The sequence below is a fragment of the Thalia democratica genome, chromosome 6, assembly GCF_965202585.1.
Source record: "Thalia democratica chromosome 6, ktThaDemo2.hap1.1, whole genome shotgun sequence".
Taxonomy (NCBI): domain Eukaryota; kingdom Metazoa; phylum Chordata; class Thaliacea; order Salpida; family Salpidae; genus Thalia; species Thalia democratica.
The window spans coordinates 63,699,094-63,771,182 of NC_139170.1; the positions used below are offsets into that span (position 1 = coordinate 63,699,094).

At 24.1% G+C, this 72,089-nt stretch overlaps 1 protein-coding gene and 1 pseudogene across 1 annotated transcript; one reads left to right on the plus strand and one right to left on the minus strand.

The window, feature by feature from the left end:
• The first annotated feature begins 4,153 nt into the window (after nucleotides 1-4,153).
• On the plus strand, nucleotides 4,154-25,470 carry LOC145839303 (uncharacterized). Its single transcript, XM_082946900.1, has 5 exons — nucleotides 4,154-4,198; nucleotides 11,486-11,657; nucleotides 12,004-12,036; nucleotides 24,823-24,992; nucleotides 25,420-25,470. Exons 1-5 carry the CDS (start codon nucleotides 4,154-4,156, stop codon nucleotides 25,468-25,470), a joined length of 471 nt encoding a protein of 156 aa, XP_082803026.1.
• Nucleotides 25,471-37,912: 12,442 nt separating this feature from the next.
• LOC145839304 (uncharacterized) lies at nucleotides 37,913-47,044 on the minus strand (annotated as a pseudogene).
• Between the last annotated feature and the right edge of the window lie 25,045 nt (nucleotides 47,045-72,089).

Below are 72,089 nucleotides of genomic sequence, written 5' to 3' on the forward strand. Positions count from 1 at the left end.
ATATGTTAAATGCTTTTTCTTGCTAAGTGTTTTAAAAACAGATATTTATATTATAACGCTTTGAAATAATCACTTTTTCTAAAGTAGTTTATGAATTTAAACACTTAATAATATATAAAAATTTAAACTAAAAAAATTTTTAGAGTCTAAATTTTATTAAAAGTTAGGGAATGTAAGGAAGATCGAAATCATATCAAAAAGAATTATGTATAAAATGTAAATTATAAATTAGACATTAAACAATTTAGTTAGCATTATAATGCATGACAGCACTGACTGTAGCTGTTCAATTAATTGTGCAATTTTCAATTTATTTTATTTAATTTTTTATGGGTAGTCTAATCTAAAACCTACAAGTATGATACAAATATAGTTGCCTAATACTTTGACTAATATTTATCAAAAAAGTAAACATTTTGAAATCAATAAAACCTTTATCTTTGTTAAACAACAAAATAATGTTAGCATTACTATTGAAAACTTCAATAGTAATTGTTATGCTTGTTATTTACAATAACTTAAGTTATTAACTCATTGAAAAAATAAATTTAATTAAAAGGTTTAGTATAGTGAATGATTATCACTTTTGTTAAAGCGTTTGAATTATTTTTTGTTAGTTATAAACGATTTACGCCTAAGTAGTTTTAAAGTAGCTCTATTAAATTAACAATAAATTTAAAAAATAAACTTTCCCACATGAATATTTAACTTTTAATAAATGTTTTGGTAAGCAGGTTCTTCTTTAAATGTTTTCTATACAATAACTTATATATCACAAAGTTAATTTTTATTTAAGTTGCTCACTGGCGCATTTATTTATAATATTTGTTTATTTGAATATTTAGGTTCTAAGACATTATGTTATATCATAAGTTATAAGAAGTAACAATTAATCACTAGTTAACTTTAATTATATCAAAAAAGTTTCTATTACTTAAAAGTTTTACTATGTTAATTTTCTAAAAGTAGTCCGTTTATTTATGTTTTGCGGGTCGCATTTTACCCACTGGGCGAAATTTGCTGATTCCATTTCTTAACTAAGAGTCCACAAAATTATTTCATTATTTAAAAATTAGTTTAAATACTATAGTAGTAGTATACTATAGCTCCAGAATAAATTTTTCGAGCATACTAAAGGTTTAAAAAATAAAGTTTAATACCTGCAAACTATGAAAAGCAAGTATGACTATCAAATAACAAAGACTGTTATTGCGAATGACTTTTACTTTTAACTAAGTTATTTTAAGTTTTCAAACTATTATATTGTAATTTTAACCTTTAACCCAGTTTTCTGTAACTATGTACAGATAAATAACACCCTAATTTTTATGTGACTTTAGTCGCTGTGACTAATAACTGATTTGTTATATCAGCAAAGAATATAAACAACAAATAAAGACACATCTTAAATAATCTATAAGTTTGTAGAATGTAATTTTAATTATTACTATTGTTTGAATTATGAAAGTCAAAGAGTTTTGCTATGATTATTAATTTAGCCTAGATATTTCAAAGTTCTTAGCACAACCTACAGTATTTAGTAAATGTTCGACAATTTGGAATATTTTAACAGTGTTTGTGGCTGCTATTGCCTTTATTGAAAAACATTATCGACGATACTTACATTATCAAAAATAGTATGATATTAATAGAAAAAAAAACATTTTAAAACGCCTAATTAAAGTAAAACTTTTTTGAAATAAAAATTTTTATGGTTTGTGTGTAATTTCAGAAAGCTAGAATAATTGATCTAAATTAAAATTTTATTTTCCAAACTTTAAAATTTGTTATATAACAACTATGAGTTAACATTAATTCAATTTAAGCAAATAGATTTATCTACTTTGTTTTAATATAGTTCTTCTTTTATTATAAACCTTGTAACAATAACTAAATAACTAGCTTAAAGTATTCTTTATATTAAAAATTTAGTTCAAAGTTTTATCAAAAATTAAATTAACTCATAATCTAATATTGTTATATTAAAATTTGTACGAAATAAAATTACAAAACAAACAAAAATACTAAAACATAAACATAGTTAAAAGTTTTGCCACTAGAGCTAACTTATGTTTTAAGTTATAAAGTAAATATATATATAGTAAACTACATAGTTTTTATACATCATAAAACTAGTACAAGGAACATATAAATTAGTTAACATAAGTAAATCATAGTAGATTAGTATCCAAAACTGGTGTACATCATTTGAAATATATTCAATTTCTAAATCTCATTCTACCTTATAAAAAAACTGTTATATTAAGGATAATTAGAGTTGTATTTATCAATTGCTTTTAAGTAATCATGGACAATACTTCTTTGTATTTTACACTTCAATTCTTGTTGCTTTTCTTCACTTAGTTCGTTATGATTAGTACGTATATGCTTATCTCGATTAGAACTAACAGTGAACCATTTTCCACATTCAGCACAACCATATGGTTTTTCTCCTAAATGAATTCTAAAGTGTCTTACTAAATTACTTTTCTTTGAAAACTTCTTCTTGCAAATATCACATTCATGATCTTTTACTTTATTGTGGGTCAGCATATGTTGTTTTAGATTATGTTTAAGAGAAAACTTCTTTCACAAACTTCGCACTGATGTTCTTTTATACCAGTATGAACTAACATATGCTTCTTTACACTACCAGTTTTAGTAAAACTTTTGTCACACAAATCACATTTAAAAAGTTTATCTTTAGTGTGAGTAACCATGTGACGTTTTAAGTTGTGTTTAAGTGCAAAATTCTTATGACAAACATGACATTGAAAGTCTTTTTTATCACTATGTACTAACATGTGAACTGTTAAATTTCCTTTCCGAGTGAAACTTTTATCACAGACATCTAACTTGTATGGCTTTTCTCCTGAATGAATTCTTTTGTTGATATTCAAATTGTATTTTCGGGTAAAATTCTTTCCACAAGTATCACAACCAAAATGTGTTTTATTCATGCTACTTTTAAACTTTTATAATTAGATGATTTCAAAGGACTATTTATAACTAAATTTAACAAATAAAGCTAAAGGTTATTAGAATATATGAATTAAGTAGTTTTATGTTTTTAATTAAAAAAAAAATTAAACAGTCTTATAATTATTTTTTTTTATTTATTATTTAAACTATTAAAACTTAAACAACATTTTTTCATGCTTTTAAAAAGTAACTCTGTTTTTTTGTTTATCAAAAATAATTTTAAGTTTCATTTATTTATATAGCTATAATATGTTAACTATTAACTATGAAAAACAATTAAAATTACCAAATTAAAACTTTTGGTGAAAACTGCGTAAAACACTACACGTTGTTTTTAAACAACTATCATATATTTAAAAATTTTTTTTAGAAGTTTATAACTATAAGATTCATTGATCTATACTCTAAAGTTTATAAATGATTATAATTAATAAAAAATTTCGATTTGCACCAATTTTTTTTTTTAAGAACAACTATAAAAAAATATCAACTAGAGTTAATAAAAGGTAAAAAAGCACATAACTACCTTGTTACCGTTGATAATCTCAAGTATCTTTTGAATTATCATTTAAATTTTATTTTATTACTTTTATTCTGAAATTACCTTACTTTTGCTATAATCTTGATCTAATCAATTCTAATACTAGATAGATTTATATTACCCCAAACTTTTATAGCTCTCAACATTTTAAACTAAAGTTAAATTATAAATATATAGCATTAGCAAATAATTAACATATATAGCAAATTTATTAACTTGTGCTTTTTGTTTTCCAGCTTAGTTTTAATCAACAATAAAAGTTTGAATTGACAACATGTACTGTCATTTTGATAAATAATTAAAATAATCTAAGGCTATAGCAAATTATGATAACCGAGTGTTGTTTTCTTAACATAAAAAAAAGTTATCTTATTTACAATGTAACGCACATGCATTTTAAATTGTAATGTTTTTGAACAAAATACTATGACGTGATTATAAGTCTAAATTTCAATCACTTAACAATCATTTTAGCTTTTGTGCATCAGTATTTCATTGAACTGTGTGTAAGTAGTTTATATTCAGATTTTACACTTTAATATTTATGTTGTTTTACTTTTATTAAATTTTGATTAAATCATTGCATATGTACTTGTCTGACCTGCTGTCATTATAACCTACAGGTCTAATATGGTTATGAGGGGTGAACGGCATGTTAAGTACGATTGGGGAAATGTATATTTAATAATATTGTTAACGAAATACTAAAAACTTTGTAAATGTATAAACAAAATTTAATTACAAACTGGGTGAATCGGCTTATAATAATGTGCTGTAAGGTCTTCGTGGTAAAATCAGTATAAATCAAAATATTTTAAGAGTAGGTACAAAGTTAGCTTTCGGTCTCGTTAAAAAATCATTTTAACTTAAACAAAGTGTATGGTCTATAGTTACTTTCAAACAACAAAATAGTTATAACTTTTTTTTGAATTAAAGTAATAAGTTATAAATTATAGTAACGTTACAGCAAAGTTTAAACAAGTACAATTCACACGACAATTTATTAACACTATTTTAACTACTAAGGAAAAATAGTAACGTATATGTTTCAACTAACTTTAAAATGGTTAAAAACGCACGCAACAATTTATTGTAATTTTAAACCTACTACATAACAATACAAAAAACTACTAACTCTTTGACAACGACTGAAAAACTCGAGTTTTATATTTCATAACACTGTAAAAGTTTTAGCTAACTAAAAAGTTGTATTTTGTACTAATAGTATCAAATTATTTAAAAAAAAGTTAATCATTTTTACTTATTATCGGCAATCTTGAAATTAATTTAAAAAAGCTACGATAGTTTGTATTTACTTTTATAAACATTAAATGAATACAATTTATTTCAACTGTGTGTACCTGTGTATTCAACTAGTGTGTACCTTTCACATAAGTGTATATAAATTTCTTTAATAAAGACAGAAACTTTAGTATTGTTACAAAAATGTTTGGTTTGTGAAAAACGCTAGAAATATTACAGTTTTTAACACGTGATTTATAATTAAGGAAACTAACATAAAAGTAGTGACAATAATAATTTCGTAAATTTGTTATGTTCATTTTTAGTAAGTAGAGTTTTCTGAGAAAATGGTTTTAAACAGACATGACATTGATAGTCTTTTTTACCGCTATGTACCAACATACTTCATGTTAGACTACCTTTTTGAGAAAACTTTTTGACAAAATTAAAACATTTGTATGGCTTATCTCCAGTATGAATTATTTCATGAACAACTAAATAAGGTTTACTTTTGAAAGTTTGTTTAAAACATCAAAAAAAACTTTAAGCTTCCATAATCATAAAATATAAAATATATAAATTAATAAAATATATTGTTACATATTTCATACAACTTAAATTCAACATAGTTATTACTTCTTTCTGTTTCATACTGTAGGTGGAAACGTATTTTTTAGATGGCAACCTGTTTAAACATCAATCGAATCTTGACAAATCAAAGACAAAAAAACACTTTTTCAGCTGTTTACAAACAGTGTATATTATTAGAGTAAAACTAAACATAGCTTAATTCCTCACATTTAGTTTACAAACATTAAAAAAGTAAACATTGTTACATTAGAACTAGTGATGTACCGGACTCACTATCCGGGTCCTGGTCCGGCCGGATGTTGCCATTTTTGTCTGATATCCGAATCCGGCCGGATCTTGATATAAAAAAAAATCCGGATCCGGTTCCGGCCGGATTGTGTTTGAAAAAAAAAGTCTAGATCCGGGTCCGGCCGGATCCTAACAGAGATCCGGCCGATTCAGATCTAGTTACTAAAAAACCTACTGCTTTCGAAATCCTATCCCGAGCTAGAAACACCTACCATCTTTCAGTTCTAGAATCTTTGTTTATAAGAACTCGCGAGCCAAAAATTTGCAAACAAAGAGATTTTTACAATTTAAAACTTTACAAATAGGGTATTTAGTAGTATTATTGTTGTCGTTATTGTCGTATTTTTAATGTGCTTTTTATTTAATTTAGTTTCAGGTAAAATTTCTACTATTTTAAATGTTTTTGTTTTAGCAATTTTGTCTTATAAATTACTTCAAGTTAGTTCAGAAAAACTCTATTCTATTCTATTTTTCAAATTTTTTCTAAACAGATTTTTTTACTTTATGACGTAACTATTTTTTGTTAGACTTTTCAAATTCATTATATATAACTAAAATTACTCTATAATATTCATAGTTTTTAACAATTTTATTCCGAAGAGAGCTAAACGAAATTAATCAATAAACTTCTTTCGAAAATGAGTCAGTTATGTTTAAACTTTTTAATTAAAACCAGTACCAAAACCAAACTATTCAAAAACTGAGTTAGTATTTAGTTATATAAAATTGCATTATCGTACATAGTAGTTTTTATACTACTTACATTACTAATAACTTAGATTATTTAGAATCCGGTACATCACTAATTAAAACCTAACTTATTAAAATAAAAACGTCTAGCTTCTTTATTTAAAGTACTAATAGTAAATAATTTAAAACATCTTTAATTAAAAAAACTGTTTCATAAATAGTCTAACTTAATATAAGTGTTTTAAAAAAAGGTCTGATTATCGATTTGATGTGATTAAAACTTTATACTAAATTTAAATTTAAACTTGTCTCACGGTATACAAAAGTCCAGGCTAAGGCTTTGTGAACTTTTGCCGATGTCTTTTTTGTTCTTAACTGAAAGTTATAAAGTTTAAACTACTTAAATCCTTAATATCTTAATTAAGTCGAAAGAGACTAACTTTCATGAAGTTTAGCTGTAATTCAATATCTATCTTTGAATAAATATTATATGTAAAGTATCGAGAAATCAAATAAGTTTAACATTAACAACTTTAAAAAAGGTAATTTTAGAGTCGTTTAAAACTGTCTTAACTAAATTTCAATAAACTAAATTAATTAATTAACTCTTAAAATTTGTCCAACTGTATAAATTTAATCTACTTAGTAATTGATTAAGTAATATTTGGATTTTTTTTTCACTAATTTCTAAATAACTATTTGTTATCTTGTCAAACTTTAATTTGTAGTCATAAATTTAAAATTATAAAAAAAATTGTATACTTAAAGTTACTAGTAATCTTTATTATCAATGAGCGACAAATCATATAAAATACTTAGTAATAAAATTGTATGGAAAAGACAAGGTTAATTAAAAATAATATTATAAGTAACAAGCAACAAATTTTTAAAAAGGAATTTTATATAGTAAAAGTTTGAAGTTATCATTTTAACTTCAAAAACCGTTTTTGAATTACAAATTCTCGAGACATTTGTCTGTAAAAGTATTAAGTTTGTAAGCTTCATAAGTACAAATCAGTAAAATGAATCATTTACAAGATTAAACTATAGTTATAACATTTGCTATAGAATAAAAATTATAACAAAAAGTAGTCTATCTAATGCATAATTTAAGATTTTGTTTAGTTTTATAAGTTATCAAACTAAATAATTATATTATAGTTTCCACTTTTAACCCAGTTTAGTTACTCAGTAACTAGAAACAGATAATTAACACTCTAATTTTTTATATGACTGTTTAGTCACCGTTACTAAAAACTGACTTGTTATATCACTGCTAAGTATGTGAAAAACTTAAAAGAATATAAACGACAAAATTTGAAACTCACAAAGAAGAGACACAACTTAAATAAACTATTAGTATTCAGAATGTAAGTTTAATTATTAATAATGTCTGAATTAATTCAGTCAAACCTTTTTGATATGACTAAAATTTAGCCAAGATATTTTATAAGTATTAGCACAACCTTTGATACTTAAAAAATGTTCGACTTTAATGATATTTTAACAGTGTTTGTGGCTGCTATTGTCTTAAGTGATAAACATTATCGTCGATACTTACATCATCAAAAATAGTATTATATTAGAAGAAAGGAAACCATTTTAAAACGCCTAATTAAAGAAAAGCATTATTGAATAAAAAACTGTTGAAAAGTGTTTGTATAGTATCAGAAAGCTTTAATAATTGATCTATACTTAATACATATTTTTCTTCTAAACTTTAAAATTCATCATTTTAATAATATAAATTAATCAAACATTAAATTAATTAGGAAAACAATTTTACCTACTTTGTTTTATTATAGTTCTTCTTTTATTTTAGCCTTTATTTTAGTTACAAAAACTTGTGAACTTAATAACTAGTTTAAAATATCCCTTAAATAAAAATCGTAAATTTAATTTTAAAAATATTTAAAACTGTTCATTATTTTAACAAAAATGAACTCAACTCCTAATTTAATTTTGTTTTATTAAAATTTGTACGAACTAAAATTGCGAAACAAACAACAAAATACTAAAAATAGTTAAAAGTATTATATATGTTTTAACTTCTGTCCTTAGAGCTAACGTATGTTTAAGTTATACATTAATTAAAATTTACTAAGCATCATAGTTTTTATAGATTATACAACTAGTACAAGGAAAATATAAATTTTAAACATAAGTAAATCATTGTAGATTAGTATTCAAATTTCTTCTACATCATTTGAAATATGTTCAGAATTTTTCAATCTCATTCTATCTTATGAAAAAACTTTTTAACATTTAGGATAATTAGAATTATATTCGTCTATTGTTTTAAGGTATTCATAGACAATACTTCTCTGTATTTTACACTTCAATTCTTGTTGCTTTTCTTTACTTAGATCTTTATGGTGAGATCGTATATGTAAGTTACGATTAGAACTATCAGTAAACCATTTTCCACATTCAGCACAACCATAAGGTTTTTCTCCTAAGTGAATTCTAAAGTGTCTTACTAAACTACTTCTCTGAGAAAACTTTTTCTTGCAAATATCACATTCATGATCTTCAACTTTAGTATGAGTCAGCATATGTTGTTTTAGAATATGTTTAAAAGAAAACTTCTTCTTACAAACTTCGCACTGATGTTCTTTTATACCAGTATGAACTAACGTATGTGTTTTTACACAACTTTTTGTAGTAAAGCTTTTATCACAAACTTCACATTTAAAGATTTTGTCTTTTGTGTGAGTAACCATGTGCCGATTTAAATACCTTTTTTGAGCAAATGATTTCAAACAAACATAGCATTGAAAGTCTTTTTTACCACTATGTACTAGCGTGTGTTTTGATAAATGACCTTTATGAGTAAAACTTTTTTTACAAACTTCACACTTGTATGGCTTTTCTCCTGAATGAATTCTTTTATGCTTAGTAAGGCTTGTATTAATTGAAAAATTCTTACCACAAATTTCACATGTTTTTGGTTTATCAACTGAATCATTATTTACACGCTTATTATCAACCATACTGCTATAAAAACGAAAAAAATGTAAAAAGATATATACATTTACGTTGAAGTGTGTATATTTAGTTAGTTTTTATTTCCATTTACAATTTACATTACAAAGCATACAACTTGCATAACTTATCATGTAGTAAATTATTTAGTTTTTAAGATTAAAAATTATTAATAATATACAAAACATAATAAAACACAAGTTTTTTTTTCCACTTTTATATATATTAAGCACTTGTAGTCGTGTAAAAATTCATTTATATTTCTTTGAAACTAAGCATCAAAAAATTGCATTATTATCAATTACCAGAAACTGAACAGTTTTTGAAATAATAAGTTTTTATTAAATTTGAAAATATCATGGTTGCATATATGTAGTTTGAGTTAACAGACTTGTTTTTTTTTCTCTTAGTTAGTATAAAACTTTAAAGTATATTATGTACCTTATTTGTACTACATATACTAAACAGAAGTTTGCGACATGATTTAATCTAAAACATTTTAATTAAACAAACTAACGATTTCATCTAACGATTTCAGCTAACCATTATCAATTACTTTTGTTAGCAATTAATTTTAAATTAAATTTTAAAAAAATAAGCAGAGGTTTCATCGGAAAATATTTAAACAAAATTAATTAGAGATAGATTAACAGTTTATAATTATATGATTAGAAATAAAACAATTAGTAATTTAACTAAGATAAGCAAACGTATAAATATAGTAATGAAACAAATACTACATATAATAGAATAAGCGACAATAACAACAATAACACCTTTTATAGATTACTCTATAATGTATTGTTGCTTTCATAAATTAGGTTTAAACGTTTTATACTTAAAGATTGTAAAACACTTGAATGATAACTATTACGCGCTTTACTTATAACTAAAACGTCAATATAGTTCTTTGGACACTCAGAACTGCTTGATAAGTGTTAGACAATTGGTGATGAACTCTAATGTATGTAGATATTTAAATGACCATCTATCAGGTCATCAACGATTGCCGAACTCTTGTTATACAATTTTTAAAGTATATTAATTTACCTACTTGAGGTACTATATAAATTGAAATCTTTTTTATTTGCATTTGTTTGATGTATAAGTACACTAACAAAACTTATTAAAATATCTTATATTTTATTTAATACAAATCAAACATAATTTTTAACCCTTTTATATCAACAAAGATTATACTAAAACTATTACTTAGTACGTTTAGTTAGTCCAACATTAAATGTTGCATCTTAAACATAAAACTACATTTAACTTGTAATAAATCCATTTTTGTACGAGTAATAAACAACTTAGACTTAAGATTTGTACAGATTTAAGGATAACTTTCAATTAATAACAAACAATTCGTAAGAATACTGATGATTAGAATAAGATCAATCAAGTTTTATATTTATATTAAATTATAGAGTTACTCACAACTTAAACTAATGTAAAAAAATAATTTCGGCTCAACAGTGTTGACATAAAATATTGTTAAAAAGAGCTTAATTAAGTTTATTAATATTGATTTTTGAAAATAAGTGTTAAGAATATTATAAACATTTAGGAAATTATGCATTATAAATGATCTGATATTACTTAGAAAGATGCTATGTTTTGTGCAAAAAATTAAAAGGTGTCATCTGTGAATGTTAATAAGTCAAACCAAAATTATTATAGTTTAAAAAATAAACGTTAACAGTTTTCAGAATAAAGATGTAGTATTCTAGCCAATAACATTAAATAAATATTTTTCAGAAATTTATTTAGAAAATAAATGCTAATATTTAAATTGGATAATAAATATTACGCGCTTTACTTACAACTAAAAAGTCAATATCACTATAGTTCTTTGCATAATCAAAACTGTTTGATAAGTGTTAAGCAATCGGTGATGAATTCTGATTTTAGTACATAACTTAAAAACCATCTAACAGGTCATCTACGATTGTCGAACTAGTATATGTAAAAATAGGAAAAAAAAAATTTGTTTTAATTTTTTTTAAAAATATTGTTAATATAATTTATCATAAAAACTAAATATTTTACTACATAAAAAGTTATGCATGTTGTATGCTTTGTAATGTAAATAGTAAATTGTAATAAAAACTAACCAAAATATATACACTTAAACGTAAATGTACATATCTTTTTACATTTTTTCAGTTTTGTAGCAGTTTGGTTAATAACAAGCGTGTAAATAATGATTCAGTTGATAAACCAAAATCATGTGAAATTTGTAGTAAGAATTTTTCAATTAATACAAGCCTTTCTAGGCATAAAAGAATTCATTCAGGAGAAAAGCCATACAAGTGTGAAGTTTGTAATAAAAGTTTTACTCAAAAAGGTAATATAAACAAAACACATGTTGGTATATAGTGGTAAAAAAGATTTTCAATGTCATGTTTGTTTAAAATCTTTTGCTCAAAAAAGTGATTTAACTCGGCACATGGTTACTCATACTAAAGACAAAATCTTTGAATGTGAAGTTTGTGATAAAAGTTTTACTCAAAAGGGTATTTTAACAAAACACATGTTAGTACATAGTGGTAAGAAAGATTTTCAATGCTATGTTTGTCATAAATCATTTGCTCAAAAAAGTGTTTTAAATCGGCACATGGTTACTCACACTAAAGAAAAAATCTTTAAATGTGAAGTTTGTGATAAAAGCTTTACTACAAAAGGTTCTGTAAAAACACACATGTTAGCTCATACTGGTATAAAAGAACATCAGTGCGAAGTTTGTGAGAAGAAGTTTTCTCGAAAAGGTCATTTGGAACAACATATGCTGACTCATACAAAAGTTAAAGTTCATGAATGTGATATTTGCAGAAAGAAGTTTTTGTGTAAAGGTAATTTAGTCAAAATACTTTGTTATGTATTAGTAAACAAATTTCTCGCAAAGTTAGAGAAATTACCAAATTTAGCTTTGCAGCAGATGCCTAAAAAATGATTAAAAAAGTTGTATAATATTTTTTTAGTTATGAAACTATAGTTTTTAGTTATTATATGCCATAAAGTGCTGATTTTATTTTGAAGTTCCCAATGCATCGCAGGTTCAAGAATTTATTTTTGAACTGGTATAAGAAAAACTGCATAACTTTTTTTAAATAGTTTGAATGTCATGATGACTTAAATCAGATCCACTGATATTTATCAAACCAAACACAAATGTTTGTGAATCAGCCAAGGTTACTTTTTTTATAGCTGCAAACGACAGTAATTCGTGTTGAAGAAATTCGGCATGTGAAAAAGTGTCACAATGAATTGAAAAAAATACAGACCTCGATAAAATTCTTGAAATGTGTTTTAGTACAAATGGCGACTTAATTAGTTTTAATAATTATCAAATAGTTTTATTTTATTTAAACAAATTGCACATGACCCGTTATACAACTATTTAATTATAAAACGTCAACCAACTAAAACATGCTGATAAAATAAATGATCTATCTAAACAACGTTTTATATTGTTATATAAAAAAAATTCAAGCTATTAGTTTGTATAATACAAATAGTTGCTTAGTAGTTATATACTTGCATAAATAAACTTAAACTGTTGTGAATTCAAAGACGTGCAAAAAAACCAAATTGAAGTTTAAATAAATAATAATAAACATTAGCGTTTTTCGTAAACCGAAGACTATGAATGGATTACTGAAATCAGTAAAACATTATTGTTTTCTAGTAAATTAAAGACAAATAAAAGACTTTTTATTTAGAAGTAGCACTTTACACTTGTTGAACAATGTATACATTTTAGATAATAAATTATTATTATATAAATTTTAGCAAAGTTAACAGATTTATGTATAAAAATCACCATAAACTAATTTAAACATAATTTTTAAGTTGATAAAACGATCGTTTAAATACCTCTATTTATAAAATTATTGCAAACCTGCAATCAAGAGTCATTTTTATACGTGAAAATAAAACAGAAATCAAAAAATTAACTAAAGATTATTTAATAACTCGTTTTTATACAAAAGTATATTTACTACTTTTGATTATACTAAAATAGTTGTATGCCATTGTAATTTGTTGAGCGCAATTTTTCTAGTTAGTTCCTAGTTACGCATAACATTTTTACAACATGGTTTATTCAAGAACCAATTTATAACGTTATACATTAGGGTATGTCCTAATATTTAGTTATTTTCAACAGATAAAACATGTTAACAAATCTGTGCAAACTAAAAGAACTTTGTTTTGTTCAGTTACAAAGGTTATATATACCCTTATAGTTTCTTTCCATTGTCACGTTACTAATAATTTATATACTTCAAATAGTAAATTTTTTTACGAGTTTTAAATGAAATGCAATTTAAAACGTTTGTTTTAATAAAGTTTAGAGTAATTAGTTTTTTATAGTTTAAATTAAAAAAAAATAATGTCATTAAATGAAAAATATTAAGATAACAAAAAAAGATAATTAAATAGAATTATATGCTTATAAATACAAATAGTTATGATTAATATCGAATTAATGTTTATTTTTGCTAACTTCCAGTAATGGCTATCACTAGGTTTAAAATATTTTATTTCATATCTTAACAAAGCATGGGTCTACAACAAGTTGTCAAAATTCTAATAACTTTTATGTCTATTGGGCACTGAAGCGTTGAACTTTTGTTTCTTATAATTTCACACTAGACTCTAGTTTCCCAAAGGGTTTCCCAAAGTGGCCCTCTCGGGGTACATGAGCAATAAAGGGACCACAGGGGGCCATGCGGTCATAAATTGAAACATAGACTAGATATTCAAACTCAAAAGTTAGACACTAAAATAAAGTCTTAATCGGTTTTAATGGTAGTTTTTTGGGAAATCCTGTTTGAGTGGGCAATAGCTTTTTTAATTTTTTAAAAGGGGCTTTTTTGTAAGTTTTGGAATCCCTGCGCCAGAGCAAATAAAAAAAGTAAATTAAAGAACAGTTGTTAAGGTTGTAGACTTTGAAATATGAGCTGTAAATATTTAATTTAGTACTTTTACTACGAAATATCTAAAAAAAATTTTTGTTTTAATAATTTAATAATAATAATAAACATTTGTCATAGAACTAAACACAACTTATTTACTTAAACTACTAAAAATATAATTTAACTAATATTTCTTAAAAAATAAATTTTTAAGATTTCAAACAACAAATAGAAGTATGTTTTGTAGTTGCTTCAACAGCGAAAAAATCACAAGGTTGTTAGTACTTAAAACTATTTTATTTAAGCCTTTTACCAATCTATACATATATAATTTTATTATATAATGTCTAATTATAAATCTGCATGTTCACATTATTCCTGTATGGTTAAGTTAAATTATACCACGAAAGACTCTAGATAAATTTCTCGAGCTTATGATGGTTTAATTGATTATAGAGAACAATATTTAGATATGAAGTTCGTTAGAAAAAATAATAAAGCAAATTGATTTTAATTGTTACAAAAAGAATTTCTAAAGTTAAATGTGAGTTTATAAAAGCAGTTCGAAACACAACGTCTTCTTTTAATTTTTAATATAAACAGGCCAAAATATATTTTATTTATAAAACTGTTTAATTTTATAACAATTAAAAGTTATAAGTACTTTTAGCTAGAAATTAGTAGATTTAAAGTAAATTTTTATAGCTGTCGGTAATAGTACAGGTAGTTTAGAATAACCACTTCCTTTTTTTAATAATCGAAGCTAAAAAGTCTACAATGTTTTAATATGATTAGATTTAATTAGATTAGTAAGTTGATTTTTTATTTTTGAGATATTATCTAAAGATTTAAAAAAAAGAATGTTTTTAAAAAGTTAAGTTTTGAAATAAAAATTAAAGTATTCAGTTAAACTTGTTTATTTTTGAAGATAGTATTTAGTTTACTAAGTCTTAAGTATATCAGTCAATGTAAATTTTATCTAATTTATGTGTATAATTTACATAAGCATTTTATGTATAGTTATAAATAATAAACTGTATAAAAGTAAAACTTTTTTTTTGTGTAGCTTTTATTAAAACCAATAGAATCTGTCAGATAATCAATAGAAAAATGTAGAATCTGTCAGAATCATAATGATATTTTTAATTGTTTTGAGGTAATTAAATTTTGTAAAAATAGAAATATTTTACTTGCAGTAGAGGCTATTATGATTAAAAAACTTAAACCTAAACTTAATCAACATCTAGGTCCTGATAAAGGATCTAGAATTACAATTAACTTTTTTAAATAGTCCATTTTTGTTCTAATTATCTATTTTAGTTTTTATGATTAATTTGATTAGTTTTATATTGATTGCTTCTTTAGTTTACTCGTATTGCGTTTGATTAATTAGTTTTTGTGAGTATTTATTTTGTTTTGACAAGGAAATTAGTTAAATTTTGAAAGCATTGCTCAATAAACCGTTTAAATGAAAAAAGTTTTTTTATTAGCAATTAATTGGTACATAAAGTCATGTAAACACCTTTCGTTATACTCTGTTTATATAAAACCAATAGATTTTTCATATGTCACTATAATTAAAACTGCGGCCCGCAAATATTTTAAAGCTTGAAATTTGGTCCGCGAGCACCAACTGCCTGCCGAGGATTTGTCTAGAAGATTTTAGTCTAGAAGATTTTAGAAATATTTTGAAGTAGTCACTTTAACTATTAAATATAAATTAATCAAACAAACTATAATAACATCACTTCTTTTTTTGGTGTCTTTAAAAAGTTTAATTTGGTACATTGGAAACTAACTAACAAAATTAATATAATTTTGTTATAAAATATAAGATTCTTAGTGAGTTTTCTATAAATACTAAACTATTGATTGTTAATTTCATAAATAAGTAAGACTTGCAAAACATTTAGTCTAGTTACAAGTTTTTAACTAAAAAAAACAAATCGCAATGTTAAATAGAGATAGACCTTATGCTAAACTAAGGCCAGTCAATATTTTTCTTGAATGTAATGCTGGAAAATAGTTTTATAGTTAAAAAGATTTAATATTTAAAGAATAGAACAAAATAGAAAACTATTTGCACCTTTTATACTGATTGATATCCTTCAAAACGTTCCAACAAGTTATAACCAAAATGATAATGGGGTAATACTTATGTAAAACTTTTAATAATAATAGAAATTATTATTTTCTTACACTGGTAAATTTATATAACTATTTTTATAATTGTTAAAATTTTGAGATTTTGTAATTCAAGTTTTTTTATGAACTGCTTTCCTTAATGTTGAATAAACTGATAACTTTAAAAAAAAATAATTTATTTGTATTTAAGAAACTACTGAAAAATATAAACTTGCAATGTCTTCAACAAAAAGGAACTCAAGTGAAACTTACATATATAAGCGAGATGAGCTACCTTCGAACTCAGATGAATACAAGTTTATCAAAAGCATCTATTTTACGACATTCGACAAAACAGATAATTATGGTACGACAAAAACAAAAAATTTTAAAGTATACAAGATAAAAGAAAATAATCAAAAAGAACCAAAAGAAGAAAAACGCGGTAATTTAATGTTGTTTCACGGAACAAAGAAGAAGTGGGCTAAGATGATATTAAAAGAAGGTTTCAAAAACTCTCAAGAAGGATGGTTTGGAAAAGGAGTGTATATGACTGACTGTTCTCAAACTGCACTCTATTATGCTAGCTCATTTAAGAATAAGTATTTAGACGACAATAAAATTAGCATATTTGCTAACGAAATCCTTAAATCAGAAAACTTGAAACTAATAGTTCATAACAACTTTGATAACAAAGAAGACATCAGTATTAAATCAAAGAACGAATTTGAAAAGCACGTGCTTAAGGAAAGTAAGCAACCAACAGAATCAGATTACAAAGAAGATTTACAAGGTAGAAAATACAGGAACATTCCTCACGATGAGTTTACTTCGCAAGATGAGTATTTAGCAGATGAAAGTTTTGTGGTACCGAGGTATCTAATTGAGATTGATGAAAATTAAGAATTGTAATTAAAAGAAATTTCCAAAACGGATTTTACTGGCCTATGCTGGAATTAAAATTGAAAAAAAAAACAATTTATGAAGTAGTATTAAAAAGAAAACTTTTTACCGGCATTTAATGGCCAAGAACTTTAAGCGTTTTAGTATTTAGTAACAAATTTTTATATTGTTACAATTAAATATGCTTTTCAAAATAAATTAAGTTATTTTTAATTATTACCCCGCTTACTTGATCTGCTTACTCCTGTTTACTTGCTTACTTGTTTCGTTGTAACGAAGTTAGATATTTGATCTAATAATTTAAATAAATTGAAAAACATAACTGAATATGTTAGTTTTAGTATATTTATTTTCGTTTATAAACAATATAAATCACGTATGTTGTTAAATTTATTAGATCACAAAAAAAAGAAAAATTCAGGTTCAACGACCCGGTGTAGGGTAAAATTTTTAAAACGAATGATTTTGTTTTCTATTTTACAGTAAAATACGGTATTTATTAGAATTGAAATATTAAAAATACAATAAATATTTACAGCTTTTATTTGAAGTCTTAAATTTTCTTTTGTTTACTTTTAAGGATCGTATGTGTCCTTTAGTTATCAATGTTACGAGCAGTTTTATAGTATTGATATTGTTATTGTTAGAATTTCAGTAAGTAGTTAAACTTAAGGATTAAAACGTAAATACAAACCCTCATAAAGACTTGTTAAATTGAAAAACGAAAAAGCACAAGATAAGTTTAAATCAAAAATCTTTTTAAACTTTCAGCAGAAACTAAGGTAATATAGTAAGTGCTACTTGGAATCATAGAGCACATGCTATAAGTTATTATACTAGTTATATAGTTACAAACTGTAGTTATTTTTAAAAGTTCTAAGTCCTTTTATTATATTTTTGCTTTTTATTAAATGTAACTAAAAAAATATATAAAGTAAGTTAAATAACTGCATTTAAACAAACTTGTTAAAATATCAACATGGTAAATAATGAGTAAAACGTAAAATATAGCTGCTGAACTTGTTAAAATTCATTTTTTAGTCAACATTTTTCTCTTTTCTATGTGAAAGAGGTATGTTAGGAACATTTAATGATATTCTTTAGCTTGATTAATAAAATTTCTTTATGCTAGCTCGTTTGTTTCGTTGTATTGTTACGTAACGATAAAATGGTAGTATTAAATATTTTATTTTTTAAAACATAATGCATTAAACCTTTTACTTTAATTAGCTTTACTGTTGATGGTAGAATATAGCATTTTAATAAAATTCCCCGATCTTATGCTTGAATAAAACTTTTATAGCTTTACATCATGGAACATAACAAAGCATTAGTTACTTTGAAGTATACTAAGTTGATTGTTCTTAGTTATGCCACAAAAAAAAGTGAATAAATTAAGATAATTTGGTTGTTAAGATAAAAAAGAATTTAGTACTTCATCAATATTTTGTAAAGCTTTTTAATTTAAATTTTTTTAATTATCCCACAAATCAAAATCTTATTTATAGTCAGAAAACCAAATTGAAATAGTTACGTTCAGTATTTAAGTTGTTGTAAAAAAATTAATGTACGACATTTTTTACGATTACTCTTTACAGCTTACTTTTCTTTATTTAAGATAAACTAATCTCATATTTCGAAATTTTTAAGTTAATTTATTTTACTTTTAAATGAAATATTTTGATGTGCAAATAGTTCCAGATGTTATAGCTGTTTAATTGAAAAGAATCAACGAATTACTGTAAACTTATAAATATTGCTAATCAAAATTATAAATCAAAATAAGTTTTACACTGTTTTCCTAAAGATTTAGTTTCAAAACAGTTCAACCGCTAACAATATTTAGAGTTGTATTCAGATATTGTGTTTAGATAGTCATAAACAATGCTCCTCTGTATTTGAAATTTCAGTTTTGATTGTTGCTCCTTACTTAGGTCCTAATGATGAGTACGTATATGGTAGTCTCGACCAGAACTTTTAGTAAACCATTTTCCACATTTTCCACAACCATAAGGCTTTTCTCCTAAATGAATTCTAAAGTGTGTGACTAAATTACTTTTATGTTAAAATTTCTTCTTGCATATATCACATTCATGAGCTTTTACTTTTGTGTAAGTCAACATATGTTTTTTTAAACTGTCTTTACGAGAAAACTTCTTATTACAAACTTCGCACTGAAACTCTTTTTTACCAGTATGAAGTAACATATGTGTTTTCACATGAGCATTTTGAGCAAAACTTTTGTCACTTTGGTTGCATTGGAATGGTTTCTCTTTAGTGTGAGTTAGCATGTGTCTGTTTAAACTCCATTTTTGATAAAAATCTTTGAGACAAACACGACATTGAAAATCTTTCCTGCCACTATGTACTAGCATATGTCGTGTCAAGTTACTTTTTATGGTATACCTCTTGCCGCAGACATCACAATTGTGTGAATTTCCTTTGTAATGAACTTTTTTGTGGACTTTTAAGTAGGTTTTGGTTTTGAAAATTTTATTACAAACATCGCAAGTGATACTTTTATTTTTAATAACAACAGTATTATTCATCGTTTAAAACAAACAAACTGAAAAAAACAAAAAAGTTTGTATAAAACTTTTATGGTAAGCATACCTCTAATTGACTTTTTTTTAATTATGAAAGTACGTACTTTAATGAATTTAATTATGAAAGGTTTCAAATAAATAGTGGTTGGCAACATAAGGACCTCGAGCCAAATCATTCTGCTAAAATATCTGTCCCCTTTTCTTCTAATAGTTTGTAAACAAATTTTATGAAAATAAATAATAGTATTTCTATAATAATAAAGTTTTAAGTGTGCTCTAAAAGTATTTAGGGTTCACAGTAAAGGTTTAATAATGTTCATTCAAATTCAATGTTGCCTCATATTATAAATTTGAGAACTTTTAAAGTTTTTTTTCTATTATTTTAGCTTAAAAAATTTCTACTAACAGTTCAGGCCCATAAGCGAAAATTTTTGAATAAAGTTTCCGATTTGAGATAAGTTGCTAATACCTAGTTAAAACAACTTTAGCCTGCATTTCTTTAAGTATAATTTTCAAAGATAATTTTTCCAAAATTATTTATTATTTGTATATCTGCAGCTTTTGTTGTACTTTTCATTTAGTATTAAAAAGTAAAAAGTATCAAGTATTTTACTTTATAATAAATTTAAATTATATGTTTTATGTAATTGCTTAGAGTATATGAACTATGTTTTTTTTTTCTGAAAACTGCGAATGCTAGAAAGCTTAAATAGTTTTGGTTTTTCTAATTAACATTCAAAAATGTCTTTTATATAATTTCATATATACATATAACAACTGTTTGTATTAATTGCCTGATGCACAGTTTCTTAAATGTTAATTATGTTTTTATTACTTGTTTAAAAAACAAATGTATATTAATGTAAGTAAATAAACTAATATACATAGTAAAAAACATACTTTTAATTAAACATAAGCTGTAACGTAAAGTGTAACGGTATTTGATTTATTTTATCAAAAGTTCAGCGCTGGTGTCTACCATTATTTATACATTTTAACATTCACAGTGTTAAAACAAATTATATATAATGATTAGACTTTAAAGAGATCTTTAAACTCATAAAGGCTCTAAATGGGATGTTAATTAGAACTGTAGTTTAATCTTTTTATTTTATAGTGAAATACATGGTAACATATTTGATGTAAAACAGAAAAATATCAAATAAACCAGCGCAATAGTAAGATAATAAATGATTAAGTATTAAGAGTTATTTGTAATATAAAAATAGATTAATTTATACGCAGCAATAAAATATTTAAGTGTTAATTACCATATATATTAGATTCTATTTGTTAATTAAGATACACTTTATCCAATACTTATTATATACGTAATAATAGTTTAATTAACTAGTATACAAGTTAATTTAGATACAAAAGACTTAAAAATATAGAGAAAAATATAAATAAATTTAATAACTTATAATCTAATACACAACATGCATATAAGACTATAGAGTAAGTAAAAATTACTTGAAAAACTGTGGATAAAACAGTTTTTTGTTAATGTCTAATTAAAAAGAAAGATTCCAATTTTTTTTTATAAAAACTAAGACGTAAATACTTATTTATTAAAATGGAAAAGTTTAGCTTAGTTTCTATCTGGATGGCATAAATCTTCTACTTACCATGTTGCTTAGATGCTATCTACATAAGAGTTTTATTTTGTACCTATAAGAATGCAACGTACCAACCTCAATAACAGTTTTTGCACAACCAGTTTTTTTTTCTATTTCAAAGCTAACGACGCTTAAATCTCTGTAAGTAATCTACTCAAGTGTCTCAAAGATATAACAACTGATCTTGTATCATTTGTAAGCCTTAATAAATGCATAGAGTAACCGGCACTGGAGGACAGTTTTCAAATTTGATTTGTATTAGACTTACAGTTAGCAATTTGTTTTATTAATTAACCTACTGAAGTTATAACAATAGTAATATCTAATAATGATATAAAACTTTGCAAAATACATTTTACAGTTATACACTATTATACGATGGTCTTGTTTTGTTAATAACTTTATGTTTGTTTAGCGATCTGCTTTTGTTTTTAGAAAATGTCTAATGAAAATTTTAAAAATTATAAAAGCTTTACGTATGTTAAATTGCTTCAGTAGCATAATTTTTATCTTTATTTTAAAGGTATATTTACTATAAAGAAAATATGAGTAGCACATTATATACAAAACGTCTATATTTTTTTAATATTTGTTTTGTTATTTACTTAAATACACTTTTGAAAACTAACAAACTTAACTTTTATTTAAATTTTAGTTTATACTTGGTATCATATAAAGATTAATGTTTAATTTTTTTTCTTAATTTTTACTTTTTTGTTCAAAATATTAAACTATTTCAAAATTTAATAAACCTCAACTAACCTTTAATTGTTAAATTCATTATTAAATAAATGATTACATTTTGATTATCTCTATATTAGGAAATTAAAAAATCTAATAAAATATTTTACAAGTATACAAACTATCAAATAATATACAGTTTTTATTCAGTTTTAGCCGACTGTTTATTACAAACAAATATAGTAAATATATTTTATTCTTACTCATAAAACTTAAAAATTAGAATTGATGAGCTTTATATCTGATTTTCAATAATTATCTCCAAGCAGCAACAAAAGGATTTTTTTTTTAATAGTATAACTTTTTTAACTTTTAATTTTAAAACAAACATATTTTATTGTGAAAAATACATATAACAAAAACTTCTTTTAAAAGAACCTTTATAACTGTTGACAAATTTAGTTCTATAAAGTATTTTTCTTTTTAAAATGCGATAAAAAAGACCTTCGACTAAATTAGAAGCAAAAATTTGTAGAGATTTAGAAATTTTAAATTAATTCAAGAAGTATCGTTTTCTTTTCCTATTGAAGACAATTTTGGGCAACTGTAGTATTTTTTAGTTATTTTTTTTCTTAAGCAAAAAATTATAAAAATTAACAAGAAATATGTTTTTAGTAAAAAAATTAAGAGTAAAACAGTTAAGAAATGTCTTACACATAAATAAAACATAAAAAAAACTAGTATTTATAATAAACAAACTATGAAAGTTGTTTTTAACAGTTTTATAACTAAAATATTCAAAAGTTTGAATGGAGCAAACTTTTTTTTACTACTTGAAATAATAAATATCTATCTAATGAGATAAACTAAAATTTAAGTTTTGTAAACAAAACTATTAGCAATTCTAACGTGATTTTATTAAACACGGGTTAGTATACAATTCTGTATCAATAATTACAAAAAAAACGTTTGATTTAAAGAGTGACTTTTTAAATAGTTATAACGCACACAACTAATACAAAAAAAAATCCTTTGTAATAATTTTGGCTAAATATTTGGTTTCTTGGTTTATTCTCAATCTCTACTGCTATTTTATAATAATTTATACTTTGTATGTTGGTACTTTTATCAGATAAATATCAGAAATGCATAAAGGATCACTTTAACAGGCGTACCTTTTATACAAAGTATCAAATTTTTCACAAAAAAATGTTACATCAGGGATCATTTATACTAGAAGAGATTTTCACACGATGACTTTTTATGAGCACGTCATTTAATTAAGAAATATCTTTTTTGTTTTAAGTTTTTTTGAAAGTATGTTATGATAATAATCATTTAACTTAATTTTAGTACTTTCACAAGAACATTTCTGTTAGTTATTTTGTTAGTTAGTGTTCACAACATTTGTTAAAACAAATAACTTAATTTACTCATAAGTAACTCGAGCACTACATCAAATTCTCATAAGTAAAAAGTTATCAAATATTTCTTAAGTATTCAGACTTCACTTTGCATAGCAACACTAGAAATCGGGAAAACTAAAATTCTAGCAACATTACTGTTTACCTTAATTATGATTTTATCTTAAAATTATACAGTTAAAATTAAATAAAAACTCGAGTTTAAATGTTAATATTTTTTCTTAATTTTTTTTCAAAGTTCTTATACCTCAAACAAATGTACTTAATTACTTTTGTTTATTTATTAAATGTTAGACTTTTAGAAAGTCTATCTCATACTTTATGACCGGTAAAAAAGCAAACATAATATTTTTGTTATCCTAACGAATTTCTTGTTTAATTTTGAAATATTAAGTACGTTACGGGTCGTTACACAATGTTTTCACGTAACAGATTATTGTTTCTTAAAAATTTTTGATTAAAAAATATAAAAATAGAGTTTTTGCTAATTTTTTAAACATTTTATTAATCAAGATTATAGTTGTTTTAAGTAACTTAGGCAACAATCTAAGTATTTTAGTAATTAGTAGTTCTTGAGTTTAATTTTTACATCTTAAAAAGCATGATTAAAAATGAAACAAAAAAGCAAAAAAACATTTGTTATTAAATTACTTTTATAAACATAATTCAAGAACAATTTACTACAAAGTTTGTTTGCTGTCGAGATGTTAGTACAAACATTATTAACATTATTAAAAACACAAGTAAGTTAATTGAAATAAATCTAAGGTTTTTTTGAATATAATAATATCGTATTATTTAAGAAAAGTTTAAAATTTTCTGAAATTATGTTTAAGTTAAAAATAAAAGTTTAAATGTTAAATATTTGATAAAAGTACAAAATGCTTAAGAATAATAATATCTACCTAATTTCTAAACTAATAATCTGTTTCAGTTGGAAGAGTTTGGTTATTTAAATGTATTTATTGCATTTCATAAAATAATTTAAAACTTTACTTCAGTATTTTTGTATCTGGTTAGTTTATTTAATATGGATAAAGATAAGACTAACAGGTCTAAGTCAATTGCAAAAAGTTTTACCTACAAAAAGTGTGAAAAGAGCTTTATAAGTAGATACAATTTGGTTCATACGGGAGAATACCTTGAATTTAATTTATAAACGCTTTTAGATTTTGATAAATTAAAGATGGATATTAGTAAAATTGATGACCAAAACAAGTATTGTGATGTTTGCAACAAAAGTTTCAAATAAATCGCTTTTTCATATTTACAAAAGAATTCATACAGGAGAAAAGCCGTACAATTGTGATATTTGTGATAAAAGTTTTACAGCTAAACATAATTTAGTTATTCACAAAAGAATTCATACAGGAGTAAATCCATACAAATGTATTATTTGTAATAAAAGTTTTACAGCTAAACATAATTTAGTTATTCACAAAAGAATTCATACAGGAGTAAAGCCATACAAATGTATTATTTGTGATAAAAAATTTACAGCTAAACATAGTTTGGTTGCTCATCAAAGAGTTCATATAGGAGAAAAGCCATTCAAATGTGATATTTGTGATAAAAGTTTTACCACTAAAAGCAAATTAAATCGACATAAACAAGTACATGGTGATAAGAAAGAATTTCAATGTATAGTTTGTTTGAAAGAATTTACGTACCATTGTAACTTGAAGCTGCACATGGTTACTCATACTAAAGATAAGAACTTCAAATGTTCTTTATGTGACAAAAACTTTACTACTAAAGGTAATGTAAAAAGACATATGTTAATTCATACGGGTAAGAAAGATTATTGGTGTAAAGTTTGTGAGAAGAAATTTTCTAAGAAAGGTGATTTGACTTGTCATATGTTGACCCATAGTAAAATTACAGCTCATGAATGTGATATTTGCAAGAAGAAATTTGTTCGGAGATATAGTTTAGTCACACACTTCAGAATTCACTTAGGAGAAAAACCCTATGGTTGTGCAAAATGTTGAAAATGGTTTACTGATAGTTCTAGTCGATGTATGCATATACGTAATTGTCATAAAGAACTTACTAATGAACAACATTCGGAACTGAAGTGCAAAATACAAAGAAGCATTGTTCATGACTATCTTAAGAGAATATCTGATTATAATTCCCGTTAGCCTAATTGTTGGCAGCTTGTACGTGGTTAAGTATATTGGGATACGTGGTTATAGTTTACTTTGAATAAATATATATATAAAATCTACTACTTATGATTATCTGTGAAACTTCAAAAAAATGTATAGCTTATTATTTGTATTGATTTTTATTTATTATCAAATACTTAAATAGAGTGGGACTATCATAGTGTTTGACTTGTATTAAATAAAAGTAGAACATTACACAGAATAAAAGAAAAAAATTATATATAATATTTTGTAAATTATTAAGTAGTCAGTATATGTTAATCTAAGTAAAAATATTTATAAATTGATAAGGTACTTATGTTTTAAAATGTAAATCATATATTAAAAAATTGTATTAAAATAATAGACAAAATCTAAAAGCAAACGATTTCTTTTTGTTGATTTAATAAACTTAAAATATAAATTCGTTTTACTATTAGTTTATTGTTACTCTTTGGTTACTAATTTTTTTCAAACTACAGCCTAATTATTTTTTCTTATTAACCCTCCTACTATGAAAATACATTTAACCCTGATTCAAGTCTTTTAATAGTAATAACTATAATAAAATTACAATAAATAAGAATGATTTATTTAAAATTTTTTATTTAATAAGCTATACTTCAAATTAAATTAAATTTAGTGGTCAAACTAAATTTTAATCGAAAAACATAAAAACAAAATTATGATATAAAATGTTTTATTAACAGACTCTGGACTCTGGAATAGACGATTATTGTTTTAAATTACTTCATACAAGTAATGCTGTCTTAAAAATACAATAAGCTTATCAAAAAACTAAGTTAAAAAACAACTTTACTGCATCGTATATGAATGTAAACTTTAAGTTTTCCTATGAAAATAATTATACATTATTAAAAACTATAAAAACTCTCCATTAAGGTAATATTGTTAATGACCACAAACAATAATGCTAATTAGTATTTGTATTCAGTTATTGTCTTAAGAAAGTCAAAAAATGTTGTGTTATGTATTTTACACTTTAGTTGTGATTGTTATTCTTTACTTAACTCTTTATGATAATTGCTTGAGTATACCGCTATCCAAAATCCGCACAACCATAAGGTTTTTCTTCTTATTTAATTCTAAAATGTTCAATAAGATTACTATTCTTCAAAAATTGATTCCTTCAAATTTCACATTCATGAGCTTTTACTTTAGTGCGAGTCAATATATAACGTTTTAAATTACTATTCAGAGAAAAAAAATGTTTTACTAATTTAACATTAAAAGTCTTTTATACCTGTATGAACTAATATATGTACCTTTACATGATCTTTAAGTGTGAAAGCTATTATCATATAGTTTTCTCTTTCACTTTCTAAATTATTTTAGATTTTAACTTTTTTAAACAAAAAACATTCATAAAAAAATTGTATGATTTAAAAGTTTATTTGGTTGTTTAAGTTTCAGGATTTACAAGACTCTTAACTTAAAGAAAAAAATCTTTGATTCAATTGGTTTGTTAATGAATTTAATAAAAATAATTTAGTTTAGAAAAATGTAAATGATCATAAAAATCAAAATATAGGGTAGGAGACAGTATGGGTAGTGCCCATGGTAGACTATGGTTTCAATGGTCAATATCGGCAGTAGTAGGTTAAAAAGGGTGCTTACCATTTTTTTTGTATATATAATTATTTTTTAAGTTTTTTGTTTAGTGTTTATTTATTACTGTTTTTATATTTAATTCAGAATATTAGTTACAAGCAAATGGTGCGCAGCTCATAACTGAAAGGTCTTTATGCACACCAATCTATCGAACTTAATTGTGAGCCTCTTCTTTTTCTTTGTTAAAAAATTTCAGATTAGAAATTGAAAATGTGCCTTTTCTCTGGTTGGTTATGAACATATATTTAAGACAAACTGTGTATAAAGTTTAAAAGTTGAGTTTTACTAAAGTTTTCAATATCATACATTAATTTCTGTTTATTACTTATTGTCGGTATGTTAATTTATATAAAAGGTTATTTTAGAGCATAAAGCTATTACTAAATGAGCAGATTGTTAATGTCATCATAAATTAAAAATTTTTAAGCTTTAAAAAAAGGCATTTTTAAACTTTTTTAAACAACTAAACCGCAATAAAACAGCTACATTTTCTTACATAAGCTAATAGTGTAAAATGAATATAAAAAAATCGCCAAAGTCAGTTCCAACAAAGCACATGATTATCTCCAGTAATTACAGATTGATCGGAAAAAATTATTAAGGCAAGTTATAAAGAAGCAAAATTTAGAAAAATGTAAATGATCATAAAAATCAAAATCTAGGGTAGGAGACAGTATGGGTAGTGCCCATGGTAGACTATAGTTTCAATGGTCAATATCGGCAGTAGTAGGTTAAAAAGGGTGCTAATAGCTAGTAGTGTAAAATCATTTATTGCAATAATTTAAGGACTAAAAACGTACGCCAGTCGCCAGTCGTTTTTTATTTGTTCACCTACTATATTGAAAGTTATTCTAGTATTTTTTTCAACTGTTAACAAACTGAAACTAATGCTTTTTTTAAAACCCGAGCTTAAACTTTTAAAATGTAAAAAAGTAATTTAGGAAAATAGGAAAAGCAGGGTTTCAATTTACTGCGTTTAGTGGTTTTTGGCTTGTTTGATTACTTTGCTATTGTCTTTCACAAACACAGTATCAGTATTTTGTAACATTAAACACTGTTTCTAGCGTAACAATGTCGATTGGTTTTAACTTAGGCTGTTGAAGCCGACGTATTTTATTTGTATTATTTTGCTAGTTAGTTTATTGTATTTTTTCGCACATTTAATCACTGTTAATACATTCTCAACTTACAGACTCGATTTCAGTTGTATAAGAAATATAAGCTATCTACAACCTTATAAACCTACGTTCATTAAACATTAGTAAGTAATCATTGCTTTTTAAATCTACTTTATTAATCAGTTAATTCAGTCTAAACACTAGCTTAAGAACGAACATAGGATTCCTTTATAGTCAGTAACTGCTAAGTCCACGTTACATATACAACCAAGCTTACATCCTTAGACATTTTACAAATTTCAATTTGTTATAGAGTTTATTCAATTTTCGTTCATCTTATTTAAAAGCTGTTTATATCACTGTAATTTACTTTTATATACGTTTAATAAATATTTAATTTAAATAAAATAATTAAATAATTAATACTTTTTATCTTTTTTTTAATACCTCGTAATTTAAACAATTAAGTATTTGCTTATATACTATTTGAATATTATAAACTAAGTAACTAAATTTGTTTAAGTTTTGTAACATCTTATAGTTTATGAGGTCTTGTTTTAAACTGGTTATATCAACTAATTGTTATTAGCTTTGGTTTGTGGAATAGCAGCTTAAAATTTAATTGGTAAACTATTATTCAACTATAAAAATTTAAAATTTCTTACACGTTTTTTTTAAACGAAGAAGTGCTTTAAAATGGTTTCACGATTTTTAGGTTATAACACAAATCGTAGCTTAATGCACATTTTTATTAAATCAGCTATCTTAATTGATGGTATTTTAATTATATTTATGAAAATATGGAAGCGGAGCACCAACGAGATTCAAACTCGGGGTCTCCTGTTTAAGAGACAGGCGCTTTAACTAACTAAGCCATGGTGCCGTTTGAGCAACTTAATATTATTGAATTCATAAATATATTCTGAATTATTAAGTCTTTATTAAACGCGTCGGAAAACCGACTTTTCAATAACGTTCAACTAAATAAATTATGAGAAAAGTGCAAACTCAAGGTTCAATTTTTAACCAGGTTTTGGTGAGAAAAAATTCCGTCGTTATAAAAACTTTATAAGGTAGTAAACTTTAAAAATAGTCTCTTAATTGTTGAATATAGTTTAGTTTGTGTTTATTACTTCAAGTTTAACTAGTTAGAATTCAGTCTAATCTCAAAAGAATTATCTAAAAATAAAATTGTTATCACAAATAAAACTTGTAACTTTGATTATAATTATTCTGAAACTTCATAAAATTGTTTTTTAATCACTTTAATGAACGTCGAAAAAGTAATTTATTTTGTGTACAATATTCTAAAAAGGTTTTCATTTAAAGAAATATCTTAAAATGAGTAAGAATTTGTATTTAAATATGGTAAGCCGTTTTACCTAAGTTGTAGTTTTGAAAAAAGACTTTATTTTGTTTGTTTTTTATTAAAAATTAATGTTTATAAGCAACTTTCAAATAACACCAAAGTCATTATTTTTAAGTCATAATACCTTTTATTTAGAAATACTTTTTATGTTCAAAAATTTTGCTTTAGGCTAAATTGTATAAGTATTGTGTATTGTTTAATGTATAGTTAAAATAAAGTATATTTGGCTTTTAATCGTGTTTGATGTGTGTTTAGATAGAAATTTTAATTCAAATTTTACGTTTTAGATACCTTGTTGCTAAATTTATCTAGTTTAAAGCACGTTTAAAACAGTCCATTCATTTAAAAAAAACTATATACGAAAAAAAATACTAATAAAATAGAACTTAAATATACCAAAAAATTTCCAAGTTGCTAATGGTATTAGAGTAACTTTAATTTTTATTCTTACTGTATACCATTTAAGTCACTAAAATCTTGATATTATGCTGACAATTAAGTAATTAAAAAATGTATATTGAATTTCTTGAATTAATAGTATTCAATATACCGTGACGTAATATAAAATAGGTTATCTAATAACTATTTAGTTTAGTATTAAATTCAGAAATTCTAGTTACAACTAAACATTTTTTTTCTAAATAGCAAGTAAAGTAACAATTTTCAGTAAAAACACACAAGTAATATTGAAAGTAATATCCGACAACCTTGGTTTCGACTAAATTTTTATTTTTTTCGTAAATTTATTTCTAAAATAAGTATTATATAAATAGTCAGTACATTATAAATAAAAGTACATTTTGGTTTGTAATATTTTAAGTCTAACATAATATTTCACATTTTTGTTCGTTTAGTCGTTTGTAAAATCTTAAGGAGTTATTTATTTAGTGAATACAGTAAAATTAAAACATAAATCTTAATTTTTTATTTTTACTGATGATATTTAGCATCTATAAAAAGATTAATAAGTCTATCAAAAAGCTTGTCTGTTAGATATTTTCTATCTTGCAGAGCAAAAATCTTTTAAGAGCACACTTCAAACTTTATTATAATAAAAATACTAAATTTAATTTCCCAAGATTTGTTTACAAACTATTAGAAGACAAGGGGACTTCTTTTATTTTAGCAGAATGGTTTGGCTCGAGGTCCTTATGTTGCTAACCACTATTTATTTAAAAGCTTTCATAGCTAAATTCATTTAGATTATAAGTACATAATTTCATAATAAAAAAAAATCAATTAGATGTATGCTTTCCATAAAAGTTTTATAGAAGCTTTTTTATTTTGTTCATTTTTTTTAAACGATGAATGAAAGTGTTGTTACCAAAAATAAAAGGAGAAAAGCCTTATGGTTGTGCAAAATGTGGAAAATGATTTACCAAAAGTAATGGTCGAGACTACCATATAAGTACTCATCATAAGGATCTAAGTAAGGAGCAACAATCAAAACTGAAGTGTCAAATACAGAGAATCATTGTTGATGACTATTCAAACACAATGTCCAAATAAAATTCTAATTATTGTTAACATTTGAACTGTTTTGAAATCAACTTTTATGGAAAACAGCGAAATACTTATTTTAATTTATAATTTTGAATAGCACAATTTATAAGTTTACAGTAATCTGTTATATTATATTTAATTAAATAGCTATAGTATCGGAACTGTTTGCACGTTAACATATTTCCTTTAAAAGTATCATAAATATAATTTTTACATTTCTAAATATGAGATAAGTTTATTTTAAATATAGAAAAGTAAACTGTAAAGAGTAATTTTAAAATGACGTTTATTGTTTTTTTAAACAACTTAATACTGAAAATTTCTATTTCACTTTGGTTTTCTGACTGTAAATAAGAGTTTGATCTATAGGATAGTTAAAATAATTTAAAATAAAGTGTTATACTGGTGCTGGTAATGTACTAAATTATTTTTTATCTTAACAATTAAATTTAATTCTTTATTAGTGTGTATGCTTTAAAGATCGTTTAAACAACTTAACTTTTATAATACTGTTATTAGTTATCTAAATTGTTGCATAACTAAGAACAATCAATAAAATTTATCTTGAAAAAACGAAATTTTAAAATTTAAATAAATTTAATATTTTAACTTAATACTTTAAAATTTTTAGAAGTACTAAGTTACAAATATAAAGACAAAAACTTATAAACTTTCTAGACAATAAATTAACTTTCATTTTGGTAAATTTTCTAAATAATAATGAATTTGTTTTAAAATATATAAGTTTATATATAGAATGTTATAAATAAATCATACCTTAAATGTAACTAAATAGTAAAAATGTTTCACTTAAATTATAAATACAAGTAAACAATTTTAAAAGATAATATACCTCATATATACATTAGGTTTCTTAAAAGTATAGTATATATTAAACTTATATAAAAAAAAATTTATAAAGTTAATGAAAAAGATTTTAAACAAAAATTTTAGTTAATAATATTAGCAAATTTTGCATATATAAATATTAAATTAAAAGAGTATCATATATTATTAGATTAAAACTTACAACAAAAAAAACATAAATGATCAACATTATAACTCATAATTTTCTATGTTTATTTTCTATGACGGCAAACATTACGGATAACTAGAGTTGTATTCAGATATTGAATTTAGGTATTCATGAACAATACTTTTTTGTATTCACACTTTAGTTCTGATTGTTGTTCTTTACTTAGTTCCAAAAGATGATACCGTATATGTTGATTTCGATTAGAAGCGTGAGTAAACCATTTTACATTTTTCACAACCATAAAGCTTCTCTCATAAGTGAGTTCTAAAGATGAAATTAAATTTCCTTTCTGAGTTAACTTCTTCTTACAAATATCACGTTCATGAGCTTTTACTTTTATGTCAGTCAACCAATGGATTTTCAACTTTCTTTTTAAAGGAAGTTTACTCTCACAAACTTCACATTGATTTTCTTCTATTCCAGTATGAACTAACATATGTCTATTCAAATGATATTTTTGAGAAAAAGTTTTGTCACAAAAGTGACATTTGTAAGGTTTTTTTTTTAGTATGAGTGAGAAAATAGCGTTTTAAAGAACTTTTCTGAATTAAAAACTTATGACAAACATAACATTGAAAGTCTTTTTTACCACTATGTACCAACATGTGTTGTATTAAATGATCTTTTCGAGTGAAACTAACATCACAAACATCACAATTGTATAGTTTTTCACCTGAATGAATTCTTTGGCGTATCTTAAGACTTGATTTAGTTGAAAAACTTTTCCCACAAATTTCACATGTTGTTGTTTTAACATCTAACTCATTATTTACAAGTTTAGTACTAGTCATGCTGTTTGAAAAACATCACAAAAGTTAAAACTTATCTTTAATATTTAAATCCACAACATTAGCTAGTTTTTACTGAAATTAGCTTACCACCTTAATACATTTATTAAAAAAATCTCTTCAAGTTAACAAACGTTTCAGTTAAATGCCAAAATAGAATTATATTTTGTTTTGCTGAAAAAATATTGAAAACAAAATTTCACTCAATGATAAGTTAAAAAAATTAAAAATAAACACTTGTAGAAGTTCTTTATTTATTAAATCAACTATAGCCATATTGATTTGTTTATTTTTCAATTAACAGAAACTAAACAACTTTTTAAAATATAATGTATCCTTAACAGTAAAAAACAAATGATATATCTATTAAAAGTGCATTCTAAAGTGTTGAAATACTGTCTGGTGCTTTATATTTTGTAGAATATTGTTAACTATACTAATATATATAACAAAGATAAACATAGTAATAATAAACTATTTTTTTGCAGTTATTTAATGCTTCAGTACATACTAATCACTAAATTATAACTATATATTTTTTAATCAACAAAATCGGCGAAAGTCTGCAGAACAAGTCCGGACTTTCGTTTGCCGTGAGACAAGCTCAAATTCATTGTCTTTGCCGTGCAACGTTTAAAACATTGTCCACTAGGCAAGACATCTGGTACGCTCGTTTTAGTACACTTGTTCTGCAGACTTGTTCTGCAGACTTTCGCCGATTTTGTTGATTGTACTAAAACGAGCGTACCAGATGTCTTGCCTAGTGGACAATGTTTTAAACGTTGCACGGCAAAGACAATGCTGACGTCACTAATCATTGCCAGCAAATGGTTGCTTCATGCGAAAGCATGATAAACCGTTTGTAGATTGACGACTACAAGTTTTTCGGTTGTGACTGACTGATGAGTCCTAATAAGGACGAAACCGGTCTCAGTCTACCGAAACTTGTGGTCTGATGATCGAATTGGCATGATCAACCCTTTTATATATTTTTTATTTATAATAAAGCAATTATGATTTCGAACAAATCATTATATGTATGATTTATGAATTTAATTATCTTATAATATATAAACACTAAAGTTGAAAAACTTTTTAAAATATTAATTTAAATAAAAGTTAAGGAATGTAAAAAAGATCAAAATTATATAAAAAAACACTATGTATGAATTAAAAATTATAAATTAGATATTAAACAATAGTAATTCGCATTATAAAGCATAACAGCTTTGACTGTTGCTGTTCATTTAATCATGCGATTTTCAATTTATTTAATTTAATTTGTTATGGGTAGCCTAATCTAAAACCTACAAGTATTAAAACATATATAGCTGCCTAATACTTTGTCTAATGTTAATCAATAAAACGTAAATCTTCGTCAAACAATAAAATAATGTTAGCATCACAATTGATAATTTCATTAGTAGTTCATTAGTAGAAAAAATAAGTTCAACTAAAAGGTTTATTATAGTGACTTATTATCACTTTTACTAAAGCGTCTGATTTACTTTTTGTTAGTTATAAACGATTTACGTCAAAGTAATTTTAAAGTAGCTCTATTAAATAACAATGAATTTAGAAATAAACTTTCCTACACAAATATTTAACTTTGTTATATGTTATGGTAAGCAGGTCAGGTTCTTCTTTAAACGTTTGCTATAAAAGAAATTATAAATCACAGGTGAATTTTTATTTAAGTTGCTCGCTGGCGCATTTATTCATAATATTTGTTTATTTGAGTATTTAAGATTTAATCTAAGGCATTATGTTATATCATAAGTCTGATATAAGAAGTAACAATTAATCACTAGTTAACTTTAATTATATCCAAAAATTTTCTATTACTTAAAAGTTTTACTATGTCAGTTTTTAAAAGTAAGCCGTTGATTTTTATTTTGCGGACCGCATTTTACCCACTGAGCACAGTTTGCTGATTCCATTTCTTAACTAAGAGTCCACAAAATTATTTCATTATTTAAAATTTAGTTGAAATTGTATAGTAGTCTACTTTGATAACATACTATAACTCTAGAATAAATTTCTCGAGCATACTAAGATTTAAAAAATAAAGTTTAGTACATGCAAACTATGAAAAGCAAGTGTAACTCTCAAATAACAAAGACTGTTAAAAATTGTTGCAAATAAAGTGTATGATAAACCTATTTTTTATAAACTATATAAAACGTAATAAAATAAGCATTTTTGGTTTTTTAGTTAACACATGTTTTGATATCATAAATTAAATAAAACGTTAATGTCAAGTAAATAATAAAATCTAATAGTGTAGTTTAATTAATTTAAGGGCGTATTAATATATTAAAGTATATCATTTCAATATATGTATACAATTTACGATATTTAAAATTCATTTAAACATTAAAACATGTTGCTCAATAACAATAGATTAAAATCATAAAATATAAAAAAGATAAAATTATAAAATATATTGTTACATATTTCTTACAACTTAATTACAACGTAGGTATAACTTTTTTTGTACCATACTGTAGGTCGCTACCTGTTTATTAATCAAAGACTAAAAAGGAAACACATTTTCAGTTGTTTACTAACAGTAATGATTACTAGAGTAAAACTATACATAGCTTAGTTCGTCATATTTATTTTATAAACATAGAAAGGAAAACAATGTTACATTAAACCTTAACTTATCAATATAAATACGTTCAGCTTGTTTCTTTAAAGTAATAATAGTAAACAATTTAAAACATTTAATAATTAAAAAAACATTTTTATAAAGTCTAACTTAATATAAGTCTTTTAAAAAAGGTCTGATGATCAATTTGATGTGATTATAACTTTATGTTAAATTTAAACTTATCTCACGGTATACAAAATCCAGGCTAAGGCTCTGTGAACCTTTGCAGATATTTTCTTTGTTCTTAGCTGAAAGTTATAAAGTTTAAACTAATTAAACCGTTAATACTTTATATAAGACGAAAAAGCCTAACTTTCATGATGTTTAGCTGTAGTTCAATATCTATCTTTAAGATAAATATTATATGTAAATCAAAAAAATTTAACATTAATAACTTAAAAAAAAAGTTATTTAGTAGTCGTTGAATACTGTCAGAATTAACAAAATAACTAAACTAAATAAAGAAATTAATTTTTAAAGTTTGTCCGTTTGTTTAAATTCAATCTACTTAGTAATTGATTGAGTAATAGTTGGATTTATTTCACTAGTTTCTAAATAACTATTTGTTATCTTGACGAACTTTAAAATGTAGTCGTAAATATAAAGTTACTAAAATACTTGTTTATTTAAAGTTATTATCAATCTATATTATCTAGACAAGTTATTTGACAATTAATATAAATTTTGTAATATACTTGTATGAAGAAGACAATGATAATTAAGAATAATATTATAAGTAACAAACAACATGTTTCAAAATTGATTTTAAATTGTAAAAGTTTATAGTTATCATTCGAAGTTTAAAGTCCGTTTTCGATTTAAAATTCTCGAGACATTTGTCTGCAAAAGTATTGAGTTTGTAAGCTTCATAAGTACAAATCAGTAAAATGAACCAGTTACAAGCTTAAACTATAGTTATAAATTTTGCTATAAGATAAAAAGTATAACAAAAAGTAGTTTAATGCATATTTTAAAATTTTCTTTAGTATTATAAGTTTTCAAACTAAATAACTTTATTATAGTTTCCACTTTTAACCCAGTTTAGTTACTTTGTAACTAGGTACAGATAAATAACACCCTATTTTTTTATGTGACTGTTTTGTCATGGTGACTTGTAATTGATTTGTTATATCACTGCTAAGTATATAAAGAACTTAAAAGAATATAAACAACAAAATTTGAAGCTCATAAAGTAGAGACACATCTTAAATAAACTACTAGTTTTTATAATGTAACTTTAATTATTAAAAGTGTCTGCATTTATAAAGTTAAACATTTTTGCTTTGATTAAAAATTTAGCCTAGATATTTTATAACTATAAGCACAATCTTTAATATTTAGTACATTTTCGATAGTTGATATTATTTTAACAGTGTTTGTGACTGCTATTGTATTTATTGATAAACATTATCGTCGATACTTACATTATCAAAAATAGTATTTTATTAGAAGAAACGAAACCATTTTAAAATGCCAATTTAAGTAAAGCATTATTAAAAAAAAAACTGCTGAAAAGTTTTGTATAATTTCATAAAGCTAGAATAATTAATCTATACTAAATACATGTTTTTAAAAAATACAAACTTTAAAAATTATCATGTGAAGATATGAATTAATCAAACATTAATTAAATTAAGCAAACAAGTTTACCTACTTTCTTTTATTATATTTCTTATTTTATTTTAAAGTTATTCTAGTTACAATAGCTTTTGAATTTAATAACTAGTTTAAAATATCCCTTAAATTAAATTCGCAACCTTAGTTTAGAAAACATTAAAAATTTAGTTCATTATTTCAACAAAAATGAACTCAACTCCTAATCTAATTTTGTTTTATTAAATTTTTACGAAATAAAATTGCAAAACAAACAATAAAATACTAAAACAAAGTTAAAAGTATTATATATGTTTTAATTTCTGCCACTAGAGCTAACCTATGTTTTAAGTTATAAAGTAAATAAAACTTTAGTAAGCATTATAGTTTTATATAGGTTATACAACTAGTACAAGGAACGTATAAATTTTAAACATAAGTAAATCATTGTAGATTAGTATTCAAATTTCTTTTACATCATTTGAAATTTATTCAAAATGTTTCAATCTCATTCTTTCTTATAAAAAAACTTTTAACATGTAGGATAATAAGAATTGTATTTGTCTATTGTATTAAGGTATTCATAGACAATACTTCTTTGTATTTTACACTTCAATTCTTGTTGCTTTTCTTCACTTAGTTCCTTATGATTAGTACGTACATGATAGTTTCGATTAGAACTTACAGTGAACCATTTTCCACATTCAGCACAACCATATGGTTTTTCTCCTAAATGAATTCTAAAGTGTCTTACTAAATTACTTTTCTTTGAAAACTTCTTTTTGCAAATATCACATTCATGATCTTTAACTTTATTGTGGGTCAGCATATGTTGTTTTAGATTATGTTTAAGAGAAAACTTCTTTTCACAAACTTCGCACTGATGTTCTTTTATACCAGTATGAACTAACATATGTTTCTTTACACTACCTTTTTCAGTAAAACTTTTGTCACACAAATCACATTTAAAAAGTTTATCTTTAGTGTGAGTAACCATGTGACGTTTTAAGTTGTGTTTAAGTGCAAATTTCTTATGACAAACATGACATTGAAAGTCTTTTTTATCTCTATGTACCAACATGTGAACTGTTAAATTTCCTTTCCGATTGAAACTTTTATAACAAACATCACACTTGTATGGCTTTTCTCCTAAATGAATTCTTTTGTGGATATTCAAACTGTATTTTCGGGTAAAATTCTTTCCACAAGTATCACAACCAAAATGTGCTTTATTCATGCTACTTTTAAACTTTTATAATTAGATGATTTCAAAGGATTATTTATAACTAAATTTAACAAATAAAGCTTAAGGATATTAGAATATATGAATTAAGTAGTTTTATTTTTTTAATTAAAAAAAAAATTAAACAGTTATATAATTATTTTATTTATTTATTATTTAAAGTATTAAAACTTAAACAACATTTTTTCATGCTTTTAAAAAGTAACTCTGTTATTTTTTTTATCAAAAATAATTTTAAGTTTCATTTATTTATATAGCTATAATATGTTAACTATTAACTATGAATAACAATTAAAATAACCAAATTAAAACTTTTGGTGAAAACTGCGTAAAACACTACACGTTGTTTTTAAACAACTATCATAAATTTAAAATTTTTTTTTAGAAGTTTATAACTATAAGATTCATTGATCTAAACTCTATAGTTTGTAAATGATTATAATTAATAAAAAAATTCAATTTTCACCAACTTTTTTTTTTTAAAACAACTATAAAAATATCAAGTAGAGTTAATAAAAGGTAGAAAAGCACATAACTACCTTGTAACCGTTGATAATCTCAAGTATCTTTTGAATTATCATTTAAATTTTATTTTATTACTTTTCTTCTGAAATTACCTTACTTTTGCTTTAATCTTGATCTAATCAATTCTAATACTAGATAGATTTATATTACCCCAAACTTTTATAGCTCTCAACATTTTAAACTTGAGTTAAATTATAAATATATAGCATTAGCAAATAATTAGCATATATAGCAAATTTATCAACTTGTGTTTTTTGTTTTCCAGCTTAGTTTTAATTAATAATCAAAGTTTGAATTAGTAATAAATACTATCATTTTTATATGCAATTAAAATAATATAAGGCTGTAACTAATTATTATACCCGAGTGTTGTTTCCTGAACATAAAAATAGTTATCTTCTTACAATGTAACGCACATGCATTATAAATTTTAATGTTTTTGAACAAAATACTATGACGTAATTATAAGTCTAAATTTCAATCACTTAATAATCATCTTAGCTTTTGTGCTTCATCAGGAGTCGGCAAACTGCGGCCCGCAAAGGGTAAATCTGCGGCCCGCGAGCACGGTATTTTTTTGAATGGAATGCGGCCCGCGAAAGAAAATTTCGTGGCCCGCGAGTATGTAAATGTGGCCCGCTGAGCAAAAATATATTTCAAATTGAATTTTTTTTGGTAATTCGATTTTATTTGATTAGTTTGGTTTTAAGTCTCTGTATAATATTTAATAATAATTAGAAGAAATTACTGCTTTAGTTTAAAAATGTGAAAAATACAGATTAGCATTCTAACAGGATATTTTTCTCAGTTTCATAAATACTTCTTTTTAATAACAGCAAGTAATTATCTGAAAAAAGAGTGTGAAGAATGCTCGGATTTAATAAATTAGATATATAATAGCTATTTATTAAATAAACTAAATGCAAATGTTTTCTATTTTGTACAAAAGTATTGCACAGTAATTAACTAAAGTGTCATTTCTTTATAGCTTAGATATTCTTTTTCAATATTTTTATACCTAAGTTTCCTTTATAGATTTTTTTTGTAAATGTTATATTTTAGTGTAAAAACATTTAACATAACATAGTGTTAAGAAATAAGGTTTATTTGATTTTTGTTTTGACACATTTTAATTTTTTAAAAGTTTTCTCTGCACTTTGAATTAATTTCTATGCACACCAACTTAAAAAGATGCTCATACTTTAAACCACTTTTTATTTAATACTTTAGTTAGTTAAAGTTTAGTTTATGCTTAGTTTTCTAACATTGTTGTTTCTACATGTAATATCTAAATTATACACACACGTTTAAAACAATATGACATGAATTAATATAGTTTTTGTTAGGTACACATTTTAATTTTTCAAACATTTTTTTTTGTCAAACTTTTTATGCCTTGCATATCAATACACACAATTGCTGTTTTTTGAGCTACCTATTTAATATAAACTAGATTTAGGCATGGTAAGTTTATTAAGTTTGTACATTGTTAATCAAAATAGTTCGAATTCAAGCAAATAAACAACTAAGCATTGTCACACACTCAGACTATCACTATTTGAAGACTTTAAATCTTAGGCCAACTAAGTCATTTTTTAAGTTTTTGGCTAGAATTGCTTTTTGTATACTAAAATATCAGGAATGTTTTTGTTGACTCAGGCTGACTTTTTTGCTTGAAAGAGTGGCAAATTAAACTTATGATGTATGTTTTGCTCAATCCACAGTGTTAGTTTGAGCTATAATATATGTTAAATCTTAAGCCTTGCAGCTAATATAATTTAAAATGCTATTTATACTTTTGTGTACATTTAAGTGTGAACAATCAGTGTTGCCAAAAAACTTGAATCCCGAAAAAGCTTTGAATTTGAAAACTTATGCTTAAAAGTTCTGGAAAAAAACTTGAAGTTGAGAATTTTCGAAAAAACCTGGAATTTCAAACAATTTTTACATGTAAAGTAATAAAATTTCGATTTGACACAAAAAACTTACCAAATAAATATTTTTCATTAGAAAATATATTAATGTAGCTTAACAGCATTTTTTAATATTGATATATTTGTTAAGTCATTTTTATCAACTTAAATTAAACTTTCTACTAAAAATAAAAGAAGGAATTGTACTTTCAAAAACTTTGTTTTGGTGCTTTGAACCTTTACTTGTAAAATTTCACCGATTGTTGTGCTTCGCTTTGAAACTAAACCAAGAAATTCTATTAAAGTGTCAAAGTTAGTAAAAACATCTCCAATAAAAATTCTCATATGAGCAATAGTTTGTTGTCAGTGCTCTCATATTAACAGATTGATTAAAGTCCTAATTTGATTTATGCGACTATAACCGTAATGCATTTCCTAAACACGACGTCTAGTTGTCATTGAAGAAATAAACAAAAGCTAAATTCTTTAGAAAAGTTTTCAATTATAAACGGTATCTCATTTTAATTAATAATTTTGCTACTTTACAACTTTCCTTAACAATCATTCTGTAGTTACTGAAGATAATCATGTGCTTCATGGAAAAACTGACTTTGGTGATTTGTTTTTTATCGTTTCTCGCAATAACTCCTAACTAACGTATTTTTTATTCTTGTAGCTCGTCTTATACTTTACAATTACTATTTTCAAATACAATATTCTTATTTCAGATAAAGAATTGCTAAAATGCTTAATAAAAATAAGTTTTTCTACTTCGCTAATGACTGAATAAAATTTTATACTTTTGTTAAATTTGTTTAAGAATCTTAATTGTTCATTCCAGCTGACTTATATTGTTTTGGCATGTAATTTATTTACTGTTAATAACCTTCGTTATTTCTTTATGTTGTGAACTTTATTTTAACTGGGTTGCTACACAAACAGGCTATTTTAAAAGCTTGAAAACTCAGGTGTGTGTGAGCTTTTATTTAAATCACTTTAAAGAAATCTTTCAATTCTCAGAATAATTTTTATGACTGTAGTGTAGTTTACTGATTGTAATTTTTTTTTTCTTACATTTTGTGTACTTTTTGATAATGATGATATTTTAACTAGGTATTTAAGCTTGATTAACAACTATTTAGTAGATTTTTTAACTTTTAATAAACTCGGCTGGTTTAATACAACTCAGACATTTTTGCTTTTTTAAGGGGCAACCATGTAAAATACTAATTACTAATAAGATATTTTATTAAAGTTTTCGAGAATTAATTATGTTAAAGAATTTGTTTTAGATTTTTGGAATACGAACATGTAATAATTTTATTAAGTTAACTAATTAATAAATTTTCTAATGAGTGTAAATTATTTAACACGCAAAAACTTTTTTGGAAGTAAATATTCTTAGAAATATGAAAAAAGGGTTAATAATATAACAAGTGTATAAAAATAACCCATAAATTGTCTTTCAAGTTAGGTTTTTATAGAGAGTTAGGTTGTAAGTAAAATTACAAAAGTATTAAGTTTAACTTATTAAGTGCTTATGAAAGTACATAGTTTATTAACACTTAAGTATATTAGTCAATGTAAATTCTATTCTAATAAATATTAATAAAAATAGGCATTCTATGTATAGCTAAAAGTCATTAAAAAAATATGGTGAATAAAAGTAAAACCTTTCTTTAGTGTGACTAAAACTACAACCAAAATATTATTCATATGTCACTAAAACTAAAACTGCGGCCCGCGAAGACTTTGGAAACTTGAAATTTGGCCCGCGACCACCAACTGCCTGCCGACCCCTGTGCTTCATTATTTCATTAAATTGCGTGTATGTAGTTTGTGTTCAGATTTTTTATTTTAATATTTATTTGGTTTAACTTATATTTAAATTTGATTAAATGATTGCATATGTAACTGTCTGACCTGCTGTCATTATAACCTACAGGTCTAATATGGTTATGAGGGGTAAACGGCATGTTAAGTACGATTAGAGAAAGGTATATATAATGATATTGTTAATGAAATACTAAAAACTTTGTAAATGTATGAATACAGTTTAAATGTAAACTGGGTGAATCGGCTTATAATAGTGTGTTATAAGGTCTTCGTGGCTAAGTCAGTATAAATCAAAATGTCTTAAGAGTAGGTACAAAGTTAGTTTTTGGTCTTGTTAAAAAAAACTCATTTTAACTTAAACAAAGTGTATGGTCTTACATTTACTTTCAAAAAACAAAATATTTATCATTTTTTTTGAATTTAAGTAGTAAATTATGTAATATAGTTACGTTACAGCAAAGTTTAAACAAGTACAGTTCACTCGACAATTTGCCACTACTTTTTAAACTACTAAGGACAAATAGTAAAGTATATGTTACAACTAACTTCAAAACGATTAAAAACGTACGCTACAATTTATTACTACTTTTAAAACTAATACATAAAAATACAAAAAATCACTAATTCTTTGACAACGACTTGAAAACTCGAGTTTTATATTTCATAACACTGTAAAAGTTTTAATTAACTAAAACGTTGTATTTTGTACTAATAGTATCAAATTATTGAGAAAAAGTTAATCATATTTTAACTTATATCGGCAAAGTTCTTGAAACTAAGGTAAAATAGCTACATTAGTTTGTATTAACTTTTATAAAGTTTAATTGAATACAATTTATTTCAAGTGTGTGTACTTGTGTGAATATTACTGTAACATAAGTGTAAATAAATTTCTTTACTAAAAACAGAAAGTTTAGTATTGTTACAAAAGTATTTGGTTTGTTTAAAAACGCTAGAAATAAAACAGTCTATAACACGTGATTTATACATAAGGTAACTAACATAAAAGAAGTGACAATAGTAATTTCGTAAATTTTTAAATGCCAGTTTTAGTAAGTAAAGTTTTCTGAGAGAATGCTTTTAAACAAACATTACATTGATAGTCTTTTTTACCACTATGTACCAACATTCTTCGTTTTAGACTACCTTTTTGAGAAAACTTTTTGACAAAATAACAACATTTGTATAGTTTATCTCCAGTATAAATTATTTTATGAACAACTAAATAAGGTTTATTTTTGAAAGTTTATTTAAAATATAAAAAATATTTACTTTAAGTCTCCATAATCATAAAATATAAAAAAGATGTAATGATAAAATATATTGTTACATATTTCTTACAACTTAATTTCAACATAGGTATTACTTATTTTTCGTTTCATACTGTAGGTGGCAAGGTCTTTTTAAGATGGAAATCTCTTTAAAAATCAAAGACAAAAAAAACACTTTTTCAGTTGTTAACTAGCAGGTATATTATTAGAGTAAAACTAAGCATAGCTTAGTTCGTCACATTTAATTTATAGACATTTAAAAAATTAACAATGTTACATTAAAACCTAAATTATTAATATAAATACGTTTAGCTTGTTTAATTAAAGTATTAATAGTAAATAATTTAAAACATTTATATTAAAAAATGGTTTCATAAATAGTCTAACTTAATATAAGTGTTTAAAAAAAATGGTCTGATGCTTAATTTAATGTAATTAAAACTTTATTTAAATTAAACTAATCTCACGGTATACAGAATCCAGGCTAAGGCTTTGTGAACTTTTGCCGATGTCTTCTTTGTTTTTAGCTGGAAGTAATAAAATTTAAACTTTTTAAATCCTTAATACCTTAATTAAGTCGAAATAGACTAACTTTCATGATTTTTAGCTGTAGTTTAATATCTATTTTTAAAAGAAATATTAAATGTAAAGTACCGAGAAATCGAATAAATTTAATATTAATTAATTAAAAAAAAAAGGATTTTGATAGTCGTTTAATACTGTCTGAATTGAGTTTTAATAAACTAAATAAGTTAATTATTTTTTAAAGTTTGTCCGTTTGTTTAAATTCTATCTACTTAGATTGAGTGTTAATTAGAACTTTTTTCTCTAGTTTCTAAATAATTATTTGTTTTCTTTTCGAATTTCAAAATGTACTCGTAAATTCAAAATTACTAAAAAACTTGTTGATTTAAAGTTACTAGCAATCTATATTAACTACGGGCGACAATTTATTAAACAATTAGTAATAAAATTTAAAAAAAAAAGACAATTTTAACTAAGAATAAATTATAAGTAATAAGCAATATGTTTCAAAATGTATTTTGAATAGTAAAAGTTTATAGTTATCATTCGAAGTTCAAAGTCCGTTTTCGAATTAAAAATTCTCGAGACATTCGTCTGTAAAAGTATTAAGTTTGTAAGCTTCAAAAGTACAAATAAGTAAAATGAACTAGTTACAAGCTTAAACTATAGTTCTGACATTTGTATAAGATCAAAAGTATAACAAAATTTGTCTATTTAATGCATAATTAAAGATTTTGTTTAGTATTACAAGTTGTCAAACTAAATAATTACATTAAAGTTTCCACTTTTAACCCAATTTAGTTACTCTGTAACTAGGTACAGATAAATAACAATCTAATTTTTTTATGTGACTGTTTCGTCAATGTGACTAATAACTGATTTGTTATATCACTGCTAAGTACGTCAAGAACTTAAAAGAATGTAAACAACACAATTTGAAACTCAAAGTAGAGACACATCTTAAAAAATCATTAGTATTAGAATGTATTTTTGATTATTAATAGTGTCCGAATTAGTAAAGTCAAACATTTTTGCTATGTTTATAAATTTAGCCTAGATATTTTATAGTTCTTAGCACAATCTTAAATATTTAGTAAATGTTCGACAATTGAGTATATTTTAACAGTGTTTGTGACCGCTATTGCCTTTATTGATAAACATTATTGTCGATACTTACATCATCGAAAATAATATTATATTAATAGAAACGAAACTATTTTAAAACGCCAATTAAAGTAAAGCATTATGGAAAAAAACTGCTGAAAAGTTTTGTATAATTTCATAAAACTAGAATTATTGATCTATACTAAATACATGTTTTTAAAAATACAAACTTTAAAATTTATCATGTGAAAATATGAATTAATAAAACATTAATTTAATTAAGCAAAAAAGTTTACCTACTTTATTTTATTATATTTCTTATTTTATTTTGAACCTTATGCTAGTTACAATAGCTTTTAGGTTAAATAACTAGTTTTAAGTATTCCTTAAATTAAAATCGCAACCTTAGTTTTGAAAACATTAAAAATTTTGTTCAGTATTTTAACAAAAACAAACTAAATTACTTATCTAATTTTGTTTTATTAAAATTTCTACGAACTTAAATTACAAAACAAACAACAAAATACCAAAACCAAATTAAAACTAATATATACGTTTTAATTTCTCCCACTAGAGCTAACATATGTTTTAAGTTATACATTATTAAAATTTAGTAAGCATCATAGTTTTTAAGGACTTTTATAGGTTATACAACTAGTACAAGGAACATATAAAATTTGAACACAAATAAATCATTGTAGATTAGTATTCAAAACTCTTTTACATCATTTGAAATATCTTCAAAAAATTTTAATCTCATTCTAGTTTAAAAAAAAATCCTTTAACATTTAGGATAATAAGAATTGTATTTGTCTATTGTATTAAGGTATTCATAGACAATACTTCTTTGTATTTTACACTTCAGTTCCAATTGCTTTTCTTTACTTAGATCTTTATGCTGAGATCGTATATGATGATTTCGACTAGAATCTTGAGTAAACCATTTTCCACATTCTGCACATCCATAAGGTTTTTCTCCTAAATGAATTCTAAAATGGTTTATTAAACTTACTTTCTGTGAAAACTTCTTCTTGCAAATATCACACTCATGATCTTTGACTTTGGTATGAGTCAGCATATATTTTTTTATATTATGCTTAAGAGAAAACCTTTTTCTCACAAACTTCGCACTGATGTTCTTTTATTCCAGTATGAACTAACATATGTGTTTTTACATTAAACTTTGTACTAAAGCTTTTGCCACAAATTTCACATTTAAAAATTTTGTGTTTAGTATGAGTAACCATGTGACGATTTAAACCAAACTTTCGTGCAAATGATTTTAAAAAAACATAGTATTGAAAGTCTTTTCTGCCACTATGTACCAACATGTGAGTTGTTAGGTGAGCTTTTTGGATAAAATTTTTATTACAAACATAACACTTGTATGGCTTTTCTCCTGAATGAATTCTCATATACTGCTTAAGATTTGACGAGCATAAAGTTATTGTTATAGGAAAATTTATTAATTTTTCAAAAAACATAAAACTTTAATGTCAATTATTTTCCCTTATCTTAAAAGCTATTTAAATTTTTTTTTTATTATTTTAGAGAACGCACCTTTGCCTTTAATTAAAAAAAAAAAATTATTTAATTTGGGGTTGGAATTATTTCATGGGGTCCTCCAAAAATAAAGGTTTTTTTTCGTTTTTTTTCATCAAATGGTATTAGAACCAAAAAAAAATATTTTTTTTTAATTTTTTTTTTGATTTCCTTTAGTTTGCATGTTATAAAAACTCGTAAATAGTTATTTTATAAATAATGTTAATATCTTTTACGATTTGGCCCAAAATCAAAATGTAGTATATTACACTATCATTTGCCTCGGCCATTTCCTAGATAAAAAATTGATAAAAGGAAAAAAAAAGTTAATAAGAATGTGAATTACATCAAACAAAATTAAAATAAAATAATTTAATTAAATTTGTTGTATATTCACATTGTTATTAACTTTTTTTTTCCTTTTATCAATTTTTTATCTAGGAAATGGCCAAGGCAAATGATAGTGTAATGTACTACATTTTGATTTTGGGCCAAATCGTAAAAGATATTAACATTATTTATAAAATAACTATTTACGAGTTTTTATAACATGCAAACTAAGGGAAATCAAAAAAAAAAAATTAAAAAAAAATATTTATTTTCGGTTCTAATACCATTTGATGAAAAAATACGAAAAAAAACCTTTATTTTTGGAGGGACCCCATGAAATAATTCCAACCCCAAATTAAATAATTTTTTTTTAAATTAAAGGCAAAGGTGCGTTCTCTAAAATAGAAAAAAAAAATTTTAGATAGCTTTTAAGATAAGGAAAATAATTGACATTAAAGTTTTATGTTTTTTGAAAAATTAATAATTTTTCCTATAACAATAACTTTATGCTCGTTAAGATTTGACTTAGTTGAAAAATTCTTACCAAAAATTTCACATGTTTTTCGTTTATCAACTGAATCATTTTTTGCAAGCTCTTTATTAACTATTCTGCTATAAAACAAAAAAAAAATGTGAAAATATATGTATATTTACGTTTAAGTATATATATTATAGTTAGTTTTTATTTCATTTTACTATTAACATTAGTAAGCATGCAACTTGCAAAACTTTAAAACTAGTTAAATAATTTGTTATAATAATAAATATATATCATTAATATATAACACAAAATAAAAAACAAAACTTTTTCCCATTTTTACATATATAAAGCAATTGGAGGTGTGTAAAAGTTCATTTATATTTCTTTGAACTTAAGACACAATTAAATGTATTATTACCAATTAACAAAAACTGTACAGTTTTTGAAATTATAGGTTTTTTATTTGATTTGAAGAAATCATAGTTGAATATGTGTATAATTAAGTTTATAGACTTGTTTTTTGCCTTAAATAGTATAAATTTTTAAAGTATATTAAGTAACTTATTTGTATTACACATACAAACAGAAGTTTTGGACTTGATTTATTTTGGAACATTTTTATTAAACAAACAAAAAAAAACGATTTAAGCTGACCATTATCAATTACTTTTGTTTGTAACTACACTTGAATTGAATTCTGAATAAATAAGCAGTTAAAAGTTTCATCAGGAATAATAAAGCAAAATTATTTAGAGATAATTTAACAGTTTATAATTATATAATTACAAATAAAATAAAAAGTAATTAAACTAAGATAAGTAAACGTATAAATAGGTTCACAAAACAAAACAATAAACAAACACTACATATAATAAAGTAAGAGAGAACAACAACCACAAAACCTTTAAAAGATTATTTTATAACGCATTGTTGCTTTCATAAATTAGGTTTAAACGTTTTATACGTAAAGATTCTAAAACACTTGAATGATAATTATTACACGCTTTACTTATAACTAAAAAATCAATATCACTATAGTTCTTTGCATACTCAGAACTGTTTGATAAGTGTTAGGCAATCGGTGATGAATAGAGATTTTAGTACATAACTTAAAAACCATCTAACAGGTCATCTACTATTGTCGAACTAAAATATGTAAAAATGGAAAAAAAAGTTTTGTTTTAATTTTATTTAAAAATATTGTTGATATATTTTATCATTAAAACTAAATATAGTACTACATAAAAAGTCATGCAAGTTGTATGCTTTGTAAGGTAAATAGTAAATTAAAATAAAAGCTTACCAAAATATATACACTTAAACGTATTTGACCATGTGTTAGCTATATGGTCATACACCTCAACAGAGTTAGTAAATGTGAACTGCCGGATTTGGGGGAACATTTAAGTTGCAAGATTTACGGGAACATATCCACCAGATACAACAATTTTTCCTTCAAAAACCGTGCAAGCTGCCTTTTTTTACCTGTGTTCATTCTAGAAACCTCTTTAACTTTTGAAGTTTTTGTATAGTAACGCAAGCAGGAATCAAGAACGTTAGAATAATTATCTTGTCCACCAATAATATAAATATAGTTAACGACAGCACTAAAACAAAATTTTCGACGATTATTAAATTGAAATACATGTTCCCACTCCATTGATTCTGCTGAATATTTTTTCATCATAATGATATTGCTTGAATAAGCATAATCTGTAGGTAGTTCGTAAATTTCACCTTTCAAAAAAACTGTTTCAAGAATAGATGTTTTTGGTTTCAGTTCAGAAAAAGTTCGTGTAATCTCTAAATTTTCTTCATTTAACAATTTTAATGTTTTTTTGGGGTCTCAACAGTTTTCCCTTTCACAAAATATAATGTGAAAAAAGTTTTGATTACAAAATCTACTAGAATTGCAGATACTTCTTTTCAAATACTTTTCTTTGTTAACCAAAACTTTTTTTATTACTTTTCTGCAATCTAAAATATTGCAAGTAGGAGAAGTTTTTTGGCTCAATAGATAGTTTAAAGCAGGATCTGACAGCAAGGAAAGTCTCACTGTTAACAAAAAACTTTTTGCAAACTTGCTTCTTTTTTCAGTTTTGTAACAAATCCAGTTATATGCTGCATTAAATACTTCAATTTCTGGAGTAACATGCAGTTCAGATGAACTTAGTATTTTTCTTATGAGTTTAAAATCCAGTTCTAAGAAGTTTTTAGTATCCATAACAGTTGTAAAAGAACGTTTTATAAAACTAAAACTTACTGCAGCGAGATTTGTTATTTTATAAATACTAGCAAGTTTGTAGTAGAGTGTAATCGATCGTTTATTTATATGTATTTTAACTACTAACTACATTGCTATCTAAGTTTACGTCGTAATTTATTTTTCTTTTAATAAGTATTTGAATGAACTCCTTTTCCTCTTTACCCAGAAGACCTATAAAAAAATTGTTTTAATATTTTTAATCTATTTAATTTAATCCTTAAATTAATTGTCTTGCTAAAAACTTTAGTTTACTTACCAAAATATAAATTATGTGGGCTGGTCAAGTATGCATGAAATCACTTTTGATTGAGGGTCACTTTTGCATAAGAATAAAAAAATGTAAAAAAAATTACCGACTCATGGTAAGTTTAAGGGGTATCAGTGATCGCAGAAAAAATTACTTAAAAGTAAAATCGTAAAAATCATTAATTTAAGAAACAAATAAGAGTAACTATAAGAATTAGCCCGCGTAAGCCTGATCACTCGTACATAAGTGTCTCTTCGTGCATATTTGACACCTACCCAATTGCATCTACTCATAAAACATTTCCTTAATTTTTAGAGTACTTACTATTTGAAGTCGATTAGCGAAAACTATTATCATCAATTGACTTCATGCTGTTTTCCTTACAAACTGAAAGAAATTCTTTATTATTAAAACTTGTAGAAACTTCACTACTAGTTGATGAACTTTGATCAATGTGTTCAACTCTGTTAATGCCTACATCGCTTTCACTACAACACGTTGTATTTTTATTGCTTTTTGGTATCTTATTACTCAGTTTAGAAGGTTTAAAACACTGAAAATTAAACTTAGTAAGTTTTAAAACAACCATGAAACCTATAACAATTCTTAAAAGGTAAATTGTTACAAATTTACTATTTATAATCATTTCTGGTTACTTGTAATTTAGTATAAACATAAAGCAAAACTTTTATTAGAAAAAATTATTTTACTCAGCGCAAGATATTGCATATTATAAACAGGGTTGCCAAATGCTTTCGGCTATTTTTCTCCAGATTTTCAAAATTTCCACAAGGTTTTCAAAATTTCCTCCACGGTTTTAAAAGTAAACGTCTTTGGTCTATTTTTAGTTTAAAGTTAATTTTAAGGTATGAAGCGATTTTAAATAGTATAAAACATTGAAAAGAAACTGAACTGTAAAACTACTAAAAACGTGTTTTTTAATAAAATATTTGGTTGTCACAAAACTTTTTATCCTTATGGTAGATTTTTTTGTCAATTCGAAAATTTACTACTTAGAATGTTAAGATTGTTAAAAATTAAATGTTTTTGTGGTGAATCTAATAAAAAATTCCAAATAATCCAACTTTTTTTTTTCAAAATTCCTTGTTAATACAGGTTTTCCATGTTTTTACTGAACCCTCCATAAAAACTTGATTGTATTTGGGACTACTTTGTATATGACATTTAGAAATTTTGTATAAGACCACGAAACAGTATTACAAAATATCTATTTCAAAAATATAAGTTACTTTTAAAACAATAATAAATAACTTGGCAAAAGTAAAAACTAATAATAAACAAAGTTTTAGTGCAAAAACCTTTAATAAAAATAATGAAGTATAAATATATAAAATTATATTAAAAACTTAAAACAATTAACATTTGTTTAAACAAAATCCTTTTATGAGCAATAACTATAAATAGCTTAATAAAATTTAATCATTTAAATCTAACTTAAATAATCTAGATGCAGTTAACATAAAATTTAGATTTTTATTTATATTTATTTCTTTGTAAACTAAGATTTAGTTAATCAATTAAGTCTTGTCATAACTTTTTAAAATTCGACATTTATATATTCACTCGTTTAAATAAAATTTAAATATTCTGCACTACTAATATCTATTTCCTTTAAAAAATATAATTATTATTTGTTTTATACAATATTTTGTTTAAACTAGAAGTGTTAAACTTACTAAATTAAAAAAAAGTAATTGTTAAGTATATCATGACATAAGAATCTTTGCTACTTAAAAAAATTATCAAATCAACCGCTTAATTATTTTGCATTGTTAAATAAAAACTATCAGTACTATAAAGTTTGTAAGCTTTCGAAATTATATTAACCTGTATTTGTTACCATAATGCAATTTTATTTCCTATTTTTTCTAATTAATTTTTTTTTTAAGTTTTACGTCTTAAATCCCTTAGTTTGAATAAACACATGTTACTGTAGTGTCACAGAATATAAAACTTACACTATGGATGGTTAAATTAGTAAGAAACTGTTCGGAATTTCCCTGAAGAAAAAGTAATTGTTTTAAACATTTACCTTTGATACTTATGTTTACTTGATTTATTTTTACCTATTTAGGTTCCTCTATTTCATTTGTGCCTATACATTGCTTTCAACTACGAGATTGAATATACTATCTTGAACTTACCATTTAATTTTTTTCAAGAAAATATACCGCAATCTTCTGCTTAAGTACGCATTTTGAACAGAGCTCAAACATGGTACTCAGCAAGAAGCATGTATTGGACATATCAAGTAAGTATTCAAGAGAAATCTTGCTGTACAACTGTATTGAATAATAAACAAAGTCAACAGCTTTGAGCTCAATACTTCCCACTTACGTCATATACAAACAATCGCTATTTTTTATGAGTTTTTCTGCTAAATGCTATAAGAGTTTTAGTTATTTTAATTTACAGTAATAAGTTTACAAAATTATTTTGACCCTGTTAACTGACGGGGAAAAAATTGTTACCTTTAGTAGTTAAGTGTATTCATTTAATTTAATCAAAAGCATAGTACTTTTTAATTTTAGGTTTGAATATGACTACTTAGTTTATTCAATACCTCACAGGTTATTGTTTTTTAAAAAACTGTGTATTACACATTTGTTATTATGAAAGCTTGTTGTATAAAATAAAAGCATGAGGGAACTAAAATATTTGTGCATATTAGATAATTTTACAAGTTTATAAAATCACTACCATTAAAACTTTAATTTAATAACTTAAATTATTCATACTTCTATTAATTAAGTATTTGCTAATTTAAAAGCAGTTGAATTATTTTTTCGAGTACAAAATTTAGATATTCTCAATTTGATATTGTTAATTACAAATATTTATTTTTTGATGGATTAACTTATTTAATAGGGTTTTAATAAATAATTTTTTAATCCAAATCGATAACATTCAAGTTATTTACTAAATATATAATGAATTCTTTATTCTTATCATTTCTAATAAAATAATTAAATTTTTATTTTATGATAACAATTTCAGTTTAATGTATTTTTAATTTAATTGAAAATAAAAATTTAGTCAAAACTTAGTTTCAATCAACTTTTAAATTATTTTTAAACGTACATTTTTAATACAACCGATTGATAAAACATGCATCGAAAAAAATGTTAATCTATATAAGTATAGTAAACACGTTTTTTATCAAAATCAAAAAAAAAAAGTTAACCTAATTTGTTAAAGTATAAATTTTTCTGTATGGAAATGTTTTAGGAACACTCGTACCGTCTCAACAAAAGTTACAAAAGCTATAAATCAGTTCATGTTTTTTAAACGTTTTAACTGAATCGTTTTACTCAGAAGTAATATAGGCACATCGAAAAAAGCAAATCGCATAAACTTGCCACAAACAAATTGAAATATTCTCAAACAGTTGCACTCTGATTTTTGTAATCACAAGTAGAAAAGTCGTTAAGTATTTAAGTTTTACACATAATTGGTATTGAAGCTTCAATATAAATTTATTATAAAGTTTAAGAGCATTAAGTTTGTACTTCTTAAAAATAAGTAAGACTTAAAACAAATTTTGTATTAACTAATATTTATCTGAAAATAATCGTATTAATTATTATGAACTTGGACGCTAATAAAAATACATGTATTCAATTTAAATAAAAATAATAAAAAGTAGTCGAAAACCATTTTTAGATATAATTTTTTCTTTACTTTAACCCTGAGTTTTATCAAACAAATAGAAAATTTTTAGTAGATTATAAAAACTAGTCAAAATAAAAAATATCTAGTAGTTTTTATTTGTTTTAGTTACTTTTTACATACTTTTTAACATGTTCATAAAAATAAAGCAGTTAATTCGTATCACAAACGTTGAGGTACGAACAAGTTAACAAAGGGTATCAACATAATTGAAAAATGTGTGAATGACACAATTCACGATGTAATTATTCCTGAGCTATAAAGTTCCACTTTTGATAAACCTGCAGATAAAATTGTCAATATGGAGAATTATACCGATGAATATTTCACGATGGGCGATTATAATGAAGAAACGGCGACAACGGATAAATTCATAGATGATTATTACGAGTTTCTACGAAATGTGTGACTAAAATGATTAAAATTTACAATTAAGTAGTTATATTTGTGTTTTTTTTTTTTGAGTTTATTTACAGTTTTCAATTTTGATTTACTATAAGTTTTCAAGGAATAAAGTTCTTAATAATGTTTAAAACAATAAGTTGCTGTAATTTTCGTAACTTTATCTGCAGAATATAATAGATTAAGCTATTAATTTACTTTTTAATTTTTTATTTTGTGTTTTTGAATACTGTTTTTATTGAGCTTTACTTAACATAATTCATTTATTTATGTTTTTAAGAAACGAATTTTTAAGGTTATAACGGTTTATTTGACAAACGCATGAATATAATTATTGATTGTAGTTAAAAATGTTGTTAAAGTCATTTACTTTGTGTATGCATTCATTTTTTTTTCTATTCTATATTGGTATAAATTTGTTTTTTTTTTGGTTTTAATTAAAAAATATTTTGGCCCTTGTATATATATTTTCGGTATTTCAAATTTTTAACATTATATTAAAAATTATAAAAATTTTTTGTTTTATAGTATTTTTAACAAACTGCAATCAAAACTACTTAAACATAAAAGATTACAATTATTTTACTTCACAGACTTTTTTCATAGTTTTTTCAAGCTAGAAGTATTTAGCATATTTTTTACATAAAAAAAAGATGCTATTATAACCTGCTAAAAGTTTACATAAAGAAAGTATTTAGATTTTTATAAAGTTAATAATTTTTTCTAAAATTAAGAAAAAATAATTAAGCTCACAATAAAACTAACATAATTTTATTAAATAGGCATTAAGACTTATGATTTAATATCATCTGTCTTAGCTTACTTTCCAATAAAGTCATAATGTTTCGCAAACCTTTTTCTAAAAACAAATTGGCATTATAACCAGGGTGTTTCTACTCAGGTTCAGCAGCAAACATAACAGTTTCCTTGTAAACTAAACTACTACTCGTAGTAAGTTATTAACTATTTAAACGAAAAATATTATTACAAAATTAGTTATTAACTTATAAAATAAATACTTTTCAACAATGTTGTTACAATATTAAAGTTTTTTTTTATAATGAACTGCTTTTTAGTTTTATTAAAAAAATTTGAGTATAAAAGGCAGAAAAACTTTATACCACGGTTTCCGAATTTTTTTTAAAAGGCCCTTTTTTAAAAATTTTAAAAAGCTACGGCCCCCTCCAACAACATTGCTCGAAAAACTACCATTAAAACCGCCTAAGATCTTTTTTTTACCATTAATTCCAGTATATATATTTCAGTAAGTTTCAAATTATGACCTCCTGGCCCTCTTTGGTCCTTTTACTGCTCATGACCCCCTAAATTTTTGTAATGGCCCAAAGAGACCATTCGTCCAAGTTTACAAAAAACAGCTTTGTTTCTTCTTAGTTCAATATATAAGAACCCTCAGACTTAAAAACGCTTTTAAAGCTTAGATACTATATATTAATGTATAATCAGTAAAAGTATCTAGGCAGTTTTAAAACATACTATAAGCACTCTACAACATTTAGTCGTACATATGCAACATAATAATATAGTTAAAACATTAACTATAAAAATTTAAAGCTATTGAATAAAAGTTTTTAATAATTATGTGTTGTCGGTTTTTTGACTTAATTTTATAAAATGCAGTTTTATCAAAATTCAAATCAAATAAACTTACAGTAGTTGTTAAAAAATTGTTACACACACATTATAGAAAATAAGCAAAAAAATAAATTATTGAAATAATTATTTTCAAATTTGAAATGAACTTACGAAAAGTAGCAAATTAATCAGAATAACAATAATAAAAAATGTAACCATGTTTAGTATTTAAAAATTAATGAAACTATAATGATTAAAACTCAGATCATCTAATAAATATCAATAATTATACATGAGCGATAAAAGCAGTGCTACATTGTATCAAATATCTTGGAATTATCAAATTTTCATCACACACGTAGTAATTGTACTCTTATAATATATTCGCTCTAGAACATCTTATCATTCTTCCTTTGCTATCCTTTTTGGATGTATGCTTTAATTTTTCATCAGTTCCGGACTTTATGTATTTTCTGAACTTGTTTTTACGTGGTGTTTTAGTGAAAGTAACTTTTGTTTTGTCCTTAGCTTTAATTACTTTCATTTTATCAGAATCAAGTATCTTGTTAACGAAAACGAAGCTTACATCTCTATCTAATTCATCAAAACGTTCATCTATTTCTTCTTTGCTTTTTATTTGAAAAAATCAACCGCTCTATAAGAACTTTGTGTTAAATACACACCAGGTCCGTATATACCCTCTGTAGAAGGTTTGAATCCTTTGTTTAATATCCCAACAGCGTTACTGAAGCATGTACCATAGAACAACAAAACATTGTTACTTTTATCTTCAATTTTATAATCAACATCACGTTTGTTAACTCGGTATATTTTCATTTCTACGATTCCAGAGTAGTTTGTTCGCTTCGGTAAATCTTCAACATTGTGGCTATGAAACATTTCTTTATCAGTTTGTAATCATTTTGTTTTGATGACAATTCTTCTATGCAATAGTCTGAGTTTTCGCTTGTTGAGTCACTTTATAGTGATAGAGGACCTGAGGACTCATTATATAAACTAAGTATTACTATAAAAAGCCAACCTTGCTAATAGATTCTAAATATGATCTCTTTGTGATATTTACTTAAGTACTGTTCAATAAGTTTTACAGTTTATTACACAGTTTAATATATACAAAGTAAACACACACTATAAAGAATACATAAACATAATAGTTGATTAAATAATACTCAGCTTAAAAAGAGTTAACAGGTATCTTCGGCTCACCATTCTACCAAAAGCAACGTTTATTCAAAATTATCATATTTAAGCATTGAGAAATTAATCTTTTTTTTTTTTTGCAATCTCTTCTATTATACAATTAAGAAAGCAGTGAAGCATGCATTACTGCTATAACTTTTAATGAATTCATTGTTTGTCGCTTTTATATTTTACATACTTTTGCGCTATAGCTATTAATTGAAATTCAATCTAAAAATTCTAAATTAGACTAAGTATAAACACTATATACCTACTTTGTTTATAGTAATGTAGGAAAAAATTATACTGACATTAATAATCTAAAAATGCAAAAATTTTTCTAAATTTTTCTACTTTAATGTTTAGTTTTAAATTTATATGAAAATAATAATAAATATTTTGGATTTTTAATAAAAATTTAATAAAAGTATACGTTTTTCAGTCGTTTACTATAACAAGTAGAGCTTACAAAATTAAAAAAGTTTACGAAATTCATGATTTTCTAAAGTTATATTAGTCAAAAAGCCTATTTAGTTAACAATATTAAAATTTATATTTTTTCTAATTTATAATAAAGTAAACACATTAAGTAACAACATCATACAAATACATTACTTTAGTCTGATAAATTTAATTATAAAATGATTTTTACTAAGTACAGTCCATGATAAAATTTGAGTTGTGAATAGGTTTACAAAAATCGAATAAAATAAAGTTTCAAATTTTATTAGTAGTTAAGCAAAGTTTTTGCCCAAATTTGCAACAATTAGTTAGTTGTATTTGTAACAGTGACTTAACAAAACAAAGCTATTATTGATAAGTAACTGAAATGTTAAGCAAGACCTAGCAAGAATAACGAATTTTTTAATGAAATAGAAGGCTAGAAAGGCTTTAAAAACATTTTAATACATTTTATTGAAGGTTTAAAAGCAGACATGAGCCATTAATAAGTATAAAAAGTTTTTAACTACATCTACAACTTAAGTATTTTAGTCCAGAAAATAATTTATTGCAAAAGCTACTGTACTATAAATTTTATTTTACCTTTTATTAGTAATAAAACTTCACGTTGCATAACTAATTAATAAAAGAAAGTTAAAGTTTAATTGTTTGGTAGTTACTTTAAAATACTTTATTAGCATAAAAGAAACTGTTAAGTTAAATTAGTTTTTTAAACACATTTTCTAAAAATAAAAACATTTTTTAAAGCCTATTGGTTTAGTTATTATACCTAAGTATGCTAAATTTAAGTAAATTTAAGCTTATATGATGCTTTTTATTTATGTATATCTATTTTAGTAAAATAAAAGAGATAAAAACAAATTTATTAATTTAACAAATGAAACCAAAAACCGTAATGTAATGTTTAACAAAGATAAAGCTTTTCTAACTCTGCTTAGCTCTGTTTTTAATATTTATAATCTTTAACTATTTATTATTATGTGGTATACAAATTATAGAATGTTATTATGGTATTTTATCCTATAGCTTTGAATAAAACTTAAGTGCTCAAGTTATTTAAATACCATGTAAAATTTATCGCATAAAGTAACGTAATGTACAATAAAATACACAAAAATTAAACCATTTTAAATAATACTCAAGTATAGTTAAATATAATACTCAAGTATACAAGTGTTCATTTTTTACAATATAAGATCAACGTTTTAAACAAAAAAATTAAGAGAATTTTATGTATATATTTAAACAATCAACTTATTAGTTTATTAGTGCCTCCATTTGTAAAAAGAATTAAAATAAAACTTTGTAAAGTTACTTAAATATGGAATTCAAAGAAAAATTCTCTTTAATTAACTTATCAATCACCAATTTAAATAGGCTATTATTACCGTTTACAAATGTTTATTTCTTTTATTTAATTAAAATATTATAAGCATGCCATAAACAACTTGTGCACAGAACTAATGAAAGTTTTAATTATTTTGAGGTACTTTAACACAGCATACAGTTTCTATACGGCCCGTGACTTTACATACCTCTTCAAGCCATTCTTCTGTGTCAATATTGTAAGAAATAACTTTAGATTCGTAGTGTCTGAAGACAAATATTATTTTTGCAACTTAAACAGCTTTACTTCTCACTCCTATATACAAACTAGAACCTAACGGTGGTTTTTTAATCAGCACAAACTTTTTTGACAAACTGATATAAACTTGACAATGCACTCCGATGACGAAATTTTTGTTCTTTATAGCTACTAAACTGTGGTCATAAGTAGGTTTAACCATATTTGGCATATTTGACCATGTGTTAGCTATATGGTCATACACCTCAACAGAGTTAGTAAATGTGAACTGCCGGATTTGGGGGAACATTTAAGTTGCAAGATTTACGGGAACATATCCACCAGATACAACAATTTTTCCTTCAAAAACCGTGCAAGCTGCCTTTTTTTACCTGTGTTCATTCTAGAAACCTCTTTAACTTTTGAAGTTTTTGTATAGTAACGCAAGCAGGAATCAAGAACGTTAGAATAATTATCTTGTCCACCAATAATATAAATATAGTTAACGACAGCACTAAAACAAAATTTTCGACGATTATTAAATTGAAATACATGTTCCCACTCCATTGATTCTGCTGAATATTTTTTCATCATAATGATATTGCTTGAATAAGCATAATCTGTAGGTAGTTCGTAAATTTCACCTTTCAAAAAAACTGTTTCAAGAATAGATGTTTTTGGTTTCAGTTCAGAAAAAGTTCGTGTAATCTCTAAATTTTCTTCATTTAACAATTTTAATGTTTTTTTGGGGTCTCAACAGTTTTCCCTTTCACAAAATATAATGTGAAAAAAGTTTTGATTACAAAATCTACTAGAATTGCAGATACTTCTTTTCAAATACTTTTCTTTGTTAACCAAAACTTTTTTTATTACTTTTCTGCAATCTAAAATATTGCAAGTAGGAGAAGTTTTTTGGCTCAATAGATAGTTTAAAGCAGGATCTGACAGCAAGGAAAGTCTCACTGTTAACAAAAAACTTTTTGCAAACTTGCTTCTTTTTTCAGTTTTGTAACAAATCCAGTTATATGCTGCATTAAATACTTCAATTTCTGGAGTAACATGCAGTTCAGATGAACTTAGTATTTTTCTTATGAGTTTAAAATCCAGTTCTAAGAAGTTTTTAGTATCCATAACAGTTTTAAAACAACGTTCTATAAAACTAAAACTTACTGCAGCGAGATTTGTTATTTTGTAAATACTAGCAAGTTTGTAGTAGAGTGTAATAGTATGCTGATTTATATGTTTTCTTATACAATTATTTACATTGCTATCCAAGTTTACGTTGTAGTGTGGTTTTCTTTTAGAAAAAAAATGAATGAACTCCTTTTCCTATTTCGCCCAGAAGATCTATAATAAAAAATAATATTTTAATATTTTAATCTATTCAATTTAAGCTTTTAATTTTATTGTTTTGCTAAAAAATTTTATTTGCCTACCAAAATATAAATTATGTGGACTGGTCAAGTATGCATGAAATCACTTTTGATGGAAGGGTCACTTTTATACAACAGTAAAAAATAATGTAAAAAATTACCGATCAAGGGTAAGTTTTAGGAGGTAGCAGTTATGGTAGAATAAAAAAATAGTAAAAATGAAGAAACTATTTATTATTAAATATTAAGAATACTTAAAAAAAATAAATCTTGCAAACGTGATCCCTCCTGCTAAGTTTTCTTTTAAACTTGTAGACACTTCATTATTAGTTGATGAATTGTGTTCATTGTTTTCAACTGTGTTAATGCCAACATCGCTTTCAATACAACACGTTGTATTTTTATTGCTTTTTGGTATCTTATTACTCAGTTTAGAAGGTTTAAAACACTGAAAATTAAACTTAGTAAGTTTTAAAACAACCATGAAACCTATAACAATTCTTAAAAGGTAAATTGTTAAAAATTTACTATTTATAATCATTTCTGGTTACTTGTAATTTAGTATAAGCATAAAGCAAAACTTTTATTAGAAAAAATTATTTTACTCAGCGCAAGATATTGCATATTATAAACAGGGTTGCCAAATGCTTTCGGCTAATTTTCTCCAGATTTTCAAAATTTCCACAAGGTTTTCAAAATTCCCTCCACGGTTTTAAAAGTAAACGTCTTTGGTCTATTTTTAGTTTAAAGTTAATTTTAAGGTATGAAGCGATTTTAAATAGTATAAAACATTGAAAAGAAACTGAACTGTAAAACTACTAAAAACGTGTTTTTTAATAAAATATTTGGTTGTCACAAAACTTTTTATCCTTATGTTAAATTTTTTTGTCAATTCGAAATTTAACTACTTAGAATATTAAAATTGTTAAAAATTCCAAAATTTTTTTAGTGATATTCATTAAAAATTCAAAATTTTTCCAATTTTTTTTTTCAAAATTCAAGATTAATCCAGGTTTTTCTTGTTTTTACTGAATCCTGCATAAAAACTTGATTGTATTTGGGACTACTTTGTATAAGACAATTAGAAATTTTGTATAAGACCACGACACAATATTACAACATATCTATCTCAAAAATATGGTTACTTTTAAAATTTTAATACATCACTTGGCAAAAATGAAAACTAATAACACACCAAGTTTTAGTGCAATAAATTATAAAACAATTAAAGAAGTATCAAATAAATAAAATTATTTTAAAAAACTTAAAACAATTAACATTTGTTTAATTTTAAACCTCTTGTTAGCAATAACTATAAATAGCTTAATAAACTTTAATCATTTAAATCTAACTTAAATAGTTTAAATGCAGTTAACATAAAAATTAGATTTTTTTTTATATTTTCCTTTTATGTAAACTAAGATCTAGTTAATCAATTAAGTCTTGTCATAACTTTTCAAAATTTAACATTTATATATTCACTCATTTAAATAAAATTTAAATATTCTGCACTAGTAATACATATTTCCTTTAAAAAGTATAATTATTTTTTGTTTTATAAAAACATTTTTAAATTTGAAATGCTAGACTTAAAAAACTAAAAACATAAAAATAATTGTTAAGTAAATTATAACAAAAGAATCTTTGCTACTTAAAAAATAATCAAATCAACCACTTAAATATTTTGCATTATTTAATAACAACTATCAGTTATTTAAAGTTTGTAGGCGTCAATAAAGTATGTATAATAACCTGTATTTATTACATTAATGCATGTATATGCTTACTTTTTTAGTTGAAAAATTTAAAAGTTGTAAATCTTAAATACTTTAGTTTAGAATAATCATATGTTACTTTAGTGTCACAGAATACAAAACTGAAACTCTGGATGGATTAATTAGTAAGAAACTGTTCGGAAATTCTCTTATGAAAAAGTAATTGGTTTAAACTTTTACCTTTGATATTTATGTTTACTTGTTTTTTTTTACCTAATCAGGTTCCTCTATTTCATTTGTGCCTATGCATTGCTTGCAATTACTAAATTGAATATACCATCTTGAACTTATCATTTAATTTTTTTATGAAATTATACTGCAATCTTCTGCTTAAGTACGGATTTTGAACAGAGCTCAAACATGGTACTCAGCAAGAAGCATGTATTGGACATATCAAGTAAGTATTCAAGAGAAATCTTGCTTTACCACTGTTTTGAATATTATACAAAATCAGCAACTTCAGGCTCTAAAATCCCTACTTACGTCATATACAAACAATCGCTATTTTTTATGAGTTTTAATTTTAAAGCTATGAAAATTTTTTTATTATTTTAACTTAAAGTAATAAATTTACAAAAATTTTTTAACCCAGTTAATTGTCAAATCATGCTTGGTAAAAAAGACATAAAACTTTTTAATTTTCTTTTAATCGTATTTTTCAATAAGTAGTTTATTTCAGAAAGTTAAGTTGTAAGATAACAGGTTAAATTTATTGTAAAGCATAAAAGCGCTTATATTCAATATATGTTTTGTTTATTATTTGATTGGTAAGTTAGCCCATTAGTAACAAAAGTAGTTTATAATTACTAAATGCTTTCATAAATGAAGTTTAGACAATAGCTTATGTTAAAAACTTCTTTTGGGGAAATCATTACGAATATTTTTACAAAGTATGACCTATATTGAAAAAAAAAATTGTATTTAACTTTAAATTTAACTTTTTTGAACAAATTTAATAACATTCTAATAAAAAAAAGTTACTGTTTTTTTCTTTTGCTTTTAAAGACGTTTTACTAGATATTAGTTAAAATAATTATAACAGTTGTGTATTTATGTAAGGTAGAAAATTAATAGATTATAATTTTAACGATTTAATCTAAATATATGCGCGCTTTCTTGTTGAAAAATTGCATGAATATTGATTTTTCTCCACTGAGCTTTTTTGCAAATATTAGGTCTTTTAACAAAGTGTGCTTTATCAAATTTAAAGATTTATAAGAAGGTTACTTCCAAAAAACATGAAAGATTTTTCCTAGATGGGGAATTCTTTTTTTTTAATTTCACACTTTCTTAATTTCAACTGTAAGTACGGCTAGTATACTTAAAGTTTAGTCTAAGCTGAAAAAAAGCTGACTCATCAATTTTTATTAATTATTTATTGATGTTATTTTATATTTTTATTATTTGGACTTTATGTTTAGACTGTATTTTGTATGTTTGGGTAAGGTGGGTTAAGAATAAGGGTATAAGTAGGAAAAGAAGATAAAAAAAAACTTTAAATAAGTTACTGACTCAGCTTTCTTTCGGCTCAACTGACTTTTAAGTAAATTAAGAAAGTGTGATACTAAAAAAAATCCTCACCTAAAACAAAAACAACTTTTAGATTCATTTATAAACGCAGCAAAACTTATTTTAAGTAATTTGTGATTTCCATGTAAACTTTGCTAACCATGTCTTTGCTAACCATGTAAAAAATAACACATAATGGTTTTATAAACTTCAATATGATTAAATTTTAGAAAATTGTTAAATTGTTATTCTTTAATCTACCCTACTTATATCCAAGCAGAAACCTTTTTTTTTATTATTATATTGTTTAATGTGCAATGTTGGACTCAGGCATCAAAACCTGAGCCATTTAAACAGGACACACAAAAAGAGAAAAAGAAAATAAACTTATATTTAAAACTTTAAGATAAATTATATATATATATAAACATAATTTAAATGAAAACACAAAGTTGAACACAATATGATATACAAATGAACTAAATTAAAAATTCAATTCAAAAAATTCAAACTTATATATTACTTAGTACACACAATAAAGAAGTTTTTCTAAGTCATCACTTATAAAACAAAATTCATAATTATAAAATAAATAAGTAAACCAAAAGTTTGTAGGGGGAGGCGTAGGGAAACGAATACTTTTTCTTTTGTTTATAGTGGAAAATTAGAGAATTTTACTAGTATTTATTGTATTTAAATTAAACCTTTTTAGCTTTAAACGAAGTTGTTCTACCCTCTCCAAAGATACTATATCCTGAGGTAGTCTGTTCCACATAGCTTTTGCTCTGTGAAAAAATGCGCCTTGCCACTGACTGTTTTTAAAATCATGTTTACATTTTATTTTCAAATTATTTCCTCTTAGTTGATATTTATTTTGGGAAAAATTAAAAAACTGGTTAAAAAAACTTTTATATTTACCATTAATAATTTTGTAAAGAGTTAATAATCAAATTCCCATCTTCTATATTCCAGTGATTTCAAGCCAAATTTAATCATTCTATCATTATATGATGTGTAAGATATGTTGCAACGACCACAACTTTTTTTGTTAATGTAAAATAATTTAAAATAAAAGTTCATTAGTTCATGAATTTGATTTAATTAGTACGAAGTTTATAATTTACAAACAAGAGATTTTGAGTTTAAATTTGAAGTTTTATCTTTAAATAAACAAAAAAGAGCAACCTTAATAACTGTGGATAATTAACTCTTTTGAATATAAAAAATCAAGTGGGCTTAAAGCATATAAAAATGTTTTTTTTTTTTTGAACTAAATGAAAACTTAATTAAAGCTTCAATAATAATATTGGCAATAATGTATGAACATTTCGAAAAATTTAGTTCTTTGGAGTTAAATGTCTATAATTACTTGAATACTGTTTACGATTAGACTTGTAAATACATTTAACTAAACGCAGATAAACTTCAACTAGCATTAACGCTAAACTAATTTCTTTTAAACAAATTAAAAAGTTTTTCATTAGCTCATTTTAATATTGAATACGATTTATATACATAATTAGACATTTTAAGGTTATTAGGCAAACAAGTTTACATTTAGTAGCTCGATAAAATTAAGTATAGGTACGTCATTAGTTGAATTTCATTATATTACTATTTTTTATTTAGTAAAATAGAACTAATTAATTTTGTACTGTGTTAAAATGTTATTGAATATTTTAAGTTATAATAACCGTTTCTATGTATAAAATCTTTTGAATTAATTATATTTTTCCAGCTAGTTAAAAAAATAAAAAGTGTTAAACAGAGTTTAATTTACTAAGGAAATAAAAATAATTCATTTATAACTTTAGTGAAAAATTATTTGTTGACAGGTTTTATTTTTAATTTTATGTTTGTTTTGCAACTATTTTAAAAAATATTCATATTAGACATATACCAATTAATAGTTTCATGATTAAAAATTTATAAAACATATGTTTTTACCGTAAAATGTTAGTTTAAATTCAAAGATTAACTCTTTTTTAATTTGAAACTACCGAAAAAAAAACTGTACAAAAATGTGAATAATAATGTCAAAGTAATACTTTAGATTTAAATTAAGCAAAATTTCAGTTTTACTTATGTACATTTAACAGTTGTGTTTTTAAAACTTTTTTTTACATTTAGATAAATAAAAAATAATTTGTGAAACTGTTTGGTTTGCATTGTAAGTATTGGGTTCATTTTAATTTTAAAAAAGAGCTAAGCAATCATTTAATGAAAGTCTCGGTAATTTTTTGGTCTTTTTACTACATAAACTGTTCTAAACATTATGATTATACCATCCTATTGGGTACAAAGTTTAATTTCAACTAAAATATAGTTTTTGTTTATTCTTGTACCTGTTTATATTTAGAAATGTTATTATTTACGTAAGAGAAGAAACCTATAGTTATGTTTCACAAAAAACCTTAAAAAGCTCGAAGGTACTAAAATTCTTTTAAGTTATACAAAACTACTTACTTAAATAACGGACTTGAAAATAAATGCTAAAAAAATATATATTTAAACAAAAAGCAAATGCGAGCATTTTATTAGTGGTAAAAAGTATTAACAATCTAACTAATTCCTTGTAAGGTTATCAAAATATTTCTGCCACTTGACGGAGTTAAAATGCTTACTAATTGAAATGGACTCTAAATGAAATTTTTTTTATATAGGCTCTCTTTAAACTTATTTTTTTTTAAATTAAGTCTAGTTTATAATCATTACTTAAACAATTACTAAACAGTGCAATATTTGGAAAAATTCTGTAGATAAATTCTAATGTTTTGAACTATGTATTTTTAAAGTATTTTTAAACTGTATTTTTTAAAGTAAAATGAATATAAATATAAGCTCATTTAAAATTAGTTTTTTTAATAATATATATATATAACTTGTAAAGTCTATCAGACCATTAGTTTAATTGGATAATTTTTTTATTTAAACATATAAAATCTATTATGTTATTAAACTTTGACTTAGTTTTATAATTTACTTGAAGTTTTTTATTTATTTAAAAACAAATCAGGGGTAACGTACAATAAAAGTATACTCAAAATTCAAATGATTTTCGACTGCTATTATTATCTTTATTTATATTGAACACATATGTTTTTCGTCAAAGTCAGAAACGTATACTTTGGACTCTAATCTATTGCAGTAATTTTCTGATGATCTTATTTTTAAAAATCTTATAATCTTAAATAAACTTAATTTTGTACCTGTATTTACAGATTATAAATTGTTGGCTGTAAGGAATTATCAATTATAATTATTTGGAAAATGCCACGTTTATGTAGACATAATGTTTGTAAAAACAGCGAGACTTCTAATTGTGACGTCACTACAATGTTCACAGCGCAACAAAAAGGTCAAAATATTTGAAGCTTTTTAAATCGCTCGTAGCTGGAAAAAGAATATGCTTTGCTTTTTCGCTGCGTTTATATTATTTCTATGCCGAACGGTTTTGTTCACTTTTAACAAGTTTTCTAGCTTATATTAATTGTATCAAAAGATAAAAATTTGTTTAAATAAATAACATATTAAAAGTTATTTAAAGTAAATTATTTGAAACTTTTTTGAATCGCTTGTGGCTGGTTTACACGCTTCGCTTTTTCGCTGTGCTTAATAAGCACTGCTTATGTTATTTCTGAGTCGGGTGATTGGTTTAATTATGAATATAATCAAATTTTAAAGCTTATGTAATGATTTTTGCTCAATAAATGCTTAAGTTTTTTTTTTTAAAACTTTTGTGTTTTTATTTAACAAGAAAAGTCTTAACAAAAATTTACATGTAAGTTATTTAAATGTTGAAACGTTTATACGTTTTACTTTAGTTTCAGTTTAAACTAAACAATTTAGACACTCAATTAAAACTATTAAACATATTTTTAGCTTACTTAAACTTTATAAGGTTTAACAAAATTGGTTTATATAACTTAGGAATATATACAAATTGTTAAATGTTAGAAATATTTTAACAAATAACCTAAAATAATTACATTTTTTTACCTAATATTACTGCGTTAAAATATAAATTTGTTAAATATATAAGCTTTAAGTTATAACATATAAATTAAATATTCTTTTAAGAAACAGTATCAAAACTAAGCATCATATGGTAAACATCTAGCATGTGGAAGTAACCTTAAAATAAAGTTTAAGAAAAAAAGCGATTTTTTTTCATATATGCGTCACTAAACCATGAAATAGTAATTAATAAAAATATTGCTCTTTTAAGTTCTTGTTTTTACCTACGAAGAAATGTAGTTTGTAGGTATTTGTGGCTTGTGTGTAATTTTTCTAAAATTATGTAAATAAAAATATGGTTCAAACCAGGGGCGTAGCGTGGGGAGGGACAGTGGCGCATGCGTGCCACCCAAAAAAAAAATGTAAAAAAAGAAGGTAATACCTTTATCCTTTATAGTTTATTTTTTATTCTTAATTTGCCTTTTTTCAACTATGTTTATCTAGTATTCAAAAAGTTAAACGAAATTTTGAATACCAATTAGTGACAAGTTAGGAAAGTATACATGTTATTACTCAATATACTGATTCGGTGCGTAATTGCAAATGCGCACCGATGTTGATGAAAAACTCCATAAAGAAAAAATTTATAAGTTTATTAACTTCATAAGAATTTAGACTCAAAAAGTACGCAATTAATATAGCGCACCAGTGTAGTATAACCTTATGGCAGCTTATTTTTCTACAAAAAGTTTACAAAAATACGTCACGCTTAAAGAAAAATTAAACAATTTTACAATTTTTTTGTTTATGCTACATTGTTAAGACTACTGCTAGTTTTCTGAACTTTATTTTTGTAAACATACAAGATAAGCGTGTCGGCCTATGAGAAATAAACTTTTTTTGTGATTTTTATTTTAAACAAATACAATCTAATTAATTAAATTTGAAAAGTATACTTTTAACTATTTTACAAAGTTGTAATAAACTGTAATAACAGTTATAAAGTTGGTCTATTTTAACTTCTCTGTAAATCTATTAAAATTATGTGCAATGAGGTGTTGTTATCACTGTTGTATTGTATATTAAAAAGATTGATATTTTTTTTGTAAATAAAACAGTTACTTTCGTTTTATTGAATATATTTATTTTTAAAGATATAAAGTTTACTATAAGTAATAAAAAAAAAAATTTTATTTAGTAAGTTTACATTTTTGCAAGTATAAGTAATTTTAATGAAATTTATACTTTTATTTAATTTTTTAATTTTGTAATAAATAAATATTTTTTAAAACAGTTAACGAACTTATTTTACTTAATAAATTTATTTCAATTATATTACTTATAAAAAGTTTTTTTATAGCTAATTACAAAAGTTTTAATTTAGAGGATTTATTGAGAAAAAAATTTGCGCACCCCCTGACCGAAATACCACGCTACGCCACTGGTTCAAACTAATAGTTTTATATAAAAGTCTTACCGGTGTATTTTATAAAATATAAAGTTTAAGTATATTGTTAGATAAATTTATAGTGCTAAATTCAAAAAGTATTTTGTTAGGATAAACTAAAGCACTACTTTTAAAAACCTAAAACTAGATTAATGGCATTTAGTTCATTTTTATAGAGAAAAGTGTACAAAACTGAAAAAAAAAACAAAGATTTTATAAGTATTTAAAATAAATCAAACAAGCTACGAAATAAACAATCTTTAAAGCACTAAAAAATAATAAAAATATTTGTTCAATTTATACAGTATTTCTTTAACTTTTGATAGCTTTATACTGAAACATTATTTTCTAAACAAGTAAAATAATTTTGCTTTAAGTAAGTTGTAAGTAATATAAGAAGTATAAACTTACCAAAGTATTGTTACTATGACTACGATTAAAAGTGTTTTTCATTATTTAATACGAATTTAACAAATTTTACGTTTCAATTTAACAAATACGAAAGACTAATTGCAAGTAGATACAAGTTTACTGAACATATTTTAACTTACAACAAATTTTTGAACATGATTTCAAAAAATTTATCAAAATTTAAACGTAATTGTTTTCTGACAGCGTCTAAATATTTCTGCTAGATTATCCGTATACAATTGTTTTATAAAACCTTAGCAATAAGTAACTGTTTCATTTTTACAACAAATTTGGTACATGTTTAATTAATTATTGTTTAATTTTAAACCTGTTCTCAGCAGGTCTAAATATTTACTCTTTCTGTTGCTGACTATGTCTTTTGCTCTAGGACTTAGCAACAAAGATTTCAAAAAGTAGTTAATTTTCTAACCGTGACGTAAGTAAAACGTTCACTGCGTATAAAATATTTGAGAGCTTCTTTTGTCTTTTACTCTTTGTTTAAATATTATTCTTTTCAACCAAATGCGTTCAAAAAAGAAATGTAAACTAACTAAAACAGTTTAAATTTAAATACGTAGTTTTGGAATGTAGGTTACAGTAAAAGTTTGTTAAGTAGTTATAAACAAAACTGTTTGTATTTTGATATATTTTCTTACTTTTTGGTTATAAAGTTGCTTTCTACTCTTTTATACTTGCAAAATTTTGTTCTACACTTTACAATAAAACTTAATTTTAGAGTTGAAGTTTGCTAAATAATTAAAAAAGAATAAATTATTTTTTAAAAATTATCTGCTTAAAAGTAAATAAAAGAAACAACTTCTTACTACAATTTAAATTCAAAGTACTAAAGTATTAACAAGTTGATTAAAGATTTAATCATCAACAAAAAATATAACTTTTTTTGAAAAAAACAAAGACAAAACATACTTACTCACTTTATAACGAAGCTATAAAAAATTTATGAAGAAAAAAAACATTAAAATTATTACGTTAATAATAAGAAAAACGTAAATTGAAACATACATCTTTGTTGAGATGAATTTAAGTATTTGTTTTGTAGCAGCTTCAGATTAAATTTTATAAATACATTTCAAAATAAATATTCTATTAACGTTTGTGAAATGCTTTCAAAAAATAAAAAATAATAACTCTTTTTTTCACATATTGCGTCACCATAAACAGCTTATTAAGCAAGTTTTGCTCATTATAATTTTTGTTTACTAATGAAAAATTTTAGTAATCAGTCTTAAAACATTCGTCTGTCCCTATGCTGATTTAATAATTTTACATTTGTGCATAAAGTTGTTATTCAAATTTATAATTTTCAATAAAGGTTATACTTGATTATTAAGAAAAAACAATTAAGCATACTATTAACAAAAATAAAAAAGCTAAAGTCAATAAGTACTTCTTCAAAATTTGGTCAAAACATAATAGGGTAGTTGTTATATTAAACTTGGCATTTACAAATATTTAATTTAAGTAATTTTATTTTGAGTAATATTTGAATAATCGTTGGTAACCAATTGGAATTATCTGATAAAGTCAAAAATTAGCTATCAAGTCAAAAAGAAATCACCATTAGTTTTCTTATTTCTCTAAAAAGTTTTCAAAACTCAGCTAATTTATTTTATTCGTGACGTATTGTAGCCCTTTCAAAGCGCAATAAGAATATTGGTATTTTTCAGTGTAAGGACTTAAACTCAATACAAAAACATATGTATTTTGACCCATGATATTATAACAAAGCAAATAGTTGAACGTATAAAGCAATAAAATATTTTAACATTTGCTTTTGCTAACTGAATACGTTACAAAAAAAATGATCGAAATTGAATAGTTGTCAAAAAATATTTTACAAAAATTATGTTTTATTTTATACCGTGTAAAACTTCCTTACTGGTTAGCAAAAAAATAAATTACTAAAAAATTAAGTTCAAATTTAATTTTTTTTAAATATCAAGAAAATCAGAAATGTTTTATTTTACGTTAGAATGATTATGAATATCTTCTACAAAACATCTTCTCTAAAATCTTTACGAC

Bases quoted from the DNA above. Each gene is read 5' to 3' on its own strand.
- LOC145839303 (XM_082946900.1), top strand. From the start codon at position 4,154: ATGGTTATGAGGGGTGAACGGCATGTTAAGTACGATTGGGGAAAT. The intron at 12,037-24,822 runs GTATAAAAGAAC...GAATTCATACAG, and splicing joins ACACATGTTAGCTCATACTG to GAGAAAAGCCGTACAATTGT. The intron at 24,993-25,419 runs GTAAAGCCATAC...GTAAAATTACAG, and splicing joins ACAAAAGAATTCATACAGGA to CTCATGAATGTGATATTTGC.